This window comes from Phodopus roborovskii, unplaced genomic scaffold (assembly GCF_943737965.1).
Source record: "Phodopus roborovskii unplaced genomic scaffold, PHOROB, whole genome shotgun sequence".
NCBI classification, from domain to species: Eukaryota; Metazoa; Chordata; class Mammalia; order Rodentia; family Cricetidae; genus Phodopus; species Phodopus roborovskii.
The window spans coordinates 17,628,426-17,700,514 of NW_026126418.1; the positions used below are offsets into that span (position 1 = coordinate 17,628,426).

Here is a 72,089-nt window from a genome sequence, read left to right on the forward strand (position 1 = left end):
GGTATATTTACATAATGGAGTTCTATTATAAAAAATCATATCTTGAAATTTGCAGGCAAATGGACAGAACTAGAAAAGGCCATACTGGGTGAGGTAACCCAGACCCAGAAAGCCAAATACAATATGCATTCACTCATAAGTAGATATTAATCAGTAGAGAACCTAGGTAACAAAGAGGACCCTAAGAGAGACATACAGGGATCCACCTAGGAAAGGGAAAAAGAAAAGACTTTGAGTAAATTTGGAGAATGGGAGCAGGGGGAATGTAGAGGGGGAGAGGGGAGGAGGGAGGAGGAGTGGGTAAAGATGTATAGATCAATAATAATAGAAATGTTTTGTGAAAAAAAAATGGCCAGCAGAATGGGATGTTTCCATGAGATAAACATACTGTATTATAGTCAGTGGATATCTCTCCACATCCACTCACACCATGTTAGATACTAGAGGATGATTTCAGTAAGAAGCATATAAAGGCACAGCAGAAGCAAAGAACATTCTGGGGTCTGTAGCCTTGCCTAAACGATATTCTCCCATGAGAGAGTTGCCTCTTAGTGGGCCAACACCATAAACTTCAATTGCCACCTGCTGATCCTCTGACATGGCCATCAGCATGGAATTAATGGGAGCTTACCATAATCTTCATCAAAGAGACCAGAGAGACTTCATCCAGCAATTGGTACAGTAGAGTAGATGCAGAATCTCACAGAAAAAACATTAGGTGAAGCTCAGGGAGTCCTGCAGAGGAGGAAGGGGCAGTATCAGAATAACTGGAGGCATCAGGAATAGCACAAGAACACTGGTTCACAGAATCAATTAACCCAGACACATGGAAGCTTGCAGCAATCAGGGGCCATACCTAGGTCCTCTGTAAAATATGCAAAGCTTGAGTAGCATATTATTCCTGTGGGATATGTAACAGTGAGGGTAAGGGCTATCACTGACTCTTTGGCCTATTTATGGGACCCTTTCCTTCTTATTGGGCTGCCTTGTCCAGCCTTAATATGATAGTATGTGCTGATCTTAGAGTAGCATATTATGTCATGTTTGAGATTCCTTCGAGTCATTCCCTTTTCTGAGAAGAGATTGGGGGTGGAAATCTCGTGGAGAAGGATGGGATGGGATAAAGACTGGGGTAAGGGGAGGGAAGAGAAACAGAAGTTGGGATGTAATATGTAAGAGAAAAATAAAAATATCAAATATTGGTATGTTTCTTTTAGGTGATAATTCCAATATACCTACCAACATATGGCAGCATAAATATACCATAACATACGTTCTACAAATGACAAATATCTGAGAATAAGGGCATTGACCCTGGATTCGGAAGGTTTGGCTTTTATTTTATCTTAGCAGATGGTGTTATGATAACCTGATTTAGTTTTCCATATTATAACATGGTAACACCAAAGCTTTCTTTTGTTCAGTAGATTTAGTATAAATTGTTTAATGAATTTTATAACTCTGAATATAATTCAAGAACCTGACAGTTTTCATCATCATCATAATATAATTCAATAATTAGTGTGAGAAATAATTGCTATGAAGCATTGCAAATTATATCTGGTATGATATATACTATTATAGTAACAAGTCATAACTGAAACTCACTATGTCTGTAACAATGAGTTGGTAAATAAAATATTATAATGAAAAGTCATAATCACTCACATAAAGGTTTAAATAATTTGTAGTCTCCTAAAAATATTCTTAGTTGATTTGTCATCAAATATTGAAGTTCATGATTAGTTGACTATTTTGGTTTCTCTTAGCTGGACTCAAGGAAATGTTAATTAAAAACAGACGCTGAAGAAATTCTCTATATTCAGTTGTATAATTGTTTTTAGCAAAATTTACTAATGGCAGTGGAATGCTCCTGAGGTCTAATTAGTCAGGAATAAGAAAATTCAGAGTTTGACTGCTAATAGTGCACATTGGCAATCCGTAATAAGCTCCAGAGAAATTCATTATCCAAAGGAGACATTTATAATCAGCTTTGTGGGAAATATTATGGCATGTAGGCAGACATGGTTCTGGAGACGTAGTTGAGAGTTCTACATCTGGATTATCAGGAAGCAGGGAGAGAGTGAACCACTAGACTTGATTTGAGATTCAGAAACCTCAAAGCCCATGCTCAGAGACATACTTTTTTCAACACGCTGACACCTACTCCAATAAGGCCAGATATCCTTGTGGTGCCATACTCCATGGGCCTGAAGGTTTTATTTTTATTAAAACCTCCACACTTGACTCTATGATCCCCATAGGTTTGTAGTCATTTCATAAAGAAAAATGTAATTTATTTCAAATTCAAAAGTCCTTATAGTCTATAACAGTTTTTTAAATATCTATAGTTCAAAGTCTCTTCTGAGGACTCATAACAATCTCTTAACTGTAACCCTGTAAAATATAAATATCCAAGCAGGCTACATACTTCCAACATATATTGGCACAGTGTATACACTACCATTCCAAATGAAAGGAAGAGAATATGATGAAATGCCGAACCAAAGCCAGACCTAAAACAAACTGTGCAGACTCCAAACTCTACATCTTCATGTCTGTTGTCAAAGAACTCTTCAGATCCCCAGATTCTTTCAGCTTTGCTGACTGTAATACACTTCTTTCTCTTGGCTGGTTCTACTCTACTCCCTGTTAACAGTTGTCTTCTGTAGACACCCCACTGCTCTGGCATTTTCAAAAATTTCAAGTCTCCAAAGCAATGCAAACTTCACCTTCAGAGCTTCACACCATAACCTCTGTGCTTCCATGCAGGGACACACCTGACACATACCTGGCCTTAGCAGATTTCTTTAGCATTGTTGGGAGATTTCATAACCCCATTCTCCTGTCCTTGACTCTAAGGCCAAACCATGTGGTCAAAGCCGCCAAGTTCTTCTGATTACTGGGGCTGGAACATGGACCCCCTCATTCAGTTACATTTTCACCACTATTCTGTTGTTTTATTTAAAAAAATCATTTTCACTTTACATGCCAACCCCAGTTTCACCTCTGTGCCTTTCTCACCCCCCTCCCCCCAGCTTCCTCCCTCTTCCCAACTCCTTTTACTCCTTCCTTGGGAAGTCCGAAGTCCTGTTTCAATTTGGCACACCTTTCTGTTTTTGACTGTTTACTTTACTACTTAAACTTGTCTGTTCTTAACCCACTCTGTAGACTAGACAGTGCTCTAATTTACAGAGTTCTGACTGCCTCCCAAGTGCTGGGATTAAAAGTGTGCCCACCTTGCCTGACCCTAAGCTTTTTAAAATTCTCTTTCACTTGTCTTTAATTTCTTCTCACAAATTAGAAGCTTAGCTGACTGTGGTCTTGCTCTGAAGTCACCACTCTCTTTCTTGCACTCAATACTAGGCTTTTCTTTAATTCATTTACTCTTATTCATACTCCTCTTCTCCTCAAACTGTGCATTTTGTGTTTTTCCTTGGTCAGCTTGCTCATTTTCATTGTAAATATTCGTTTCAGTTACTACTAATAACCATACAACAGAGTCCTTACTAGGCTGTTTTGGGATTTCCTCAGCCAATGACATCAATCCAAAACTCTTTAATTTTTTGGACAAGGGAAGAAGGCAGGCACATTCTCTACCAAAATATTACAAGAATGGTTTCTATGTCATACAAATATTATTATTTCTGAAAACTCTTGAACTGGGTCCCTACAGTTCAAATAACCCCCAGCACAAGTGTGTTCCAAGTGCCTGCTAGGATAGTCCATTGAGCATGACTTAAAATTTTCAGTTGCTTTTCATTTCAAAAATCCCAAATTGTTTTACGTTTCTCCAAACAGAAGCATGGACAGGCCTATCAGAACAATGTTCCAGTCTCTCGTACCAACTTCTATTTCTGTCAGGAGACACAATGGCCATAGCAAATCTTATAAAGGAAAACATTTAATTGGACCTGGCTTACAATTAAGAGGTAAGTCCATTAACATCATGATGGGAAGCATGACAGCCTGCAGTTAGACCTGGTGCTGGAGAGGTAGCTGAGACCTACATCTGGATCAGCAGCAGCAGGAAGAGAAAGTGAATCACTGGGCCTGACTTGAGCTACTGAATCCCCAAAGCTCACCCCCAGTGACATACTTTCTCCAATAAGGCCAGAACTCCTAATAGTGCCATTCCCTATGGGCCCATGGGAGCCATTTTTATGCAAACCACCACAAGATACTGAGGAATTCAGACAATATAGGCCCAACATTCTAGGTATCAGAGTGATTGAAAGACTATCTGCAACTAGGATAGAGGTCATTTGTGTATGTATGTGTGTGTGGGTGTGTGGGTGCACACAAGCGCACACCCACACACCCACACACACACACACAAATATATGGCAAAGTTGAGTTTATAAATAATGAGCTAATTTTAGTCAGGAAGGACATTTAGGTGCCAGCACTTATTCACTGAGAAGATAGGAGAAATATAGAACAATATATTTTCAAATGTGTTTTTCAGAAAAGAAACAATTTAAGCTAAATAACATTTAGCTTGATAAAGACAAGCTGCCTCCTGCAATGAAGTAGAATCATGAGAAACATACCATTTAGGAAGCCTCATCCATCAATGCTTCCAACGTACAGAAAAGCAAACATATTTGAAAGTAGAAAGCCTGATATAAGAATAGAGTTCTAGATGTTCAATGCTCCTGAGAAACAACTGTTGAGGAAAGTTATTCCTGTATACTACCCCACTATCAGTATACTGAAGCTCTTTTACTGTGGTACAAGGCATGGAGGATTTCCATATTCAACTTGCAAGAGAGTTAAGGAACATTGTACATGGGGTGTATGTCTTGTAGGCATAAAAACTATCAGAAATTGGGAGTTATGGAAACTTGTTCCATTGTTTTATAAAGATACTAAAGGTTAGTCATGTATGGACTACAAGTAGCTTCTAAAAGGCCCCCAAGTATAGCTATAAAGGTGAAACTTAAGCTGCAGTAGAGATACCAACATGATGATGTTGCCAGATCATGGGACAAAGAGAGAGGTAGTTTCCACACAGGGGTGGAAGCAAGTCAGGAGAGAGGTTGCTTGTGTTATAGGCAGCAGAGCTGGAGTGATAGAACTTTCTCATGCCTTTATATCTCAAATGAATCTAAGTGTCAGCTGCAAGAGTACATGGAGATAAAGGATTGGGAGTTTGATCTCCTGGGTTTTGTTCTTGCTTTTGTTTTAGCATTACTTATTAGATCTTCATTCCTTCTAGTTGGAATCAGAATGATTACTCTGTGAGATTTAATATGTACAAAGTCAGTAAATTCTTTATAATTCCACATGAGCTCACTCACAGTTAAGAGCTGCTTAAGAACAGTCTTGGGAGCTAGTTTTTAAAGTTCCAGAACAGGTTATGCTGTTTTTGGAGAACAATTAATGGTCTTAACCAGCTATGGACATGAGACACTGAAATACTGACCCACAAAGTAAGAAATACCAACTGATACAAAGATAGCATGAATGCCTGAGGTTAGATACTAAGGTTTTAAGTGGATTTGAGGTATGATCCACAAAGAGATCACATGTCTGGTACTGTAAATTTAGCCATGGGCTTCTAAAAGGAAGGTTACAACCCTACCAAAAAAGAACAAACCAAACTATTGTTTTTCTAAAGGGGCATTTCATCTAAACTTTTGTGTATATACCTAAAATTCACTGTACTTCTTAGATGTTGATAAAATAGCTTGATTTTGCAGTGGGTAGGGGCTTAATGCATAGTCTCACATCTCTGGCATTCTGCATTTAAGTCACTGTTAAATGCACATCCCTAAATGGAACAACTGTATTATTCCCTCCTAGATCCGGGAATTGTTTTGGAAGACAGAGCAGAAAGAACATAGAAGCTGGATGGGTATGGGGGTGAATGCTGTTCAGTGCTGTCTTCTGCATATGAGAAAACCATTGTATTCAAGAAAACGCAGCACAACTGTGACTACTACACAACAGTGGGATAAGATTTGGCTTTTCATCACTGCTTCACGAATAGGGAAAACACTAATGAGTAGCAAAGCTTCACTGACGAGCTCTCAATTAATATTGGGGGAAGTGTTATAAGCATTCACACAATTGCAAAAGTACATAAACTCATGTTATGGAAACTCCTGGGGACATAAATTGTCTAAATCTTTGGGGAACTAAGAGTAAATCTCACTGGTAGATGGCCTCTCAGCAAACCTACATAAAATTTCACTTGCTGTTACAGAATAATTTTGGCCCCCTTATTTTTCCTTTATGCTAAAATAATATTGAAGACCGCACAAGATAAATATTTTAACATTTAATATTTTAAATCTTCTACCTTCACTGCCAGGTATCGTTCCTTTTAAATATAGAAGGGAGAACTGTCTACTGTCTACAATCATAGCATCTTGGAAAACATTGAATGGACTGCTCTCTAGAAAAGAGGAAAGAGCTTTCCCCAGATTTTCAACACGACTGACACATGGTGAGACTCATATGTCAGATATTGAACTTGACTTTTAGAGTGACTTAATTCACAAAGAAAATGATTCTGGATTATATCTACCCATGTTACTCTAAGCATTAGGTTTCTGCTTCTGAACTCTCTAGGAAAAAATAAGTTGAAGCTTTGAACTGCTTCAGGTTTAGCAGTTCTGGCTCATCACTCTTCTCCCGAAGACAAGAAAATAGAAGTTCTGAGACCTCATTAGGAAGTATATGGGAGAAAACAGAAAAGTTCTTTCTCTTACATTACAAAAGTAATAAAGTAGTAAGGTGAGTAAATTCGGGACATTAAGGGGATTCAGCAGAACAACATGGAGAGAGAAAAAGAATTTATGGTATTTTGATGTAGATAGTTTTGAACATAATTTTAATTTATTATTCTCATTGCAATAATATTTATATACTTATTTGGAATGAATTTAGAAGCAAGTACTTAGAATGACAATGCATCTGTTATTCCTGATGGTTTTGAATATCACACTACATTGACAAAGAAATTCTTTTATCTGCAGATAGAGTGGTATTATACTTATGTTTGCTGCTAAGATTAATGGAAAGGAAATAGTGGGCAATATGGACAGTTGTACATGTGAAAGCACACTTCCTAAGATCACCCCTGAAGGAGATGACAGAGTGACCATAGTTTCCACTGTGAGGGACCCCTGAATAAAGATGATGAACAGATCTTGAATATTTAGCTATATAGATATTAGGGATAAGGTCATCGAACATTCCAGAAGATGGGTCCTTATGTGAAGATATGGTTTAAAACCTAAGGGTACATGAGGTTGGTTAAGTTTGGCTCAGTATTATGGTCATTTATGGAAAGACTATAATGGGGCAAAGATGTTAAAGTTAGATGTTATGACATTAGCATCTGAGTTTACTATTCTGTGAATGATGTGCAGCCTCACAACCTTTCTTAGAACTTTAAAGTAAATCTGGTGTGGTGAACTTTCATTTTGATGTTTAATCTGAAATATTTTTAAACATTTAGTTACAACACATTTATTGGAAATAAGTCCTATCTTGTGGAGAGTCATATCTCTGGCTTCCTTAACTCACTATGTAGATCAGGCTAGCCTCAAAACTCATCTTGTTATTAGTGCTTAACTTATAGTATCATATGATTGTAATTTGTAAGCCTATTTACATACCATAATATTAGGAAAGTCTTAGATTTTCATGTAACATTTTTAAATTTTAATGTAAAATTTCATTTTATTTTTAGATTAAAATCTGAGAATGGGTTTATTAGTAAAAGAATTTAAACATTCTTATGTTTTGGGGTTATTTTCTAATATTATTTTTAAAAATATCCTTTAGTTAACTAATATAATTCTAATTGGTATACATTTTTAAATTTGATTTTAAAACATTTTTTCTTTTAATTGAGTTGCTTTAAATATCAGCACGTTTATAGGTGCTGTTTAAAACAATACTGACATCAATATTTACAGCTTTTTTTTATATGGTCTTCAGATTATCCTGATAACAATTATAGATTTGGCTGAGTATTTTGGCTCAGGATTGGAGGTGGAGTAAAAAAGACTGGGACTTTAATGCTTTCCTAAGCTAAATGGTGACTGTCAGTCTAACCTGGAGTACATCAGAGTGGGTAAAGCCTCCACAAAAATGAAGAAGTTTGTCCTTCAAGGGTCTAAACCTTAAAGATTGGTAGTTTGATCTATTTCTGGTTCCTTTTGTATGTAAAAGTATTTTCTTGACTGTTTGACAGCAAAAATAGAATTAATTTTCTACTTAGGATTTGTGTACGTATGTATGTATCTGTGTTGAGAAGGGAATTAATAAATATAAAGCATGTAGGACTCATTTACTCTTATTCTCAGAACCTTGTACTTACTATAATTTTGGATTAATACAATTCATAGATGATAGAACATTCTAGGAATCAGACATATGGATTCAATTGATACTGCCAAAATGATTTGTTATGCATCCATGTATCAAGATTATGAAGAAAATGTGGATACATTTGCCTTATCTAAATACCGATGCTTATTTGTATTTAGCCTACATTTAAACTTTTGCATTGTTTTGTGTATTAAAATTCAGTTTAGAGTGGACCTTGTCTTTGGATAAATCATATTTTAAATAATATAAAATCATCACCCCTGCCACTAGACTGATAGCTGGGAAGCCAACAGGGGTCTGACTCGGACCCCCCTGAATATGGGTCTCAGCCAGAAGGTCTGAGCAGCCTAAGAGACCTCAGACAGTGGAGCCAGGATGTATCCCTGGTGCACAAAAGGACTTTGCAAACATATCCCCCATGGAGGGATAACTGCCTTATTCTAGAGATAGGAGAGAAGCCCTAGTCCCTACTTCACAGGACCTGTCAGATCTACATGACCCCAACTGGATGGCATTCCCCTACATATTGTATTGTGGTGGGGGGTTGGGAGGGGAGGGTGTTTAGAGTGCATGGGAGAGGGTAGAGAGGGCAAAAGGGAGGGAAGGAGGGAGGGAGGGCTTGGGGGTAGGGAGGGAGGGAGGGAGAGGGAACTGGGATCGACATGTAAAATAATAAAAAAAAACAAAAACAAAACAAAACAAAAAAAAAAAACGCTTTGACTCCAAAATTTAAGTTGAAGAACAAGTTACTGGGGAAAAGTATTTCTATTTTTGTTTCCACAGAAAATGAAAAGATGTGGATTCCTTCCAGACTAATGTGGTTTGATCACACCAGACCGCCTGAAACAGAGTACAAGCTGATCCTACATTCCAAACAGCTGGACAAAACAGCCCTACAGACTACAGCTAGGATATCTGAATCTTCTTCGAATCCCCCAAGACAGTGCCCCTTACCAGCAGGAAGTAGTTTGGAAAGAACGACGCCCAAATTCCCAAATATTGTGTATAAATGTTTGTTTTCATTTGATTGGACTTTGTTATATAAAATTAAATAAAAAATACTCTATATGCATAAAAAAAAAGAACCTCTGATGCTTTATGACATTTAATTTGCTTAAATGTACAAACACATTCTTGAGCAAAATAAATCAATATTAAGTAGATCATTCATTTAAAAAAAAAAAAATCATCACCCCTGTAACCCTAAACCACATTACCCTGCACAAATTGTTATAATGGAGGTACAGCAGTGCCAGCTTGTTTGGAACTAATGAGCATGTAAACTAGAGTGTAAATGACAAAGCGAAGATTCACTTAATAATTTTATAATTAACATTGGGCCTTGTTTCTCTCAAAACTTCCCTGTCAATGTGGTTTTCTTTGTAAAAGAATGGTATCTGAATCATGATTCCCTTTGTGCTGGTTTCATTTACAAATGAATGAATTACCCCTAGAAATGTGGGGTTAACCTTACCGTGAATAACATTTTTTGCATTTTCAATTGAACTCTCTCACGCTTCTTTTAAATAAGTAGGGTAGCTGTTTACAGACATATTTTCATAGCTTTGAAAGTTCATGTAAATATTTTACAGAATAATTTTTCCCTTAACATTGTATAAGTCAACCTAGGTAGAAAGGACCCCTTTAAAAGCAAGATCTCCACTCACTTATCCTCTCTGCTCTCTTCTCTTTCTGCTCTGCTTTCCCTCTCTCTTTCCTGCTGTTTCCATGGGACAGACAGGACTTTTCCTGTCTCCTTTTTCTCTTCTGTCCTCTCTCTCTCTCTCTCTGTGTCTTTTTACCTGTTTTCTCTTTCCCTCATTACTCCCCTTTATAAAAAAACTTCTCACTTAAGCTCTGTCTGGCTGACATGTTTGTCCTACCAAGGACAACCTTGCCTGTCATGGAATCCACCAAGGTTCCCCGAGCATTATCATAACAATTCAGTTATTATAATTTTGCATAAGAATGAATCAGCTTATTGATGGTAATATTATAAATTATATGACACATTTTTTTCCTCATAATTGCAGATTTATGCGAACACGAACACAGTTTGCTTCCACCTTCTCCTTGAGAATCATGCAAAACCAGAGCTTGGTCAATGAGTTCATACTCCTGGGACTTTCTCAGAACACAAATGTTGAGAAAATACTGTTTGTTGTATTTTTGCTAGTCTAACTTGCAACTATTGGTGGCAACATTATAATTGTGGTGGCCATCATCTACAGCCCTGCCCTGCTGGGCTCCCCCATTTACTTCTTCTTGGTATTTCTATCACTACTGGATGCCTGCACTTCTACTGTTGTAACACCCAAGATGATTATAGGCTTCTTCTATGAAAGGAAGACCATCTCATTTGAAGGCTGCATGACACAACTATTTGCCATATACTTCTTTACTGCAGTAGAGGTGATTGTTCTGTCAGTTATGGCTTATTACCATTATGTGGCCATTTGCAAGCCCTTGCACTACTCTTCTATCATGAGCAGGAGACTCTGTGTTTTTTTGGTAAGGGTAGCATGGTCTGGGGGATTTTTGCATTCTATCATACAAATTGTCTTCACTTTGCAGTTACCCTTCTGTGGACCCAATGTCATTGATCACTATATGTGTGACTTGTTCCCATTACTAAAGCTTGCCTGCACTGACACACACATTTTCGTTATGTTAGTATTTGCAAATAGTGGTTCTATCTGTATCATTATCTTCTCCTTATTGCTTGTTTCCTATGGTGTAATCTTGTTTTTTCTGAGAACCCATAGTTCTGAAGGGTGATGGAAAGCTCTCTCCACTTGTGGATCCCATATAACAGTTGTTGTTTTATTCTTTGTTCCATGCATATTAATATATGCCCGCCCTTCATCCCCATTCTCCTTTGAGAAAAACACACTTATATTTGCCAATGTCCTGACACCACTGCTCAATCCTATGGTTTACACATTCAGGAATAAAGAAATGAAGAATTCCATCAGCAAAATGTGGAAGAGATTAGTAGTAGTTCCTGATAAATATTAAAGAATATTTTTACAGTGCTAAAGAAAAAAATCTGTCAGCATGAGCATTTGGTATGCGGTCAAGAAGACCTGAGCTCAGTTCCCCCCTCCCAGGCTGGAAGTCAGGCATCATAGTTCATCTTTTACCCAACAGTGTTGAACTGCATGTAGGTGAATCCAATGGGGTAGACAGCTGTTTTATCCTAAGAACAGCTCTTTCAAGGCTCAGTCTAAATTTTGACAAAGAAATAAGGCTGCGGGCAGTAAATGGGTATGTACAATGTCCCTATTTGTTTCTTCATTCATATGCACAGGTACAAACACCATCCCCAAATCATATGTACACAAACAAACCCAACAACTTCCATGTACAAGGAGACACAAATAGTCACAATTAAGACAGAGTTAAGTAGGCAGTATTTACATCATTTGTCAGAAAGTTCATCAATACTGAGGGCAAGCAATCTTATTCTGAGCTCACATGTTCCTTGTGAATTGACTACTTAGTATTGTTCTGTGAATATTAAAACCATTTCAAGTTCATATTCTTTACATCTAAAAATAATTGAAGAAATCTGACAACTACAAATACAACTATGTTTTATTTAAAGAAAAAATGGTTGATAAAATAATAAGTGTGTACCTGAAATTAGGAAAGTAGCACATAAACTTATTCCAAAAGAAAATGGGTTTCTGAGTGACATTGTGAGACATTGTGGAGCAAAAATCATAGCTTTTAATCTAGGTCCTTTGGTATCATTTGACTACATTTTAAGGTGGGACTCTTCCTGTGTCATAGAAAACTTGAGTAAGTTTTCCTTAGTAGGATGTCACTGTTCCATGTCAATAAATTCAATGACCTGATTGCATTTAGAAATACCTTTAAGGTACCCTGTGTTTTAGGCCAAACAAAGACAGGTATTGGGCATCACTTACTGGCAGGTCCAAGACTAAGCAGATGTATGGGATTGTACTGATTTCCCAACAGAAAGTGTTTAAAAATTTAAGATATTTATAAACAAAAAATTCTCAATAAGATGAGACAAAATGTGTAACAAAAGCATCCATGCGTTAGGGTAATTTGCCCACCGATTCTCTGTCTGTCATGTGACTAACTCATACCAGATGTGAATACTTAATGTCCTTACTCTACACATAGAAGCTCTTACTGTCAAATCATTTATTTGTTTTTATGTATTAATTTAGAAAACACAGACCTGTTATTTGTTGTTCCATTGCTTTATGAAGTTATGAATTCAATTTTTGAATTATATATGAAATAAAATATTCTAACCACAATCTAATGTCCAAAATAGATTTTTATCATATTCCAGTTTTAAAAATTATTTATGAATTTTAAGTTATCTGTTATATGTAATTGTAAACTTTTGTATGGATATACCAAGAGAAAATAAATTATAAATTTTAGACAAAAATAACACTGAAACCCATCTGCCTGTTTTTCAGTCCTACTAGTTTAAAGATTAGAATTTGCTAAGATTCTTCTAATAGATATAGCTTCTTTTTTATTAAAAATAGAATTCTTTTACAGAAAATATGCTCTGATAATGGTTCCCTTCCCCTAACTCCTCCCACATCTTCTTCACCTCCCCACTCACCAAAAACCACAAGAAAACAAATAGACATTTCAAAAACAATAAAATAAGAGAAAACAATAATATAAAATAAAACATAATAGAACAAAACAAACAGAAATAAAGAGCCAAAGAAAAAACACAAGAAATTCACAGACACATACATTTGCATACACAGACATAATATAAAAACACAAAACTAAAAGCCATAATATATAAACAAGAGACCAGTAAGATTTTTTGAAAAAGAACAAAAGCTTTGACAAAGCATTATGAGGTGAAAAACTTCCACAAACACCTCTGATTTCATGTGTATTGGACATAAACTGCTGGGCAAGGGGCCTGCACTCAAGTGCGGTTTGTATACCAGTGAAATTGGTATTATTTTTTCATTTGTGAGTAATTAGTAATTGAGGATGGTATCTAGGTAAAAGTAATCTGTCTTTGGTTCAGTAAATTGCCCCCTCTCTATGTTCATGCAAGATTTTTCTCTTAAGTCCATATGTGTATAGTAGAAAAACAAGTTACTGATAAGAATCCAGAAGATTGGAGAAAGAAGAGGAAACAGTTATGGGTTGCCAATATGCTCATAATACATTGTATATATTTATAAAGTTCTAAAACTAAGTAAAAAGTAAAACATATACTCTCAGTAGAAATAAATGTTATTTCTATTAATATATAACGCTAGTATATCTATACATAAAATATTTGCTGAACAGTCTTTTGATAGTGTTTCACAAAAATCTGAAGATGGCCGTATTTTCTGTTCAGGCTTGGCCAAGATTCTCTGCTTGTTTCCATCTTTTCCTTCCTCATCTAGGAGACAGCAGGAGAGCAGCTCTGGCATGGAGGGTGGGCAGTTTTAAGTACTTGCATCTATGTTGTAGGGAGCAAAGGCAGCTTTGTGTGAGTGAAATCATGAAAGAATATGCATTTTTGAGATGGGTTTTACTATGTGGAGGATTCCAAGGCCTAAATCCATGTGATATTGGCAAAGCCATTTTCATGCAGCTCATGTTCAGAAAGGCAAAGATATTCTATGTACAAGTGCAAGTGTATGTTTAGGATTTGTCAGTGTGTATGAAAACTAGCAACTACAGCTTTATCCTCCCTGATGCTTGAGATTGTTCACCTATAGAGACCTGTAAACTAACTAAACTCTCCCTGTGCTGTATATAACAAACACTCTAAAGATCCAAATGGGGGTGGGGGTAAGTGCAGCTTCTTCAGACCATACATCCTACCTTGCCCTACTTTTTCTGTGGGTACCTGTGTGTCTGTCCTTTCTTCATTCCTTTACTAACCCTGGTAAAGTTTCCAGATCTCAAGTGATATGCAATATGGCATATGTGCATTTAATGTTATACATTTATTTATGAGAATTTTTCTGGTTTTTTCAATAATTTCATATGATAATTTTATGTATAATTATTTTGAGAAATAACAAACTATTTTATTGGATATAATATAATTTCTCTGTGCAGAATTGATGCAGAATGCTTTTGTCAGAAGAAATATATCAACTAATCTATAAGGATAATAGACATTGTTTTATGAGACACTATCAAAAGACGCTTAACTAAATATTTTATGTTTAAGTACACTAGAGTTATATATTAAAAGTAATGCTATTCATTTCCTCTGAGAATATCTGTTTTACTTTTTACTTAGATTTAGAATTTTATACATGTATACAATGCATTATTATCATGTAACTGTGGAATGAAGTAAAGTAGGTCCAATGAAGCAATTAGGTCCAAAGAGAAATTTCAAAGATTTTGTTCAAGCCCTATTCATATTCTTCTGTTCCTTACAATAAACAGATAGTGCATATGAAATTTCTGACATCAGGGGAAGAGAAAAAGTCCTGAAATCCAAAGAGACTGGACTTTTACCTTTTTGATTCAAGCATGGTGTTTTGGTTAATGTCTATAAACCCAGCAAATGGAGGTTGAGAGGTTGAGATGGGATAATTTTTATAGCAAGCCTAGCCTGAACTACAATGAATTTTTCATACACACACATACACACACACACACACACACACACACACACACACACACACACACACCACAAAACAATTACTAAAGTAAAATATGTGGTTTTATTTTCAAATCACAAATATATAAAATGGCTATATGTAGCTTCAAGTTATAAGTCAAATATAAATTTTAGATTTAATAAAACTCATTTTCCATTATATTCTGTCCTTTTTATTTTGAAAAAAATGTGTTATCTAAGCATACACATCTCAATGGCTTTTACTATATGAACTTGAATTAAAAACAGTTTTGTACTTCCAAATTGAGACTTTTGACCACTCACACTAAATTTTGTGAGGTAATTAATTGGTTCTGATCTTTTTTTTTTCATGTACAAGTGTGATTGTTTGACTATAACTTATTGAAAATGTTACCTTTGTTTCATTCTATTGTCTGTAATTTCTATGTTACATGTCTATAAGTTTATGTTGAGGTTCTCTTTTTTTTCTTGAAGGTGGATAATTTTCTACTTCTAAATTGGTAATCCTTCATTACTCTGGTACCTATTAAAATATCTTTTGCATTCTCAGATAATCATTATATCAGTTTATGTACAGATAAAAAATAAATTGCTAGGATATTGTTTGGGATTGAAGTAGAATCAATAAATAAACTTGAGAAGAAATGACATCTTCAATATATTTAAGCTTCATACCACTAGACATTTTCTCATTAATGTAAGTATTTGATTTATTTCATTGTTTTTTTAGTTTTTCTCACAGATATTCCATTGGATATATGAATAAAATTTCATTTTAAGTACTAATGCCAATAGTACTATTCTACAATTTAGGTTTAATTTAAAATTGTTCTTGACTGGTATTCAGCACATTACATTTCTAGTCAATAAATACTTGTTTTTAAATGTTTAATAAAGGAAAAATGTAAAGAAAAAGTAAACAAACACTTAAGATCATGTCTTAAGATCAAGACTGTTTTTTTTTTATCAAATAATGTTTAACTCAGAGAATTTCTTGTTATATTCATGAACTGTATTTAATCATCTGTATGCTAGGTGTTTTGATTATTATATGTCGAGGGGTCTTTTTTCTTTGGTCCAGCCTATTTGGGGTTCGGTATGCTTCTTGTACTTTCATGGTCATGTCCTTCTTCAGATTTGGAAAGTTTTCCTCGATGATTTTGTTGAATATATTTTCAGCACCTTTGAGCTGGGCTTCCTCACCTTCATCTATGCCTATTATTCTTAGGTTTGGCGTTTTCATGGTGTCCCACATTTCCTGGATGTTTTGTGTTAAGGATTTGTTGGATTTATGATTTTCTTTGGTCGATGAATCTATTTCTTCTAGTTTATCTACTGAGCCTGAGATTCTCTCTTCCATCTGTTGAATTCTATTGGTTATGCTTGTGTCCGTGGTTTCTGATTTTTTGCCCAGCTTTTCAATTTCCAGCCTTCCTTCCGTTTGTGTTGCCTTTATTTTCTCAATTTCAGTTTTCAAGTCTTGAACCATTTCCTTCACCTGGTTAATTGTTTTTTTTCTTGGCTTTCTGTACTTTCCTTAAGGAATTTGTTAATTTCTTCCACTTTTCTGTTTGTTTTTTCCTCCATTTCTTTAAGGGATTTTCTCACATCTTCTTTGAGGGCCTCTATCATTTTTATGATGGTGATTTTTAAGTCGTACCCTTCTGCTTCCTCTGCTTTGTTGTTGTGTTCCATTCTAGTTGGTGTAGATTCCCTAGATTCTGGTGGTGTCATTTTGTCTTTCTGTTGTTAGGTGTTCTCTTGTATTGCCTTCTTCCCATAGTTTCTTCCAGTAGGTGTTGGTGGTGTCTCTTCCCTCTCTCTATGGTCCTTCCCTGATGGGCTTATGTGGATCTGAGATTCAATGTCTGTAGCTCTGTGTGGTCCAAACTCTCTAGGAGGTTTCTCCGCAGACAGGGATCCAGGGATGGGGTCAAGGATGAGGATCCAGAAGACGATGCCAGCAGGTACTCACAGTGGTCCACTGGCCAATAGCTCTGGCCAATAGCTCTGGCCAATAACCGGCAGAAGAGGACGAGGGCTGAGCTTGAACTTGAGAAGGTTTTGCAGGGTAGTGGGATCTCACTGGAAACTGGTGCTCTCCCGCTGAGACCTTGTTCTTTGGCAGGGGCCAGGATTTGGGGGTCAAGGATCTTGCCTGCAGGAACTCCGAGAGGTCTCCGAAGTAGGGTGGACTGTTGGTTCCACCCTCTGTCCCAGTGCTCAACCAGAGTGGCAGGACCGTAAGTGGGGTAGGGCTCAGGGTAGGGGGGGTAGGCTGGAGGTGGGGATGGTTGGGGGTGTATCAGAGCTCCAAGGGTGCTCTCGATGGGGACCAGAGACAGGAGCAGCAGGATCAGGGGCCAATCCAGGGAGTTCAGGAGGGGGAGGGGGAAAAAGAGGTTGTAGGGGACAGGCAGCCCCAATTGGGCCCAGACTCACCTCTGGCTAATAGCAGGTAGAAGAGCTCACATACTGTTTTTATAGTTCAAATCCTTCCATCCATCCATTTCTCCTAGAAAAGACTTTCCATTGAATAATTTTGATATTTCAGATTTTTCCATGTTTAATGAATTAAAATTTTCATCAAACAATTTAGAACTGTGGCACTAATTTGTTTTTCTATTATCTCTCTGACAATATTTTGATTATTTAAACACATGCTCATTTATACACTAGTAACTCCCCATTCTGAAGCACGCATAGAAAGGTAGGATGAGATTGTGTAAAGAATGCTGACTTAAGAATATGGTAAATTGGAACATAACGATATCTCAAAAAGCCATGGAAATCAAATACAAATTGTTCTAGTGCCAAAAATACACACTAACACATATTGCATAGGATTAATATAAGTTAAGAAAGTTTGACTTCACTCACAGAGTCTTCAGATCGAATTTGTCTGCTTCAATTCCTCAAAGCATTAGAGTTCTTTTCAGTGATCTTAGGAAAACAAAGTGGGTGAAGTTCTGACTTCATTAGAGCTAGAATTCTGTCTCATTCTGTTTCTTAAAATGAGCAGAATCACTAAGACATCAAAGAAGCTTCAGAAATCCCTCAGGAAGGACATGAAAAGAAAGAAATATCTCTTTTACTTACATTTCAGGGGTGACAGGGTATGTACAGTTGAGACATATAGGGAAATCAAGGGTAACACTAGACAGAGAAAAGATCAGTAATCCAAAGGGAATCTACTTTCCAGAAAGTCAAGAAAATGAACCTGATTAGCTACAAATACAAGCAATAAAGCTTTTATTATTAGATAACAACTATAGTTTAAAAATATGTTGGACTTATGGAATTTAACATGTGGGACAATTTCATATAAAACTTCAATAAATTATCATTATCTGTGTGAACACTAGCTGCTTATATTAAATATATTTAAAAGCAACTGTTTATAGTGGTAACTTTCTATTCACCTCTTTGAAAATTTTGAATTACTGTGTCTCAAAGTTAATGGAGATATTCTGTTATCTGAGGGCATATTGGCATTACAATTAGCTTAAGTGAATGGCAAGGAAATAATGGGAAACATGGATGGTGGACCAGCCACTTTCTTAGTTGACTGCTTAGGAGATAGGTCGGTGATGATAGTTTCTGCTTTGTGCCCCTGAGGTAATTTAGCTCTCTAGGATTTTCAATTGATGGCTGCTATGGAAAGGATCATGGAAGGGTCAAAGACATCAATGTATGGTAGTTAATAGAAAGATTATGATATAATGAAATAGAACATGTGAGATGCCTGTTAACTGATTACTTAAACTTTTATTAATCTGATGGATTGAGTAAAAATCAACATTGCTTATCAGAAACTGAGAGGAAATTAGCTTTTGTGGGTTTCATATTGGTGTTTAATTTTCAGATATTTAATAATCACAAGAACGTATTTCTTACTAATGGAATCTATCATTTATTTACCCCTTCTAGAAAATAATATATATTTATAATATTAGTTAATTAATTATTAATGTTCATCCTATATTCTCATTCTCTCTGAAGCATATTTTTAAATGCTTCATATTTTATGTCATATATTTTGGTTTCTGTAGTATCATGTGATAGTAACATGTACTAGTATTAATTATATATCATCGCTTCAATGAAAGCTTTACATTTTTCTCAGTTTTAAATATTTTACACATTGCATCATATTATTTGATGATTATTTCTTAACTAAATATCTAGAATAAAAGTTTTAGAAGAAATCGGTTTCAAAATTAAAACTACACTTAAGATTCTACATACATTTCCAATTTGTATTGCAAAATTTTTGCCTTAATGAAGCAATCTTAGTTACTTTAATACATTTTAAAATGTGATTTTATTAATTTGTTATTGATTTTATATTTCATAACATTTTTATCATAAAGCAAATTATAAAGTAATTTGACATCAGTATTCATGATCTTTTTGATACAGAGTTTGCAGAATATGTTAACAAAATCTATGGATTTTGTTGTTTATGATCACACATGCCAGTAATTCTAGAACTTGAAGGAAAAGTCAGGAAAACCAGGAATTCAATGCCATGGTGAGTCTGTGTCTAGCCTGGGATATATCTGTCTTTTCCTTTAACACTATAATAAAATCTATCTGTCTTTAATGGGGAAAAAATCTCTGTGGTATGGCAGGATGCAAATGGGTATTACACATCAAGTTGTTTTGTTACATACATTTGTAATATATTTTCTACTAATTGGAGATTTTCAAACAATGTATTTGTAAACACATCCTAGATCTTTCCACAAAAGAAAGTAAATGACTTACTAATGTCTCCTCATTTTATTTATTTTAATGTTAGATAAATACCAATACAGTGGAACAGAAGCTCCAGGTTGTCTTGCATTGATTCTCTTGAGTCTGATGCATGGCCTTATGGTATAGTCAGTTGCAGATGATATAGGGAAAACATAAGAACATTTGCCTCATATAAACCCAAATTTTATTTATATTTGGATAAATTTTTAGCTATTATCCCTTTTAAATTGTATTTAATTCTCTGAGTTAAAAATACTTAAATGATTTCTCCATTTCCTGTTCTGCCTCCAGCCTTACAATCTTTTTCCCTTACAATCTCTCAAATTTCTGGCTTTTAAAAATATCACTGTTTTATAGTATATGAATATGAAAATTTAAAAGTACAACCTGCTCACTCTGTTTATTGTTGCAGGTATTTAAATGGTATCAGGGCTGGCTACTTGTCATTGAATACCTAATTGGGACCTCAACCCTGGAATAGATTAATTCTCCCTCCCTCAGCAGTCCTTATATGCCTGTGGTTCTCTGTCTAGAGGTGGGGCCCATAGGATTTTCCCTTCCACATTAACATATCTATTGGTATCCTCATTAATCAGGTCTTGTCTAGATACATCTGATATATCATTCAAGTAGCTTCCCTGTCCTTTCTAGGAAACAAACTCACAGTGCAATTTCTTATACTGCAGTTCTCACAATTAAATATGAGTAACACTTTATGCTGGGTTTATTTTTATTCATGCATTCATTATTTAAAAAATAAAATATATAATAGAATGAAACAAAAACTATCACATTCAAATTAGGAAGAACAATCCAACAGAAGGGAAAGGCCCTATATTTATTCCCATCTGCTATAAGAGGAAGCTTCTCTGCTGATAGCTGAACAAGGTGTTATTTGTGTACTGTGAGTAGCAGAATTCTATTATGAGTTATTTATCACTACATCAAAAAAAAATTTATTTAGACTAGTATTATTTGGTTTTACTCTAGTTCCCTGCATTATCCAGTCTCTGGTTCTTGGTCACCTAAGCAATGGTGTGTATGAGTTCCATCTCATGCAGTGGGCTTTTACACAAATTTGTTACTGGTTGGTTTCTTTCACAAACTTTGTGCTACCATTGCCTTTGCATACCTTGTGCCATGCACCATTATAAATAAAGGGTTTGAAACTGGCTTGATGTTTATGTTTTATTTGTACAGGTTGCGAAATATGTTCTTGAAGGAAAATAGGGCTGAGAGCTCCAAGTAGGCACCGCTTCAACTTCTTCATCTTTAATGAGTTGTGTAGGTATTGCAAGTAAAGATTTTTTTCTGATTTACTTTAAATATTATCATTGGGATTATCACAATCCTTCCTTTTGCTACAACTCATAATTTTACTAACAAATCATTAACAAAAATATGTATAATGTTTGCATACACATTTATATGCATGCATGTATAAACCAGGCACTATCCACCCAATAAAATATTATTTCTAATGATATTCAGTTGTATAGGCAGGAGAGGAAATAAATGATCTATGAAGCTGTGAGTAGGAGGCAAATGAATTCAAGGTATAGAATATCCTTTTAATTTCTATTACATGAAGCAGATATGTTTTCAAGAAAATGAATTACACCTAAAATTTTTAGTTCATATGACCATGAGAAACATTTTCACATACTTGACTACTTTTATAATGACATAGAAATGAAGGAAAATTCTTTATTGAAATGTTTACAATAAGTTCATACAGATTTCTATCATTATCTTATCAAATAATGCTTGCTTAAACAACTTACTACTGTTGGAGTTAATAGCATATAATTACATCTCTAGACTCTAAAATTAATTCAATGAATAAATTCTCTTTTCTAGGTGTGTGATATCACCAATTTTCATATGTGAGCTTTTGGCCAATCACCTTGTGAGCCTTCATCATTTACTGTTGTCTTTGTCAAGATATCACATTCACATAGGAACAAATAAGAAGATATTTTTGTGTTAATTCAAAGAAGGATAATAGGAAGAACAATTATCCGTGCTGTTATAACTAAGATAAACAATCTCAATGTTGATCAACGTGATTCCATGGAGACCTCATGGTTCTTAGAACATATGTCTCTTACAATCCCAGGTTAATCATTCCTCATTTGTTTTATAATATGTTTAGATTAGTACTAAAATTTTAAAATGTGGTTCCTTTAAATACTATGAAGACACAATTTATGTTTCCACAATTAATGCAACACAACTGTTTTTTCTTTGTTTATAATATTTTATTTTCAATAGTTTGCATAATGATATTGATTGTCTCCTATGGTGTCACCTTGTTCTTTTTGAGAGCACAAAGCTCTGATGGTCGTCGTAAAGCTCTTTCTATTTGTAGAGCCCATGTTACTGTTGTGGTTTTGTTTCTTGTTCCATGCATATTAATATATGCACGGGATACATCTGCATTCTCCTTTGAGAAAAACACACTTATATTTGTCAATGTCCTGACACCATTGCTAAACCCCATGGTTTACACATTTATGAATAAGGAAATGATAAATGCCATCAGGAAAATGTGGAAGAGATTAAAAGTGATTTTTTTGATATTTTAATATTGCTTTTACACTGTTGTGGAGATAAATCAATGGGTAAGGAGAGTTGCTATGTCAAAGTGAGGATAAGGGTTTTATTTTCCAGAACTCATGTCAGAATCTAAATATGGAAGCACACTTTATTTCATGGTAAATAGGAGAGTTACAGTTCCCAGTGTTTCACTTTATTGCACATGCATTTGAGAAACAATGATTTCAAGATTTAATGGAGACTTTCCTTAAGAAAATAAGATAGAGTGAAATGAATGTTCATTTATTTTGGCTGTGCCTGTATGTTCACAGATGCAATCACCATTCAGCCTTTCTGTATACCATAGACACACACACACAAACACACACACACACACACACACACACACACACACACAGAAAGAGAGAGAGAGAAACACACACAGTCACACACATGCACACACACACACATACACACACACACACTGCAATATAAACAAACAAAATTACACTACTAAATGTAAAGAATAAAGAATTCAGTATTCCACCTACACACCTGTGAATATTTGATTTTTGTAAAAAAAAATGTATACAATGGGAAAAGAAAGTATCTTCAACAAATTGTGCTGTCATAACTGTATGGCAGCATGTAGAAGAATGTAAATAGATCCATTTCTATAACCCTGCACAAAACTCAAGTCCAAGTGAATCAAAGACTTAAACATAAATCAGTTACACTGAAGCTGATAGAAAAGAAAGTGGGAAATAGCTCAATGAATTGGCACAGAAGACCACTTCCTAACTGTAACACTGGTAGTACAGACACCGAGATCAACAATTAATAAATGGGCCCTCCTGAAACTGAAAAGCTTCTGTATGGCAAAAGACACTGTCAATTATACAAAAGGGCAGCCTACAGAATGAGAAAAGATCTTCACCAACCCCACATCTGATAGGCAACTAATGTCCAAAATATCTATAGAACTCAATAAACTAAGCATCAACATACCAAATAATCCTTTTAAAAAATAGGGTACAGATTTAAACAAATAAATCTCAACAGAATAATCTCTAATGGCTGAGATACACTTAAAAAAGTGCTTAATATCTTTATCTATCAGGGAATTGCAAAGCAAAATGACTCTGAGATACCTGTCAGAATGGCCAAGATCAAAAACGGTAATGACAGCCTTTGTTAGCGAGTATATGGAGTAAGGGGAGCACTCCACCACTGCTGGTGGGAGTACAAACTTGTACAGCCACTTTAGAAATCTGTATGGTGGTTTCTCAGAAAATTGAGAATCAATCGACATCAAGACCCAGCAAAATCACTCTTGGGCATACACCCAAAGGATGCTCAATCATACCCGAAGGACACTTACTCAACTAAGTTTATAGCAACATTATTCATAACAGCTAGAACCTGGATTCCCTTCAACTGAACAATGGATTAAAAATGATGTGGTATATCTACCCAATGGAATATTACTCACCAGAAAACAAAACAAGACAAAAAAAAAAAAACCCCAAAATAAACAAATACAAAAATAACGACATCATGAAATTTCAGGCAAATAGATGGAACTAGAAAAAAAAAAATCATCCCAAGTGAGGTGACTGGGACTCAATAAAACAAACTCAGAAAGTATTAAGTCACTCCTGAGTGGATATTAGATGCAACACAAAGTATAACCAGGCTATAAGCCTCAGCCCCAGAGAAACTAGATAACAAGGAGGATCATAAGCAGAATGTATTGGTCTCTCTGGGAAGTAGAAATACATGTCCTGAGTAAACTAGGGGATGGGAGAAATAGATAGAATGGGTGGGGAGTGAAAATGTGAGGAATTAGGATGGTTGAGTTGTGGGCTGGAAGTAGCCAGAGAGTGATGGGGGAGATATCGTGATTGATGGGGCCGTTGTGGGGTTAGGGTGAAACCTGGTACTAGGGAGGTTCCTGGGAACCCATAGGGATTACATGAGCCAGGAATCCTACCTCAGTGGAAAGGATGTCTATACTGGCCTTCCCCTGTAATCAGATTGGTGACTGTGCAGGTTGTCGTCATAGAGCCCTCATTCAGTACTTGATGGAAACAGATGCAGAGATCCAGAGCCAAGTACTGAACCACGTTCTGGAAGTCCAATTAAAGAGAGGGTAGAGGGAATATATGAGCAAGGGATGGATTAAGATCATGTTGGGGAAACACAGAGGCAGATGACCTGAGCTTTTGGAGCTTGCAAACTGGACAGATAGCTTAGGAGACAGCATTGGATTTACTTAGGCCCTCTGCCTTTGGTGAACAATTGGATAGCTTTGTTTTTGAGGGACCCTAGCAATGGGACCAGGGAATATGAGGAGAGGAGGGAGGGAAAACTGTGGTTGGTATTTAAAATGAATTTTTTTTAAATGTGGTGATGTATTATTTATTAAAGTTTGGTTGAAGCTATAGAAAGCAAAGATAGGCACAAGCTCTTAACTCTACCCCAGGTTGAAAGGTCTGTCCTGTTCTCAGGGTGGCTGAAGAATAAATCTTGACATGAGGCCCTTTGCTTTCCCTTTTTATACATCCTTAGTTGCTGATATTAAATGTGTTGAGATCACCTTTGTGTGAGATGTTTCTCTTTAGGACTGGTTCAATTTTATGGAGATCACTGTGGCCTTGAACTAACATAGATCCATCTGCTTGTCTTTTGAGTTCTGGGATTAATGGTTCATGCTACCACTGACACACTCTATGGGGGTAGCTAATATGGCTTCTGGAATTAAAGGTGTATATCACTACTGCCTGGCTCTATGGCTTATGGCTAGCTTTGCTTTCTGTACCCTCAGGCAAGCTTTGATAAACCATAAATAATACATCACCATAAAAGAGTAGGAAATATGTAACTTGACTTAATTCCATAGGAGCTCACACTTCAGAATTTGTCAAAATATTATTTTCTGCTTGATAGGGTACAAAGTCCCAGATATTTTTAAACTATGTATATACACCACACAATAAGAGAAACAAACAAAACCAATCAAATTCCTTAGGAGCTATGAATTATGCATGCTTGAATATTGACCTATCAGGTGAGGTATACACATACTGGTGCACTTATGATATGACTCTTTGGAGGTTATTAAACACATCCAGATAGTATTTGAGGCTTGCTCCAAAGGAGAAAAACATATACCTAGTACCCAATCCCAGTTAAAGCCCAGGAAGAATGATGTCACAGACCACAGGGAAGAATCAGCTGCTGATATTTAGCTAAAAGAACACAATAACAGGTCTCTATATCTATCATCTAGAGTACCTCTTAGAAATGGTCAGAGAACCTTCCTTTATCATTGTGTTGTGATAAGCAGAAGGACACCTAATTCTGCCAAGTACTGAGAGTATATGGCTGTTCAAATCTTATCACTAGTACCTACTTCTAGAACCAATAAATAACTTAGAAAAAAGGGCAGAGGAAATGTAAGAAAAGGAGATTTAGGATGAGTGTTACAAAATTATGTTTTTTGGGACAAGACATAGCCACTATAATTATTAATATATAGAACCTAAGCATGCTTGCTCAGAGGTTTGGGCCCTTCAACATTGCATCATGAATAGAGGATGTAGTCATGAGTTCCCACTCCTCTCTGAGGGGCTATTGACAGTCAAAGTTCCTGAGAAAGGTGTATCATTTTCAATTATGTAGCCATAGGGAAATTGAAAATGCCCTAATAATTCTCTACTCGTGTTCGTGCAAGCAACCCTAAAGTCATTGGGTCAAACTAAAAGATGGGAATATAGCAGGACTATTTGGGATGAAGTTAGTGACTAGAATGGGAAGGGGGATGATGGACTTTTTTGATACATCATCCATATTTGTGAAATGATCAAAAAATGAAGCAAAAGATTCATCAAGGAAATAGAGACATTGCTAATCATACCATTCATACGAGTCTTTCCCAAGAACAGGTAATTTTATTATAGATTAATAGTTGGGCCCATATTACAAAACTAATCTGCTACATGGGATGAGTATATAGGAATTTAACTTAAATTCTACACTAGACACTGTATCTGATCCATTATATAACTGTTCTGTTTCTTGACATGATGGTATATAAAAGTATCATCAATAAAACCTCCCAAAGTATTTTTCAAGATAATTTTTGATGTAAATAGAACTATAAACACTCTCCCTAGTGAAAATATGCAATATTGTATCACACATATGGCACATGGGATTGTTTAAAACCTAGGGAAGTTGAGAGTAAGTCTCAGAGGAAGACCATCTCTCAGGGAACCCACATTAAATTCCAGTTGCAATTAAGGAGAAGTTTTGGCTGTATTTTTTCCTTTATCCTTAAAATATGATTAAAACTTTGTGAGAGGAACACAGAAGCCTTCTTCATCTTCACTGGTATAGCTCTTAGATTGGAAGGAAGAGTTGGAACAAGCATTGCTTTTTTGTCACCACTGCATGGACTATGACAACATAGAAGAATAATTGACTGGCTCCAGGTTTTTCACTAAAATATCACATGGTAAGACTCATGAACACATTTTATTTTTACATTTTCAAGGATTGCTTTTTGATTGTGTAAAAAGTGCTTTAACATTTGTTTGCTTATTTTTTATTTTTTCTCAGAGTATTATTTGCTTAAAGAAATTATTGTGGTTTTTATATTATAACTTGAGTCCATGGGGGCATTATATATGCATACCTTATTTGTAATGCCAATTTTATGACCAAAATCCAGGCATACAGAATCTAGTCAAAGTGAAATGCAAGGAACCCAGAAAATATCACTTAAAAGTAGTAACTTCCCATGTGTCCAATAAATATCAGTTGTTAGAGAGTATGACTTTTCTTCCTTCCCTCTTTCATTCTTTCTGTCTCTTTTTCCCTCCTTTTATTAGTGTTTCTTGCTTGCATTCTTGCTGAGCATTTCTTATTCCTCCCCTTTGACTCCTAGTTTCTTTATGTTTAATGTAATGCAACATATTTCACCTTTTTACTTCTATGTAGAAACAAGGTAATGTAGAAAGCATCTATGCTTTGCATTTTTATATGATCTTTTGCAATAGTAATTTTCTTGTTCTTCTAAGTGCATATTCAATTATAGTGAGTAAAAAATCACCATTCCTATGTTTATATATAAATGTGGTATGCTTTGAAATTGAATAAACAACACTGGTCATGGTCCATTGAAGTGCTGTACTAAACATTATATAATATTGCAAACAACTATAAATTTTTTTTTCTTAGACAGTAACACATGGTCAATGAATGGGTATTATATTCAGATTAAGGTCACAAAATAAATGCTGTGAATTAAGTACACTTAATTTCCCAAAAGCACTAGGTTTCTGCCTCAGAAAAATCTTACATGAAGTTGAGAACAACTGTAGTGTTTCTAGTCCTGGTCTGATCCCTTAAATATGTCTGAATCAGCAAGAAGTTTCAGAATCATTCTGAAGGAGCTAGTAGGAATCAGGGGAATATCATTTCCTCTACATTTCAGACATAGCAATACAAAAAGTGCTTAGACATCTAGGGGTCTTTGTAGAACAATCATAATTATAGGAAAAGCATTAGTTACCAGAAGAGAAGCATTTACTGGAGATCTGCTGAAAGGACTTTCCATAGCTATAGACAAAAACATACAGTATTTTATCAGGACTTAGCAGTCTGAAATAAAAGTATGAATGGCTTATGAGATCTACCATAAACATATTTTCAAGTTATATTTCAATTTACTATCATTGGTGGTAAAAACCTATTGTTTGAAATATATTTAAATCAAGTACCTAGAATGACATTTTTGCTAATTCCTCTGATAGCTTTGAACATTATTCACACTTTAAATTAACAAAGAAACCTTGTTATCTGTATATATGGATTTGATGTGCTCCAGTGGTTCAATTGATCAGTGCATGGTACTTATACACACAAATGGGCCCAATATTCAGCCATCAAGGAAGGGAAGGGAATAGTAGGGCAATGTGCACAGCTGAATACATGGGAAAATACTTCCCAATGTCATTTCCCAAGAAGATGGCTCAGTGACCACAGTTTCTTTTGTTGTGGCCTTGGAAAAGTTCAGAAAAAAAACCTTTGGATGTCTAATTACATGACTTTTAGAGGTAATAAGGGTATGGGATGCTTCAGGAGACATTTGCAGAGTCAGTTGGACCTTAACTTAATATATGGATTTGAAATTCAAGACTACATGGTGGTGGGAAAAGGTTGTCTCAACATAATGTCCATTTAAGGTAAGACTATAAGTGTTTAAAACATTAATGTGAGATGTTACACTGTCAGCATATGAGTTCACTAGGCCTACAAATCTCACAACCCTTTCAGAACTTCAAAGAAAATTAATTTGTGGGTTTTAATTTTGATGATTAATTTAAAATATTTTATAATAGTAGCAATTTATACATTATAAAATGTATATCATTTCATAATTCACTTCTATATTATAAAATGTAGTAACAATATCACTAAATGATCATGTCATTTTTAAAGAGTTTCTGACATAACTCACTATGAAAATGCTTCATAGTTGAGACTTCGTGTCATATTTTTCATTAGTAGTATGATGTGGTAGTGAGTCCAAGTTTTGTTATCTACAAATCATTCCTGCTATTAGAATTTCAGATATTTCTGTGTTCAAACTTCACACTGGATCATCCTCTCATTTTGCTTTTAGAATATATAGAAGACTAAATTTGCTAATACAAAGATAAACAAACCACTGGGTTTGAAATTTCTAAATGTATTTCTGGAATAAGATGATATTATTATAACTGATATTACTTTTAAATAATACTGAAATAAATACTCATATGTTGCTTACAATGTATAGTCTATAGAATAAAATATCTTGATACAAGATATCTTCAAGGTCTAAGGTAGACGAGGCTGGGCTCAACCTCATAATTTAGGTAAGGGTGACATGAAACTCCTCCATAATTAAAGGCTGGAATTAAAACATTATATCATTACACCTAGACAAATCCACAGTTTTGTATCAGCAAAATACAAATAAGATAGAAGGTTCCATCATATCACTCACATGGATTCACTTGATTTTTCTACACAGCTGTACTTGGCATGTAGTAGTCAAGAACACGAAGAAAACTCAAATGTGCTTGTCAAATATGAACAACAAATTTTATTCATTTTAAGCTTTATTTTTAATCAATATCAATTTGGTGTTAAAAATTCATTTCATAATGTACCTTAGGTTACGTCAATCATCTTCCATATGGTTTATAATCTATAACTCTTGTGAGAATACAAAAGAACCCTGCTATACATTTCATTGCATAGTTAAAACACATTTTTTGAAATTGCTTTATTGGAAATATGATGGAAATGTTTTGTTTGTAACTAGGGATCCTATTAAATAAGTGTGAAAGAAGTCAAAATATACCCAATATTCAGATGAACATAGAGTGTGGTTGTTTGAATGTAATTGGCCCCTTTGATTCATGAGGAGTGGCACTATTAGGAGGTGTGGCTTTATTTGAATAGGTAGGCTTTGAGGTTTTTTATGCTCAGAATAGCACTGAGTGTTTCAGTTGATTTTCTCTTGCCTATGAGATGTAACACTCTCAATTCCAGCATCATTTCCGACTGCATGCTGCAGTACTGCCAGCCATGATGATAATGCACTGAACCACTGCAACTGTAAGCAATCCCCCCCCCCCCAATTAAATGTTGTTCCTTATAAGAGTTGTTGTGGTCATGTTGTTCCTTCACAGCAATGAAAACCCTACCTAAGACATAGGGCTTTGTTTTCCTTGCAATTTCCTACTCCACTTGGTGATATCTGCTGGAAGTCTACCTGAAAATTAAAATGCTTCTCATAAGTCCTGTTATCCTTCTTCCTTTTATGAGCATTTGCAGATGTGAGGTTTCTGAAATCAGAATGTAGTAAAAGGTAGGGGTATGGATCTAAGCACAAATCTAATGAATTTAAAATAAGTTTTTTTTTTAAAATTCTTTCCTTGTATTCTCTCTCTCTCTCTCTCTCTCTCTCTCTCTCTCTCTCTTTCACACACACACACACACACACACACACACACACACACATTTTGTTTGGTCTTTTAAATTTTTTTGTTAAAATATACTTAGAACATTTTTTTCTCTTTCCTTCCAACTCCTCCTATCTTCTTTCCTACACAGCCCTCTCACAAGTCTACCCTTAAAACCTCTAGAGATTTGTTGCAACAATTTTGTGCAAGTATACTATGCCTTGCGACTTTGAATTATTTGAAGTTCTTTGCTCACCTACTTTAGTGTTCATAGTCCTTGTGGATGAGATTTTAAGTTGATAATTAACATGCTTTATAGTAAATTCGTCCAAATCCTTAGCCTTATTACTCATAGGATAGTATTTACTAAATAGACAATGTTGCATTGTGAAGACTTATTTATTTTAAATGTATGTGCATGGGTGTTTTGATGTGTGTGTGTGTGTGTGTGTGTGTGTGTGTGTGTGTGTGTGTGTGTGTGTATGTATGTACTGGTCTCTGCTTGGTATATACATAGTCCAGAAGAAGATGATATCTCTTCTTGGGTGTAAGAATGCTGGGAAATGACACAGATTTTCTGGAATAGCAGCAAGTACTTTGAAATGTTGAACCATCCTCTCCAACACACAGACAAGTTTCAATTTTACAAATAATTGACAAATGAACAAGTCTCAGGAGTCTAAATTATATTCAACTATTTTTTATCAATTTTGCTATATAGTTTTGAGTAATTATCACATGTTGGTTATTGTTTTAACCTTTAATCTGGTGCCATTTTCAAGATGTCTTATTAACACACAAAGAAGATTTTTTTCCTTCCATTTTATTTTAGTTTTTTTAAATTTTATTTTACATTCCAACCAGAGCTCTCCCTCCCACCCTTAATTCCAACCCCATTCACCTCCTATACCCACCCCTTACCTCCCCAGTAGCTTAACCTTAGTCCACTCCTTCTCACAGATAGGGGCGCCCATGAGGAGTCAACATATTCTGGCACAATAGGTTGGGGCAGGGCCTGGACCCTCTCCCAGTCATTAAGACTGAGCATGGCATCCCACTATAGGGAATGGGCACAAATTAGGAAGGTCATGTACTGGGATTATATCATCACTGACGTGTGTGTGTGTGTGTGTGTGTGTGTGTGTGTGTGTGTGTGTTTGATTTATTTATTTTATACAATTATCTTCTATTTGTACCAATTAATCTTTTTTTTTAAAGGTCAGGAGAGCAGATCAGTCAATACTGAAATGCCATGAGTTTATTTTTTGACACTCTTATATACCATAACCAAAAAGTGGAACACAATATCATGTGTATAGACCAAACTTTTCTTCCTCACTCATTCCAAGGGCTCAACAACCACACCTTAGCTCTAACTTTTTGTTCCCTAGCCTTGAGGTCAGCATTCAACTTCTCCTTCTTTAGCCTTGACAGTAGGAATAGCCTCACCTCAGATTCAGGTCTATTGTTATTTAGACTAAGAGAGCCAAAACATCCTTCTGTAGCCACACCTTTGACCTTTGGGACTTGTGAATTGCTGAAAGCTTTGAACTCTGTCCTTGTGCCAAGATGAAGTGAAGGCATCTTTATGGGCACCCACAAATTTCCCCTTCTTAATATAATTAAAAAATACCTGTGCTTCTGGTACAGGACAGATGACTGTGTCTGTCTTAGGTAGTTTTCAACCTTCCAGCCTTACCTGTCATGGGAAGCACATATTCTGTCATGTGTGTCCTGGCTTAGGTAGCTTGGAGGCAAAAAAACTTTACCTATCTCTGACTACCAGCCTCTGTAATAAAGAACATTAGGATGCCAACACACCTGAGCCTACTTTTCATCAAGAACTCACAAGTAAGTGTGATAATGCATGAGCTTTTGTGGCTACAGCATCCTCTGCAAAAGGAGTGGATGAATCAAGATAAAATGGCCTTTTTTAATTATTATTATTATTTTATTTAATTTTATATAACAAAGTCCAATTAAATGAAAACAAACATTTATACACAATATTTGGGAATTTGGGCATCGTTCTTTCCAAACTACTTCCTGCTGGTAAGGGACGCTGTCATGGGGGATCCAAAGAAGATTCAGATATCTTGGCTGTAGTCTGTAAGGCTGCTTTGTCCAGCTGTTTTGAATGTAGGATCACCTGGTACTCTGTTTCAGGATGTCTGGTGTGACCAAACCACATTAGACTGGAAGGAATCCACATCTTTTCATTTTCTGTGGAAACAAAAATAGAAATCCTTTTCCCCAGTAACTTGTCCTTCAACTTAAATTTTGGAGTCAAAGCTTTTTTTTTTTAATTTAATTTATTATTTTACATGTCGACCCCAGTTCCCTCTCTTTCCCTCCCTCCCTCCACCCATACCTTCCTCTCTTCTTCCCTTCCTTTTACTCTATCTGCCCTCTCACATGCACTCTAACCACCCTCCCCTCCAATTCCCCCACCCCAATTCCATATGTAGGGGAATGTCATCCAGGAGGGGTTAAGTAGGTCTGACAGGTCCTGTGAAGTAGGGACTAGGGCTTCTCTCCTGTCTCTAGATTAAGGCAGTTATCCCTCCACGGGGAATATGTTCGCAAAGTTCTTTTGTGCACCAGGGATACATCCTGGCTCCACTGTCTGTGGTCCCTTAGACTGTTCAGTCCTTCTGACTGAGACCCATATTCAGGAGGGGCTGAATCAGTCCCATGCTGGCTTCCCAGCTATCAGTCTGGTGGCCTGTTAGCTCCTCCTTGTTCAGGTAAGCTGTCTCTATGTGTTTCTGCCACATGGTCTTGTCCTCTCCATCTGCATCTGGGTTCTACTTTGACACAGTGTTTATGTATGGGTAATTGCTCCTGTTTTCAACAGGTATTAGTTGAGGGCTGCATGGAGAAGTTAGTTGTTGATCTCACTCTCTGGGAAGGACATTTATGATAGCCTTTCCATGGAAGCTGAGATTGTTAGTTGGGAGCAGTCTTGTAGTTCTCTAGACTTTTCTTTGTGTTCAATTTTATCTTCAAACCAATATTGGCTCCCACTTTTATGTTCTCTCTCTCTGTCTCTGTCTCTCTGTCTCTCTTTCCTATCTTCTATTCCTAAGCAGGCTCAATCCTCCAGGTCGCACATGCCTTCCTCTCCTCCCCCTCATTTTCTCCTACTTCTCTCTCCATTCACTGCCCCCCCCACTTCACCTGAGCTATGGGGGACTTGTCCCTTCCCAGTTCTGTGAGGGACTTTATATGAATCTCTTAGAATACACCTACAGCCTGGTATGAGCATAAAAATAGACAGGTAGACCCATGTCTGTTGCAATGTACAAAACTCAAGTCCAAATGGGTCTATCTGTAGTCTTCTACACACCCTCATCCAATTTTGCCAGCACCATTTGTTGAAGATGCTCTCCTTGCCCCATTGTATAGTTTTAGCTGTTTTGTCGAAAATCAGGTGTTCATAGGTATGTGGGTTAATATCAGATTTTTCAATTTGATGCCATTGTTCTACCTGCCTATTTTTATGCTCATACCAGGCTGTTTTCACAACTATAGCTCTGTAGTAGAGCTTAAAGTCAGGAATGGTGATGCCTCCTGAAGTTCTTTTATTGTATAGGGTTGTTTTGGCTATCCTGGGTCTCTTGTTTTTCAATATAAAGTTGATTATTATCCTTTCAAGGTCGGTGAAGAATTGTGGTGGGATTTTAATGGGGATTGATCTCCTTTTGTTGTCTTATAGCAACGATGGAAATCTTTTAAAATTTTATATTCTAGACTAAATTATTTATCCCTATAGCAATGGTTAACTTTCAGGACTTATGTGAGATGGAATTGTATCTTATTACTTACCATAATAGTTGGTTTCTCAAATGCATCTATAAAATGACTACTGTGCAACACTATCCTTTTATGACATTTTCATAACTTTTATTCTATTCAGTCTGAATTTCTGCAGAGTGTCAGCTACTTCAAGATTGTGGTAAATTGTCTCAGTATTTAGTAGTGTAAAGTATAAAATCCACCTTCTTATTTTTATCAGATCCTTTGTGTAGGTTAGACATTTGTGAGCAGCTGAACTATCATCTTATAAGGGTGAGTTGTAAATTAATTGGCTTTCAGATTCTATAAAATTCTTTATTCACGTGTACAGTTTTTCTTGAATATTGCGGATAATGCAGCTTGTTCCCCTTGGACAGCATCTCCCCACATTTTTATGTAGTTTTTTCCAAATGTTCTATCAAGCTACTAGCTCCAGAATAATTCACATTGTATATAGTGTGTCAGAGCTCAAAAATATTCAAGGAAGATAACCCAACCCTTACAGCCATCTTTAGATGTTACATAGAATTTCTTCTGACATATCTCATTAGTTAGGGCAGTCATGAAGTTCATTCAATGTTCAAATAGTTAAACTCTGGCTTTTGATAAAAGAATGGCAATATTCTATAGAATCACTCAAAATTGAATATATATATATATATATATATATATATATATATATATATATGGAATTTAATCTGGTAGAATCTTTTCTATTCACTAAAATACCTATACTTTCATGTGCACCATGCACTCATCTCTGTTCTCCAGACATTTCTTTGTAAATCTAAACCAAATCACATCAGTCTCAGATGTAAAGCCCAGGAGTTTATCTAATTTGACAAGTCCTTTGGTTGAGGATCTATTGCTCTTTGGATGCTGTTTCTCAAGTATTATACCTCTGAATTGAAATACTTGTGAACTGTGAAAGACAAACATGGAAAACATTGTTCCACATCAAGGTTGAATACGATTTAGACATATGTGATGATTAATATGAATTCCTGACTGCATTTTAAGATGTCTAAGAGTTTAGTAAGTCACACTTCTGGGTCTGTTTAAGATAGTGGTACCAGAGTTCATTGGCATATAGGACAGACCTTATAGGGTAATTCCACTGTAGGTCTAGGAAGCACCATTCAGTAGGCTGGAACTTAGAAGGGACAAAAGATTTAAAATGAGTAATAATCTCACAACACATCTATAGCAGCCTTGAAAAATCTGCATCTATTAAACACTTATGTAATTTTTGCTGAAGGTTTTTTACAATTATATATTTACTTATTCACTGAAAATCTCAATCATGGATTTTATTTATTCCTGCTATCTCCCTCCAACCCCTTCTGGGCCTACCATCTTATTTCATTTGTTTTCATATCTGATTTATTATTATTATTATTATTATTATAACTACCATTATTATTGTCCAACCTATTCTAATTAGTACTGACCATGTACAAATGAATGTGGGATCACCCATTGTGTATTAGGCAATATACAAGCAGCCAAATCCTCAAATAAAAGTAACATCTTTTATTATCCCTCAGTTGTCAGTAACTCTTCACCTAGAGTTGAGGGCTTGATAGTCCCTCCTGAAATCTTGATGAAACTTCTCACTGGTTTGACCTTTTAAAGGTATCCCAAGATGATTTGAGTTGGTGGAGTGTATCAGCAATATTATTTCCTTAATATTTCCTGAAGACAGCATTTTCTAGCTCTTCTGCCTATATTCAGGTTCCTACATTCTTCTTGTCCCTCCACCATTCTGTACACTTTGCCTGGACTAGGAGAAGGCTTGCATGGATGACTTATCTATTGTTGAATGCTCACAGCCACTTACTCTCAGCAATATTTTTACATGTCTTCCTTTTTTTTTTTCAGTTAATGAATTCACAAGAAAAAAAAATCTTCCTGTCTACAGGTTGTAGCAAACAAATCTCAGATACAGTAAACAGGATCATAAATAATAATCAGCTTAAGAAAGATTTTCATTGAGAGTGAGGAAACACATACCACAGAAAAACCCTCAACACCCAATGTAGAGGGGAAACTCAGGAATCTGAAGCCCAGTTTTCCTCGAGTGCTGGGAGGTTTTAGTCTTCTGAAGGAGTTTCCCTCCCTGATTCAATGTGAATCACTTTGAAGAAAGGCAATGACTGATAGGCCCACAACATATAAAGATGTCTTGACCTGGACTTGAAGATATTGAGCCTGTCCATCAGCAGAGGGTCATGCTGATAGGGAAAAATGCACACAAGGCCTTTTTTTAAGCTGACAGGGTTTTGTTTTAGGTCAGGAGAATGAGAAATGAGCCACTCATCATGGAAGTTCATCATCTTTTTTTTTTTCAGTTCTCACCCCATACCTAGTTGTCTACTCATAGGGGAGTCTATTTCACTTCTAGTCTTTCAATATGACCAGTTACAAGTCTCTGCATTTGCTACTGCCCACAGAAATAATCAGCTTTTCCAATCAAGGTTGAGGGAACACAAACCATAGATGCAAGTATGTAGAAACAAGTTTGACAGTATGGCCTTTATTTACCCAATGTTAGTAGAGGCACCCACCACCCACATAATCCAGGGCCAATGCCTGTTAGTCATAGGTGTTTGTCCATATTACAGTACTATAAATGAAACCCCTTCTGCATAGCAGGCATCAAAGCTAATAAAAAAATGGCTGGGTTGTTTTACGCAGATGCAGTTATTACAAGATGCAATACCAACAGGCTGGACAAGATGTGTCTACTGGTACAACCGTGACATGACAGTTATGGGGGGGAATCTAGTGTGTTCTCATTAGGTCTGATGCCACATTCCACAGCAGGAGGTTTTATGGATGTTACTGCGAACCTGGTCAAAGGTCCATAATTGGAGTGGTAGTAGGTCTTAGGGGTGTCCCATTACTTCTGTTTTGCTAAATAGAAATGTTGTGAAACTGCTTTCCTAAATATTAATGTTTGTAATTCTAGAGTAGTTTTGCCTTTAGCCTTGATCTGTTCCTTTCTTTCTTTCTTTTATGTTAACAGAATGTAATGAAAGGAAATAATTTTGGTTAGAAGACAACAGACTGAGATGAGTTACTGTTGAGTGCTTATCATCAAAGCTAGTTCCATATTACCTGCTTCAAGGCTCAGCAGATGTTGAAAAAGGAGATAAAAAAAAAATGTATGAACTAGCAAACAGTGATGAGGGCTGTGAAATGCTTTCTTTTATTCTTGACATGACTGTTGCATTCATGAACTTTCATGAGCTGTAGTTACCTGCACAAGACTGGACCCATCAACATTCAATCATGGATTAAAGAGGTACTATCTATGCCACTCACTCCTTCCTGGAAGGATCTTGCCAGCTGCTTGCTGTTAGGAGAAGGGAAATTCCTATCTTCAGTGGTATAGCCACTGGAGAAATTGTCCTGTGCTACCGTCTCGCCAGCAAGAACGAAGCAGCACACTCAGGATCCTTCTGCAGTAAAGCTGTAATGCATCTTGAGAGGGAGAGCATAAGTTTACAGAGCAGAGACCCCAAACATCCAAAACCCAACCCCTATATAGGTTTAAAACCTTTGCCTCGGACATGTCACCTACTCACTGGCTGCAGCCCATTGGCCCATATGATGCCACAGGAGAGGCAGAGGCCAAGGGAGGGAAAGTCACCCTTCACCTGCGCACTGACTTGTTTACTCTCAATGCCAGCCGGATGCAGGCGCCATCTTGTAATGGAGAATACTGGGACTACTGATGCTCTAGGGAATAATAGTTCCACACCTACACTCTTTTCTGTGACTTGGTTAAAATCAAAAGGCAACAAAGCAACCATCAAAACCAATATAAACAAAATGATTGCAGTATGAGGGGGTTTGTTGAACTGGAGATTTGTGGGTTTGGTGAACATTATCAGAATGTAATATATTTCAGTTTGAAATTACCAAATAAATAAATTTTAAAAAAGAAGAAAAAAACATAAAAATATTGAAGCAATGATTCCCACTACATATTTACACTTAAGTTACTTGGTTAACTTTGTGATATGAGTAGACATAAAGTAAGACTTAATCTGGATTTTAATATATTATTTTCTTAATTTTACTCTTTGTGTTGTATTTTTATGGAGTGAATCCTAAAGAGTTCATGGACATATTTCATTATGTTCACTCTACATCTTTATTTCCCTAATGGCAGATCTCACCTGTAAAACAATAGAGCTAATTGAAGTAACAATATTGTTCAGTTAGGCAAACAAACTTGTATAGTCTGTCTAACTTACCTCAGTAAGACTATAATCTATGCCATATGGGAAAAAGGTAAAAATACAAGCTCAAAAATCCCAATATTTGTTCTGAAGCTGTCCCCAACATTTTTAGTTTACTTAAAATAATGCTATAACTTATGTTAAATGGTTTTATTGGTATATAATAATTATACACTGATAAAATAGGATATTTCGAAATTTATTTGATGAAATTGCATAATTAGCATATCCATCATTACAACTATTTATCATTTCCTTTGATTGATATCATTAAAAGGCTTTCAAATATTTTAAAATATACAAAAATTTGTGAATTATAGCCATCCTGCTGTTGTACAGAAAATTGCAAATTATTCCTCCTATCTTACCCAATGTATTTCTTCCAGCCACCAAGTTTTCTGTATTCTGCCTCTCCTCTAAAGAGGACTAAAGACAAAGGATTCTGCTTTGCTTGCTTCCTTTCTCTATGTTATTTTTGCTTTAATTTACTCCATTTTTTTCCATGTGACATAGTGTCTTGGGAAATGAAGGCATTAGAGATCATAATGAAATGTACTCATTATTATTGTTGTTGTTATATGTATATAAGTATTTGTCTGTGACCACATTTGTGCCTGGTTCCTGGCAAAGACACAAGAGGGTACTGTATTTCCTAGAACTGGAGTTAGAGATGATGGTCAGTCAACTTGTAGGAGCTGTGAATCAAACCTCTGTCCTCTGAAAAAGAAATCAGTGCTCTTAAGTCCTGAGTCATCACTCCAGACAGCGAATCTTTTTTCTTTACTCATTCATTCACATTGGAACTAGGTTGATTCCATTTCCTGGTTACTGTGAGTAGAACTGAAACAGACAGGGAGTGGAGGTGCATCTTCAGCCTATTGATGATCTATCCTCTGGATATTTATAAAATCATGGCCTTCCTGGCCACAGGAGAGATTTATCTTTATCTTTCTTTGGAGAAAATTCTATGTTGTTTTTCATATATGACATAGTAATTAATGGTCTCATAAATAAGTGATATCCTTTTGCCATATCATTGACAGCATTTCATCATTAGACAGATCATATAATAAAAAGGAAGGAGAAGAAACTGGAATGCAATTAACTTTACACCATCTTGTGTAAGTGAAATAAACCTTACTAAAGCCATAAATAACATATTTATACAGTGGGATTATTGTATATTTAATATGAAAGTAGCTTAAAAGTAAAGCATGAAGAATCAATATAAATTTTCCTTTAATAGTTTGTTTAGGAAACATGAGAAGTGGAAGGACACCAATAGCATGCTAATAACTGATTTAACAAAACAAATAAGTTGGTGGTTTTAGTTCTCCAGATATTAGAAGTGAGATAGTCTCAGAGGAATATAACCTTCTCAAGAAGGTGGCATATTTCAAATTCCCAAGTGCTTCTGAAATCCTTTTCTGTTTTTGTTTCCTCCAACTCTATCAATCATCTGCAGAAACACTGTTATTATGGGCTTATTTGGAAAGTTATATTAAAAAAGGTTAATGCATATTATTGATATAGATGAATTGATATTTAGGAGATTTTGCAGAGCAAAGTAAAGAGCAGGGTGTAGAACAGAGATACATGTGTTTATTTCTTTAGATCTCTTCAGTAAATATTTATGCTGAATCCCTTTATGCCAGACTTTTTTCCTATTGGCTAAATAGAAACAGTTACTTATACTAATGGCTAACTTTCAAGCTAGAGTTTATTACTTAAAAAATTATTGATATTGCTTAAGAACACATTTTCCATATGTTGTGTATATAAAATCTACACAATTAAAATCCCCAAAATCCATATAACTTTAATAATAAAGTAGTGAGCCCATGTATATCAATTAAAAGATTTTATGTAATTCCTGAAGGCAGAAAGGGATTGACTTTTTAAAAAGTGAGTTTGATGACAAGGCCTTTGAACTATTGGTTATTTAGTAATGGTGGCAAACCCTTATTGAGATACATGGACTTTGTTTTTTACTAGTAGAGCGTTCTGTGGAAACGTGTTCAGGTGGGTCTATATATATTGCTGTGTGAAAGAGGAGTGAAACGTGACTGGTCAAAGATGAAATGTTGAGAATTGTTTCTGAAAGGAACCAAATCCAAGAACTTCTTTCTTGACAAAAAAACAAGATAAACTGACTTCATAACATTCAGGAACTAATTGATACCTCATGCTCCCAAGTTTTAATTCTCTTGTCACAAGAAGTAACTTATTTGTATACTTTTTTTTCTTCTTTTCTTTTTTTTTTTTTTTTTAAGATGGTATTTTTTGAGACAGGGTTTCTCTGTGTAACAGCTCTAGCTATCCTGTAACAAGTTCTATATACCAGGCTGGCTTCAAACTCACAGAGATCCATCTACCTCTGCCTCCTGAGTGCTGGGATTAAATGCATGTGCCACCACCACCCAGCATTACTTGTATTTCAGCATAATCATAATTTTAAATTAGTATTTCAGAACTTGGCAGTTGCAATACAATTGCCTAGTCAAACTCTCCACTCTATCTTTTGTATAAATCACTTGGAGGAATTAGACAAGGAACTAACAAGTAGAGGTATCCTGTTTGTGTTTGGAGAAGAGCGGCTGCTGAATAATAAAGTAGTAAAAATATGATTTCAAAGAGAAGAGTAACAGCATCAGTTCTTATATATAAGCACGACATGCTAGAAAATCATATTTTGAATCTGTGTTATAAATGTAATTATAGGCGACAACGTCACTATTTTCATAAGTATTGGCATCCAATTTATAAAATGTTTAGACAAGTTAAGTAGCTGATGCTGGCAATATTTTCATACACTTTTGTAATAATTTGGGAACCTTTTCTCCTTTCATCTTCTAAGTTCTAAAGTCATGTATCTGTAGTTTAAATAATATATTATGAGCCTTAGAAGTCAAATGATGATTACTTACATTTCAGTGTAAAGTTAAGGCTATGGTCTTCTAAGTGATATTAAACCGCTTCCTAAATTCTCTGAGAATCATTAATCTTATTTATTAAGTAAGGACAATAATATATGACTTACTTGACATTAAACAGCTTCCTTAAAATCTCTAAGGTTCTTTTATTCATTAAATAAGAATAATAATGCACAACTCCCTATTAATGTAATGATTATTGAGCCTGTCTCTTGATAAACCCACAAGCAAATGCTGAGTATTTCAGCTGACTTCCTTATATATGAGGTTGTGTCTGTAAGTTGCAGAATATTTTTTTCGTGGGGTGTGATATTAATAAAAACTTTGGAGTAATTTTACTATATTTTATAGCTCACATTAAACAATTAGTTCTACTTTTACACTCTTTCAGTGAGTTCATGACCTAAACACCTCAAGTAGTCTCTTGCTTCTCCTCTCATTTTTTCATATCTTACTCTTCATAGAGTGGTTAGAGCTATCTGCACAAAAGCTAAGTCAGATTATGGCTTTTCAATGTATAAAATCTTCTGGAGGCTTAATTCATCAACCAGAATAAAATCACACTTGTACATGGCCTTAAAACCCTGAAAGACCCACAGCTATCTTGCTTTGTCTAGAACCTACATCTATGATACATTAATTTACTGATTCTATTTCTGTTCCTTCCAATAGGATTATCCTGCTGATTTCTAACAGGAGGTTTACAGTACGTGTATAATTTACTCCTTCCTTACTCATTTCCAAACTAGGGCTGCATTCATATTCAGTAAAGACTTCTTTTGTTTCCTTACAGGAAGTGATAGCTTTCCTAAAACTCTACAATGGTGTTATTTTCCTGTTATTCTGACATCAGGCAGTACACTTGAGTAATCTTTTTAATTCTATTTTTGACTCATATTCTTTTTCTATGAGGATATAAAAATAGGCATTATTCTTAACTCTATCAACTATCTATAATCATCATCTATCAATCATCTATCCCTATTATGAACTGACAGTAATAGATAAAAAAATATTTGACTATGACCTTTTTAAAGATTTGCTAAATAAATCTGATTAATAAGCACATCTTAAAACTACACTCCATTTAAATAAGTTTACTCTTATACACATACAAACACACATACAATACGTATATGTTCCATGACTACATTGATTTATTTGAGAATACTTTTAATTGATTGATAAGTATGCTTATAGAATTTACAGTGACTGGTAATGAAATTGAAAGTTTCATCTAAAGTTATTTAATAACATATTTGATTTTTGCTTGTGTTCATATAAAAATAAACCCCTAGTACAGTGATAGAAAAACCCAGGGTAAAGACAGGAAAAACATGTAACTTGTGTAATTTCTTTTTGGAAAAATGTTTATTGACCACATGTAAGAAGATTGCAGGATCTTTGTAAGATGTTGAAATTTATTCAAATATCCTTTTATAAAATGTATTAAATAGCAAATTTGTTCTCTTCAGCATAGCATGAAACAGAATTGTCTTTTTTATTAAAATGATTTTCTCTTATACTAGATAAAGGTTTCTTCCTCTATGTGAAATGGGGTAATTTTTTTAACCTAGCACTTCTTAGCTCTCTAGCAGCTTAGAAATGAAGAAAACAGAATGAATGTGACTGAATTCATACTCATGGGACTGACACAGAAACACCAACTGCAGATAACTATTTTTGATGTTACTCATCACCTCCATTGTCACTGTCATAGGAAACCTACTCATTGTGGGGATCACAGTCTGTAGCCAGACTTGAACTCCCCAATGTACTTCTTCCTGGATCTTTTGTCTCTGAAAGATGCATGCTATTCCTCTTCTATCATTCCTAAAATTCTGGCAGATTTGCTATCAGAGACACACGCCATCTCATTCGATAGCTTTATGATGTAACTTTTTGTTGAACATTTCTTAGGAGCTTCAGAGATTGTAGTCATGGCCAATGACTGCCATGTGGGCATCTGTAGACCTCTGCACTATGTTACCACCGTGAATGACCACACTTGCTCTCTCCTAGTTGGGGTATGCTGGATAAGGTTTTTGTTTTGTTTTGTTTTGTTTTTTCCTACTCTTCTCTTGGGCAGATACTTGTTATTCTCTGGATTACTTTCTGTGCTCCTTATGTCATGGACCATTTCTGTTGTACATCACCTAGCTACAACTGATTTGTGTTGAGACTTTCCTCCTTGGTCTCCTGGTTGCTGCCACTGTTGGAGTAATCCCTATGATAACATTCACAATGTTGCTGATGTCCTATGTGGTCATTCTGTGCTCCTTAAGGACACACAACTCTGCAAGGAGGAAAAATATACCCTTGTAATGACAGCCTTGAAGGTTCAGGTCAGAACCACAGTGTAGTTAAGGAGTCTTAGAAAATTTCTAATCTCAGGAGTTATGGAATAATACACATGCTGTTTGATCACATTTTTTATTATTTTCCTTATTTTACTGTCCTCTAATTTTCTTCTTAGTTCTAATTCTTACTGGTTCTCACTTGCTTGAATTGTCTCTATTTCTATGTTTACCTAGCTTAAATACACTTTTTACATGAAGTTTGGAATAATAATAAAAAGAAATACAAGAGTTACATCTCATTGGTCAAAAACAAAGTCCTTTGGGTGAGCAATAAGGACAGAGCACTTTACCATGGTGATGCAAAGTCTCAAGTTTCTGGAGTAAATCTGTAGCCAGTGGTCAGGGGCACAGTGCCTAGTGAGCAAGCTTTATGACATAAGCCTTTTATCCCTTAGACATGGCAAGCAATGAATTTGCGTGATCCTTTTAGGCTGCTTTATGTTAATAACCTCGGTTAGACAGCTGCAACTCTGACTTTGTGCATAACTGAAAAGTTTTAACTTAAGATCCATTTACAGAAGCATTTAGTTTAGTTTGAATTTGCTCTGAGATGACAATGGGTTTTAGAATGAAAAGAAATTGTTCATTTCTTATGTTAGTTGGAGTAAAATGAACAAAGCAATCTTTAAAGTATCTTATAGTCTTTGTGGGACTAGTTATGAAATATATCCTAGTATAGTCTCTTTATATATCTTAGTATGGTCTCTTTACATATCAAATTATACAGTTCAAGTTATATCATCTTCCTCATTAACCACAGATATATGTGCCCACAATTGAGATCTATCCATGAGATTACATATACACATCTCATGAGATAACACATTACTGTATGCATATTTCAGAGATACTATAGCTGTATTTTCACATGTGAATTTACAGTCAGAAGCAATCAGTATTTATAAGCAATATTTTCATAAGGCTTGCCTATGAATTTCCTCCAACAGATCAGTTGATCACTTGATCATTTGGCCTATAAATGTCAGTTGTTCTCTGTTGCAATCATTTCATAGGCCAAAACAAGTCGTGGCATTCTCTTTCCCTCATCACAGTTGTCGTGTGTGTGTGTGTGTGTGTGTGTGTGTGTGTGTGTGTGTGTGTATTTATATACATATGTGACTAGTGACAACTTTCAAGAGTGTTTTACACTCTTGTCTATCTCAAGTTAAAGCCTATTATCTGCACTGTAAAGAATGCAGCAGCAATTAAAATTGCAACTAGAATGTTACTAAGAAAGAATTTAATTTTGAATAATAAAAGATTTAATATGGATATCTTATTTTTGTATTTCCCTGCAATATTGCCTAATATTCTCGAGAAATAAATGTCTAGATACTTAGTGCAGCCTAATAGCATTAATATTATTAAAAACCTACATATATGTTTCTTTATAGAGTTTTTTCTATCATAAATAAATTTTTAAATTAAGCACAATTAGTTAAATATAACTGGTTATCAACATTAAGTTATACTAATATAATAAAAAGTATTTGTGCTTTATGACCATTATTTAGTGAAATCAGAGTTATTAATCCAAGCACTATGATTGAATTATAATCTATGCTGAGATATCAATAACTACTTAAATATTGAAAATGATTAGAGTGGATATGAATGGACTATTACATAATTCTTGTCCTAAATGGGATCTAGTCAGGTGATATTATTTTTTATTCCCATGGCAAAGAAGGTAATGAAATTTAATTTATAAATTAATAAATTATTTTAGAACCTTCTTTTTAATGTTCTAATAATTATATTTAATATTGGTCAGAGGACTTTGGCCAAATGGAGACTAATGTACCACAAATTCTTCCTTAGACTACTTAACTTCTTACAACATACACTATGATTATTTCTGTTTTATAGGTGAAACACCATATAGTTTAGAAAAGTGAAAAATTCAGACCAAGACAGAGAGAGTTACTAGTCATGTTTACATTCCTTCAGATTGAAATTTGAATTTCTCAAATCTTTCACAGGATATACAATGCATTTATTGAGTCAGAAATTCTCATGTTCAATATAATTCTATTTTATAGTTTAAGAGTTGCAATTTGTAGCTGTATATGTGGAGAGTTTATTCCCAAAGTATACTATTTATGAGCATATATGGTAGAAATATATTTGACAAGATTTCTTCTCTTGTCATATGTTTGCTCTATCTGATTTTCTCTATTGGGTTTCTCTCAGCATTATATTTAAATTGTGTTCTAAAATTAATTATATTTTGTTCTACATGAGCAGTTTAAGTCTTAGCCTATGGTCATATAAGCTAATAAAATCAGAAGTTGATGATGATTATTGTTAAAACAGAAGTACACTAGCCTTGAACCCAAATATCTCTTACTCCATAGCCTCTAGTATTTTATTAGGTGATATTCCTTGTGATTAGTTTTAAATTATGACTTTATATATAACATCCATTTTAGTTTTGTTATAAACAATGTCACTTATTAAATTAAAATCATTAGTGACAATTAAATGCTGATGTTTTCAAAAGTACAAGAATCTACACAAAGCAATTTTACTTTTAATGAGTTAATTTTATGTTTAGTTAACTTAATGTAGAATCCTCTTAGAGCCTTTCACTTAGGGCATTACAGATGTCTCAGTGCTTAAGGACTAGATTCATTTTAAGCACTCTCATGGCAGCTTAAAACAAAATGTAACTATAGTTCTAGGGATCCACAACCCTTTCTGGTTTCAATGGGTACTGCACACAATGGTCTCATCTCCTTCAAGAAAATACATAAAAATAAATTAAATAATTCTTAACAAAAGTGCTTCTTTAGGATGTGGGTTATACTTTCTGTAAAGTACAGGAATTATTATTCTATATTTTCATATTCTATAAAAAGTACTTATTCTGAAACAATGTACCTTGATTATAAGATTATATATATTATATATATATATATTATATATAAGATTATATATATTATATATATGTATGTATGTATGTATTATAAATAGCATGCACATAATACCTTCCAGTACCATAAATTCTACAATTCTTTACAGAAATTGAAAAATAAAATCTTAAAATTCAAGTAGAAACACACCACACACACACACACACACACACACACACACACACACACACATACACACACACACACATACACATACACCCTAAGCTCAAACAATCCTGAGTAAAGAGAGCTGTTTGAAGTATAACCAAGATTTCAAATTTATTACAGGGTGATAACAATAAATTCAGTATTTTACATGCAAGAAACAAACATGCTAGTTAAGGGAAAAAGAACTGAAGATCCAAGCTTAAATCCACATACATGTAAACACAAATTTTGATGAAAAAGCCAAAAATTTACAAAAGATGATACTTTGAACAAGTATTTTTCATCAAACTGGATAGTTACATGTATGAGAATTAAAATAGACCACTATTACACTGAAGAAAACTCAGATTCTGATGAATTAAAAATATCAATATAAGAACAGATACCCTTAATCAATATATGTATTTATTATTTTAAATATCCTACTTGCTCCCATATCTACTGGATGGAGGCAGTTTAGATGCTTTCCATAGAACATACATAATAGCACAGTGATTTGTTTCTATAAGTTTTTTCATTAATTCCTTATTTTTTTATTTTTATTCTTATTTTACATATCTATCCTAGTTACATTTCCCTCTCCCCCTCTCTCCCTTCCTCTCTCCCTCTTTTCCTCTCTCCCACCCTCCCATGCACCTTGACCATCCCCCCCCCCCCCATGTAGGGTAATGCCATCCTGGAGTGGTCATGTAAATCTTTCAAGTCATTTGAAGTAGGGGCTAGGACTTTTCTCCTGTCTCTAGGTTAAGGCAGTATACCTCCTTGGGGGATTTGTCCAAAAGCTCCTTTTGTGCACCAGGAATACATCCTGGTTCCTTTGTCTGTGGTCCCTTAAACTGCTCAGGCCTTGTAGCTGAGACCCATGTTCAGGGGTTCTGAGTCAGTCCCATGCTGGATTCCCAGCTATCAGTCTGGGGCCCATTAGCTCCTCCCTGTTCAGGTCAGTTGTCTCTATGTGTATTTGCAACCAGGTTTTGTCCTCTCTGTCTGCATCTGGATTCTAGTTCGACTCAGTGTTTAGTTGTGGGTGTTTGCTTCTGTTTCCAACAGGTACAGGATGAGGGTTCCATGCTAGTGGATAAATTAGTTGTTGATCTCATTATCAGGGAAGGGCATTTATGGTAGCCTTTCCACTATTGCTCAAATTGTTAGTTGGAGTCAGTCTTGTAGATATCTGGACATCTCTTTAGGTTCAGTTTTCTCTTCAAACCTATAACGGCTCCCTCTTTTATGTTCTCTCTCTCTTCTCTCTTTTATTCCTCCCCTGACTCAATCTTCCTAGTCCCACATGCTTTCCTCTCCTCCCCTTTTCTTTCTCCTAGTTCCTTCTCCACTCACTGCCACCCTAAAGGCTTGGCTCACAACCATAAATTTAAGAGTTTTTTTTTTTTTTTCATTTTTAACTACTTTATACTGACCCTCAATTTTAATGTTTTTCTAACTGAGAAATATTTATTTGCTGACTGGAGGAAATGAAACTATTCATAAGAACATTTAGACAGGCAGTTGATTATTATATTAGATCACTAATTTATCAACTATAATGCTAATACCTTAATTAATCTATTACATTTTCAAATACATTTTCTTTTTATAAAATTTATCCTTGAGAATGTCATCAATGAATAAAATGTAAAATAATCACATTTGCCTCTGTTTTCTCCAGATTATCCTCAATCTCTACCCCTCTGAATATCAACTGTAGCTTGATCTGTGTTTAATTTTTCTTATAATTTGGATTATTCTTTCTGTTTGTAATAAATTATATAATATATGCATACATATAAACATACATATACACACATACATATATACATGTACACACACACATATATATATATATGCCTACTTATATACTTATACACATATATACATAGATATACATATACGCATATACAAAATGCACATGTGCACATATACATATATACATAATTTACCTCTCTCCCTCTCTCTCTCTCTCTCTCTCTCTCTATATATATATATATATATATATATATATACATTTATACATATATATGTGTATACGTATATTTGGCAGCTCTTTCCTTTTTTTCATTTGACTCCTTGATTGTTGTTCTAGAATCACAATTTCCCTTGGAGCACTAAGTAGCACCAACATTCTAGAACTGAGAGTTTGCTTGCAGTTCTTCGTCAGGAAATACCTCAGACTCGGCTTGCAAGCTTATGGTTGGGCTCTGAAAGACCTGAAAAGTGGACACAACCAGCTAACAAAGCTATGGCAGAGGAAAATAGAAAAGCCTCTAAACTGTTCCCAGTGTGTTTAAAAATATGTGTAGGGTTAAGGAAGAAATGAGAAAGGATATAGACAGTTACAGACAAATAGTTTAAAAATAATTCTTTAAAGAGATAAGTAAGGTAAAAAATAAAACATATAAAGCTGAAAGAATATACAGGGAATCTGGATCCTATATAGTATTGTGCTGATTTTGAATTTTTTGAATGTTTATGAGCAAATGACAACTGCTGACAGACATGGGATTGTGAACTGGACTGCTAAATTGAACCAACCTAGATAACCTTAACTTTAAAAAGAAGTAAAAAAAAATGGTTAATAGGTTTTGCTTTTGTTTCCATAGGAAAAGAGAAATTTGGATTCCCTCAGGATTTATATGGATCAGGTTTGATCAAGGGAGACCTCTTGAATCTTGACAGGTGATATATATCAACAAAGGTTACAGCTGGCCTTTCCAGGACTTGGTCATTTTCTCAATTTTTTTCAGAGTCCTCTAGAAATACCTTCACTGATAGACAAAAGTAAGCAGGCTAGAGAAAACAATGCCCATATCCCATAGAAGTGTGGAGAGTGGTTGTTAGCTATTTTTTTTTTTTTTTTTTTTTTTGCTATCGATGCTATCAGTTAGAGAAATATAGGGATGTAAGATTAAAAAAAGGTAACTATTAATCAGATATTTTGCATTGTCATGGAACTGGCTTTTTTCGTTTTATTGTATGTATGTTTCTACTCTTGTTTGGGGTATTATACTTATGCAACTCATTTAAAAATGCAATATCTAACTAAACCATGGTTAGTAGTTAATCTGAAATAATAAAATTCATAGTCATATTAGGTATTTTTTGTGATTTTAAAACACTTCAAGACCTACAAAATATGGCTTTAACGTTTTTAATGACCTAAGTTTTCTCATGATAATGAGACATATCTGTTTCTGGTAGCACCAATTTACTTCATAAATGGATGATGGATATCAAAGTAATTCATCTGGAGTTTAGTTTAAATGTGTTAAGGCAAACCATTTGGGCAAGAAATTGCTCTTGCCTTGACTACTGATGGTGTGCTGTATGGACTGGAGAAGTGGGACATGGGAAAAGAATGCTGAATGTTGCCAAGACAAGAACACAGTCTGTTGAGATTCATGCTATATAGAAGAGTCTGCCAAATATTCTGCAGAAAACAGAGGAAAGTGACAGACAAACTGGCAATGCAAGATGGGAAAGTCCTTCAAATTTTCTGCTTCATTGAAAAGTCTGATGGATATTCTAGGGCTGCAGGCTAAAAATGGATGCTCCAACGTTGCAGAGAACTTTGGGTGATTGTCCAAGTATCCAGATGTCTCTGTTGTTAGGCAATATTACATCCTTCTGGGATCTTTGATGGAATTAAAAACTAAATAGCTAGAGTTATAGTTTTCCTTAGTTATGTTAGAAACTTTGGAATCACTAAGTTAATATAGACAACGGAATATTTTCTCTGACTTTTCTAATTACAAATGAACTGAACTTTGTAAATATAAGTCTTATTTAATAACAGAGTTTGTTGTATACAGTTTTACAATGTTAAAGTTAAATTATTTCATTTGTATTTAAACAAAACTGGGGGTAAAATGCTGTGCAATATTAGTTTCAGATGTATTACATTTATTTATGATATGGAAGATTTGTTTAATGATGCAAAGATGTGTTGCATTTTTGTATGTTACATTTTTGTTTGACTCTCTAAATTTATGTTACTTTGCCTGCCTAAACACCTAATTGGTCTAATAAAGAGCCCAACTGCAAAATATCTAAGCAGGGAATATGACAAATAACAGTAGCCAACTGTAATAAATAATGTCACCCCTATCCAGTACTTCTGGGAGGGGTACAAAAGCATAATCCAAGAATAGTTCAGTGTTTTTGAAGAAACTGAGGTCAAAATACTCTTGTCTTGGTTTCCTGGCATGTTCTCACAAGCACTGAGGAATCTCTTCACATGACTCCATTCTTGGAGTATGTTTTGACATCTCTCCCCTCCTTTTTATTTTTTTTTTAAATTCTTTATTGAAATTTAAGGGGCTTTACTGAAAACATTTAAGAGCCTGCCTTAAAAGCTTTCACTCAGGGTACAAATAAAGATGCTACAAAAAACCATAGGATCTGAGTCTGGATCCTAATGAAAATAATTTTCTCACACACATTCTTACTAGGCATGTGTTCTTTAATCTTTCTTTACTGTTCTCTATCCTTATTCTTTTGTGCCAATTGTTTGTAAGTACTCAGCGCTAATCTAATTATTCCTCTTTCTTTCTTTCTTACTTACTTTCCCGTTCCTCTTCCTCCTTCTTCTTTTTCTTATTTTTCCACATTCTTAAGTTTTTACATTTCTGCTAATTTCTACTAGGTTCTTCTCCAGCTACTACCTCTATTATGTCATCATTATTCTAAAATCTTTCTTTCCCCCCACCCCCCAGAGGCTTGAAGCAAAAGATAAGAATTACAGAGTTAATTCTCATTGGTCAATAGCAGGGTTTCATATCATGCACCCAAGAAGTAAGATACCTTAAGTTATAAAATCTGGCTAAAAACAAGCTAAGCTCAGACAGAACATTCATAAATTAAAATAAATTTTCTTGTATTATTTATTTGAGAGGTGGGTGGCAGAACCCTAAAGACCAAAAATAAATAAAGGAATAACCAACTACTCTTGTTACTTTGGGGAACATTAACTAGAAAATTAGGAGCAGAAACATTTGTGAATGCCACAAGTAAAATTGTGTTCCTTTATGACAATGTGAGTCCTCAGAACCTAGAAATTCAGAGGAACAAAGTTACAGAGTTAAGTCTAAGTGTTGCTGCATTATTTGAACACATTTTAAAAGTGAGCTTATTCATGCCTGCTTGAAAATTCCAGTTAGATCTTGAATTTCTAAAAGGGGCTTCTTGGAATTTGAGAATTTTATAGGCTTATATTTGGAGAAGATTGAATCACCTTCTGTTTTAATAATATTGATTATGTGCATCCATGTGAAAAATTATATTTCATCATTTCATAATTGTATATATATGTATACACACACACACACATATATATATATATAATCAATACAATATATGTATTTTTGGCACTTTATATTTTTTAAGTTTGTTTTGTTTTCCTCATACAAAATCTTTCTACATAGTATTGGCAGTCCTAAAACTAACTGTGTAGACCAAGCTGGCCTCAAACTCACAGAGATTTATTTGCCTTTGCCTTCCAAGTGCTATAAGGAAAATGCTAAAGAAGGAAAGCAGGGAGGGGGAAAAGAACATCTTTAGTTTATGGACTGTGGATAAGAGGAGAGATCATGTTGTTGGAAGAGTAAACGTTAGGAGCAATGTCTCTAATTGTAGAGGCTTTTAGGAGATGAGGTGGAAATATAGTTCAAGGGAAACTCCATGTTCTGTAGACAAGTGGGAAGAAGAATCAGAAGAACCATAGGGACCAGGAACACTAGGAGAGCATTGCTCACAGAATCTATGTATTATGGCTGTGTAGCCTGGTGTTTGGAGGGTTTCCTAATAGTTGGGACAGAGATGGTCATTGACTCTTTTGCCTACTTATGGGACCTCTTTCTTTCTACTACATTGCCTCCTTCTACCTTGAAGCAATAGTATGTGCCTGGTCAGATAGTAGCATCTTATGTCATGTTTGGGTAACATCCCTGGGAGGTCTCATAAAAGATAGGAATTGAGGGGAGGGGATCAATGAAGAAGGCAGGGGTGGGCTAGAGAGTGGGAGGAGAGGAGGGAGGGGAAACTGTAGTTGAGATATAAGAGAGGAGAATAAAAAGTAGTAATTTCAAATATTTGCATATGGCTCTTTTAGTAGATAATCCCAGCACACATATCAATGTATGACAACAGAAATGTACCTTGGTACATTCACTACCAATGACAAACATCTGAGAATAAGGGCATTCATTGGCTCATGTCATTTAACAGTGATGATGTCCAGATGCTTTTCCATATGAGGTGTGAAAACTATGTGGAATAAAATATTTAACAATGAACAAATCAGATTTTTTTCCCTTGTATGATCTTTTTCTGGAAGATTCCAGTGAGCTAAGTACCAGTTTTCCCTTCTGATTAAGGCTCAGTGTTCTGTTACTCTAGTATTACACTGATCAAACCTACCCACTGTATATGAAAAGAATAAAGTTAACTGCCAAAATTTTACATTTAGTGTTATAGCTAATGAATCTCCAAAATTAGTTTCTTGGATTAAAGCATATTCTTTTGACCAGACAATAGATATTTTCATATGTAAATGTACATTTTATTTTTTGATAAACATTCAGCTGTTCCAGAAATTTGTGTTTCTTTTGGATGGACATCATCTTATCTCAGTACTCAGTTCTTCAGATTGAAATGCAGAAGTTCAAAAAAAAGTTTTCTAATTCTTTGGGGACACTGCCAAGTGTCCACAAAATGTCAAGAAGTAACACCTCTCAAAATTATATCTAGGAAAATCTTAATGATGGAGAATTTCCAAGTGCTTTGTTGGGTGGGGCTACATGCTCTCAAATCCCATGGATAATTCTTTAAATTCCAGTTGTAAGTCAAGGAGGAAAGGTTTCTGTTTTCACTTTGTTTTTCCTGATAACCTGTTGCAAATAGCATATGAGGGGAAGTGTTTTGCCCTTCCTGTTTGTTCAAGATGAGAGAGAAAATTAGAAGAAGCCTTAGAGTTTGACCAGACTTTGAGTAAACCTACTCCATATAGAGCAGGAGCATGTCATCACTAGAAGTGTTAAGAAATTGGTTGACATAAGTGAGATTTAGAAATCCTTTATTTAATTTTCAGAGGGGATTTGTAATTAGGCTGTAGTGTGTAAACTGTGGCTGCTGTGCTCAGTGATGAGGGAAAACAACATGTATGAAACCTTTTGGACAGGACATGATGCATAATAGACATTCACTAAAAACAGTAGTTATTTAAAAATAATTAGAGTTTTGAAGTGGGATGTAAAGCAATGATACTCATATGTTTACTAAAATTAATATTATAGTTAAAATTTGTCTATAAATTAAGGCCAAATCAGTTAAGAATGCAACAATCACATGTTTTATTTTCCCTCAGCAACAGAATTAGTTTTAAACATATTTCCACCTTCTAACATTTCCTCATTTTTAAGATTTAACAGTCATGTTTCATGGAATGTATCCAGAATCCTGATTTAAAACCATGGAATTCTGTCCTTTTTATACTTAATAATGAATAACATAGATTTTACCATATCCACAAACACATATCAGCCAACTTTATAATAATGGGCGTTAAGGTAAGAATGATATAAGTCACAGAGTGAAATATTCAAATCAAATGTGTCTACTTATTCTTCCTAATTGTGTTTGATGTTTGTGAATAATTATTGCTGGTTCCTGTTTAAGAATATTCAGGATAATTGAGCACCTGGAGCCCTGGCTATGTTGGTGCTGTCCATGACTTAAGGTCTACTCTTAGTCAACTGAATTAACAAGACACCAGAAGAGTCTTCAGGTACACTCTGGAATACTCACCAGTGGAATCACAGGAATGGTATCACAGCCCATCCCATTCAGAAATAGCAAGATTATGACATGATGTATTTGAAACAATTATCAGAGCATCAGTGAAAGCCAAGAGAAGGTACCAAAATCTGAAGGGGACATAGTTCCCAGATTGTCGTGTAAAGGAACATTCTTACCTAGATGGGTGAGTAGTAAATGTTTGACTCATATAAACGTCTATATGTGCTTATTTTAGTCAGCTCTCTCTTTTATTAATATATGTAATGTATCATCTTACATTATATTGTTTCCCTGTCTTATTTCACCTTTAAATCATTTTTAGGGCTCAGGTTATTAATATAAAGGCTCCAAACATTATTCAAATGATTTATAAAATAATTAAATACATGAACAACTTTTGTTGGCATTTAAAGGTTATAATTGAAATTTGCATAATTTTAAAAGGGCATATTTTATTAATATACTTGTAAATTTTTACATTTTATGTAGATGCTTAAAAATCATGCTGACATCAATATTGTCTATCATCATTGATACATGTTTTCTAAAATGTGGTTACAATAACTGTCTGAAGGTCTTTTACAGGTCTCTGAGTTTGATCTGTGGTACAATGTTCATGTTCTTTCAGAGGGTACAGAAGTACCTTAGTTTGTTCTGTGCAAATGGCTACTATATGAGCAAGCTGGCATTGCTAGGTATTTGATGGTAGAAATTAGACATTTTTAAAAATTCACTTTTATTTTGAATGATTTAATTGAGTAAAGTTTCCAAGGGTATATGTAATAAGCATCATTCAATTAGTGTAAGTTTTGTCTTCCTTTTACTGTCCCAGTCAATTTGATATTCTTGATACAATGAAGTTATGTAGAGCAGGATGTCTGAGGGCAGTGTCATACATTTATTTGTGGGCAAAGGACACATGTTTAGGTTTATGTTTGTCATTGTTCTGATTTAGTAAAGTAGCCTTCACTTTTTATCAAGGAAACTTCTCTTTTCAAAAGACAGACACTAATAGAGAAAACCACGACTAATGAAAATACAGAGTAGTGGAGTCCAGTACAGATATACTCATCAACAAACACTCAAACACCTTAGTCTTAGGGAACTTTTTAAAGAATGGATGGAAAGGTTGTAAGATCTGAGTTTCAGAGAGTTTGTGGTATGATTATGTCTCCTAGTAATATCTAATTTTCATGCATAAATTCTCAAAACATGATCACCTGAACTTGAGCTGAACAAGGGTGAATCCAATAAACGTGCCGATGTGGACTGGAATAAGTTCACAAGGCATCAATCCCACACAAGAACTATAGACAACTAAAGAATAGTGAGATAGGGAGAAATAAGTCTTCTCTAAAGAAGAGCAAACAAATCCAATACTAAATGCTCAGACCTTGAAAACATATACAAGCAACATTACTCAGACTGAATAAATTATATGTATATGTGTATACATTTTTGAATATATATATATATATATATATATATATATATATATATATCCATATACAAACATGCATGTAATAACAAAGAACATAGAGTTGAGACATGTATTTGAGAAATATTAAGGAATGGTTTAGAGGAGAGTTGGAAGGAAGAAAAGTAAAGGTGAAATGTAAGTATAATTTCAAAAAAGAAATGTCACTAAATATTAAAATATATGTATTTCATCACTGTGACTGACAGGTTTTCTCTGTGCAGCTTTGGAGCCTGCCCTGGAACTTGCTCTGTAGACCAGGGTGATCGACTAGTAAAATTTTAAACATTGTTGGTGGTAGTGCAGCTGGAAGTAGAGTGTCATCCTTCTTACACCTCAACACTGTCTTCTCCTGTTCTCTTAAGAACCAATTGAACTCATGATCCTCCAGCCACCTTCTTCAAATCCCACCAGTATGTGCCACCAGTAGTGGTAGTACACATCTTTAATCCCAGAACCCTGGAGGCAGAGGCAGGTGGATCTCTGTGAGTTCAAGGCCAGCCTGGTCTACAGAGTGAGTGCCAAGACAGGCTCCAAAGGTACAGAATCTTAGCAAGTTCAAACACAGAAATATCACCTGGTGTTGTAAGAGGTTTTAGAAACTTAAGTAATTTGTTTCAAGCCACAGAATGAATAGCAAATCCTATATTGGGCTTTTTTCCAAGAGTCAGGAGTTGGCATTCTGCCCCATTTTTCCCATTCTCTTTCCTGCTTTAGCCTTAGGCTAGCCAGATCCTGAGTCATGTATTGCTATACTTTCCTCCATGATAAATAGGTATTTGTTTAAGCTATGGTCATTTGAAGTTTGTCTTATCTTCCTGTTACTTGGAGATTATTTGTAAATGGTTTTGGAATTTATAGTATAGACACCCAGGAGAAATGATTCAGACAGCCAACCAAGAACATAAAATATTGTACAATTTGCATATTTATTAGTTTTATGCATAGTTAAATAATTTCTGGTAACTGCAAGCAGAATTAACACACTAGGATTATTTTTAACTTCTACAATAAATAATAGTCTTTTCTTTATGCATTTTTAACAAACAGGTCTGAACATGGGCATATATTCACAAATATGAGCTACATGACTGATACATGTCACTGAGTTATGTAAGGTAATTCAGTGATTCTTATTATGTGTGCACTGGTGGAAATGAATGGAAAACTCTGTGGGTAAGGCATTTTAATAATTACTGAAAAACTACGTTTGATAATGGTGCAATTTCAATAGGAAACATTGTTACATTTCTAAGTCTGACATATAATCGTAATCTTAGGAACTAAGTACATACATTATTCCTGGACGTTTCTTCTTAATCACATGTAGTTGTTTCCTTTTCCTTGTATGGGGAGTTCTATATTTTAAGTATTGAATAATTTATCTTTGACTCAATGTGATTGATTTTCAACTATCATACTGAAAATTATTCTTTTTTCGTATTCTCAATGAAATCAAAGAGCAGAAAGAAATTTTGGAAGTGGCCTTAATTAATTATTGGTGTCCACAAAACTGTAAAGTGGATTAAACCAAATGTTTATCATCATTGTCAAATTGCATGCTCTCTATTGAGCATTCATCTTTTTGATGGAAACCATGCAAAACCAGAGTTTTGTAAGTGAATTTATTTTTCTGGGACTTTCACAGAATCCAAATATTCAAAGGTTACTATTCATTATATTTTTATTTGTTTACATTATAACATTTGGGAGCAATATGATGATTGTGGTAACTGTTGTCTGCAGCCCTAAATTACTGGCCTCCCCCATGTATTTCTTCCTTGTTTTCCTATCCTTACTGGATGCAAACTTCTCTTCTGCCATGACACCTAAGATGACTGTAGATTTCCTCTACAAGAGAAAAATTATCTCCTTTGAAGGATGCATGACACAACTTTTTGCAGCACATTTCTTTGGTGGGGCTGAGATGATTGTTTTGACAGCCATGGCCTATGACCGTTATGTGGCCATTTGCAAGCCCTTACACTACTCTTCTATTATGACACGGAGGCTCTGTGGCACTCTGGTAGGGGTGGCCTGGGCAGGAGGATTGTTACATTCTACTGTACAAATTATCTTCACATTGCAGCTGCCCTTCTGTGGACCCAATGTCATTGATCATTTCATGTGTGACTTGTTCCCGTTGCTGGAGCTAGCTTGCACTGACACTCACATATTTGGCCTTTTGGTGGTTGCCAACAGTGGTTTTATCTGCATCATAGTCTTCTTCTTGTTGCTTGTGTCTTATGGTTTCATCTTGCTCTCTCTGAGATTCCACAGTTCTGAAGGGCGATGGAAAGCTCTGTCTACTTGTGGGTCCCATATTGCTGTGGTGGTCTTGTTCTTTGCCCCATGTATATTTATATATGCAAGGCCTCACACTGGCTCCTCATTTGACAAAATTATAGCATTATTTTATTCTGTTCTGTCCCCCTTGCTTAATCCTATGATTTACACTTTTAGAAATAAGGACATGAAAAATGCCATGTGGAAATTGTGGAAGAAATTGATAATGGTTTCAGATGAAAGGTAAAACAAACAATTATACTTTATCAACATTATTATAAAGTATAAAAAGTCAAAACTATTACAGACAAAGACTAGGGTGTGTTTATTACCTGTAATGAGTTAGTGCAATTCTACAAAACTAGCATTATTTTGGGGGTTAGAGAGTGTTGTTTTTCCTTTTATATCTGGCATTTCCCCTATGTTGCAAATAACCACCTGTAACTTAAAAAGAATTGAATTTTAAACTTACGATGTATCAACAAAAAATGAATGCAATCAAAATTACTAATAACAATGTTGGCTATTAACGTCATGCTTTCAAAATTCTGAAAAAAAAAGTCATAGACCTTTGTATTGAAATTTGCTCAGTCTACATAAAGAGAAAGAAATAAATTTATGATTTTCATCTGTCTAACAACCATAATTTAGGAAGGAGAGAAGAACCTTTACAGAATTATTGTTAGTCCCTGTCTCTTGTGACTCCATTGTTTCACTGGAGCTTTTTGCCATTTGCTGTAGAATTTGAATCACTTCTTAATATCTTGTGATATAATACTTGATTCACCCATTCCAACATGTACATGTTTTCTTTTTGGGTTGAGTAACATTTTATGCCAATCAGTCTGGGACAGGAGATGGGAAGTGCCCATGGTGTTTTTCAATGACTGTCTCCTATGAAAAATAACCCAGAAGAATTATTGAGAAGCTACAGAATTAAGTCAGTTGTATTGTTGCTAGATTTAAATTTCCCTTGCATACCAACACTACTGAAATAGTAAAAAGAACAGATTGAATGTTCTGAAAATAACTAAGTTATTTTTTTCTTTCCTTAGTCTTACATATTCCCAAAGCTATTGTCTATGATTAACATGTGGCCATTTTCAAGCCCTTTGTTGCTCTTTCATCATGGGGACTCTGATGAGGGTATTTTGGATTTGTAGCTTCTTGCATTCTATCATTCATGCTCTTATTATTTTGTAGTTGTTATTCTGTGGGCCCAACATTATAATCCTTTTGTGTGTAACTTGTATTCTCTACTGTATGTACAATATTTCTTCCTAAGAATATATAAAGTAAAAGACAGAAATTATTTTAATTAGTGTCAGTTTTCTGTGAAGTTCATGAGTTGTTAAGTTTTAATTCATTTCTGGACAAGTATATTCATTTCAACAGACTTAGATATTTATAGCCAACCACAGAAAGACATCCTGATGTGCTTTCCCTTCATGTTTTTAAAAGTTTGTTACCTGTACAATGTAAGAAGTCATATATAGCATTTCTGTACACATATTGTAGATCTGTTGGTATTCTCCTGGGCTGATTCCAAAATTCACCTATAATAAATGAATTATAAACATAAGTATAAAGGCATTTTTATTGTAAGTTTACTTTATTTCAGTGAGTCGATAACCAGTAGTGGTAGGACTTTATTTTTATGTTTTAATATTAAAGAATTTGAGGATTTGTCATAGTGATTTTCATAATGGCTGAAGGGATTTTCACAAGCTTTGAATAAGTCTTTGTTCCCTCTCTTAGAAATAAAGTCAGACTGAGAAACAAAGGGACTACCATTACAATTGAGTTACCTGGAGAAAGCAAACTTTACTCTTGATTAATAGGATATACTACAAACAGTGAATATACACCAAGGCACGAAATACATTTGGTTTTAATCTCCTTCCAATGATGGTTTGTCTTTTCCTTTTTGACTAGGCTCTTATCTCCCAATCATATTTCATTTTGCTAGTCTGTAAAAAAAAATCAGTATACAGAAAATGATAGAGCAACAATAAAGGGGTTACTATAAAAGGCTATCAAATTTGTAGAACAGAGACACAGACCCTTGTACAAACAAAGGGATTACTTGATAGGGAAGATTAAAACATTTTTATAAAAGTCTTACATGAAGGGGGAGATAAAAATATTTTAATTCCTTGTTCTAAGCAAAACTTTATAGTATTTGATAGAAAAGATTCCTCTTTCTTATACCTCTCACCCTCCATTTATGTGATTGTCTGGTTTGTTTGCTTTCTTGATGATAGCCATTCTGACAGCTATGAGTTTTTATTTGAATTTTCTTACTGGACAAACTTATTTTCTTTAATTAAAATTTTAATGTATATTTTGCATAATTTTACAATCCTCTACCACATTTGATGGTAGCAATGTGTGAAAGGATGTTATATTTTATGTATGAAATGTATATGAGGTAAGGAGAAAAAGAAGACACTATCAGAAAATATGTAGTTCTTTATCTTTTCTATAGAATTACAAATAAACATAAACCTGCCTGGAAGATACTTCCACTGCTACAATACCAGCATGAAAGTTACGCGAGTAACCACTATGCTCTGTTAAAGTTCATGTTCACCTCATGAGATGATACCAATACATGATGCTTTTGATGGGGCCAAAAACTCAGGCTAGATAGGTCATGGACCCTATAGGAAAACTACTGCTAATATTTGGCTAAATGTACAAAGCAATAAAATGACCTCTAAAAACCTTCTCAGAAATGCTTCTTCTTGGAAATAGATGCTAATTAACAGAAAGACTCACAGCTAAACAATGTGCAGACATTGACAAGCTTTGGAGCATACCTAACCCCTCAAGGCCCAGGATCTATTTGGAAAAAGTGATAGTTCTTCACAACCAGAACTGGCACATGAATTTATGAAAACAAAACTTTCCAGACACAACATGGAAGATACATATATAAACTCAGAAGATAGACATCTGTCCCAGGACTGGAAAAACCTCAAACCACATAAAATCCAAGCATAGAGAAAGGGAAGTAGGCATATAGTCTCACAGATAACCAAGAAATTATTTATAAGGGAATATCAGTTTTCCTCAGTGGAGAAGCACCAAGAATATTGACCAACTGTCAGGGAAGGCCCATGAACAGAAGTAGTCAACATTAAATGGGATTCCATATGTATTTTCCTATGGTTTTTACTTTGTTTTTGTAATATGTTCTTTTTTGTTTGGTTTTTCTTTTCTTGAGAGATAAAGATAAAGAGGGAAAGAATAAGAAGTTGGGTAGATAGGGAGGTTGGGCAGCTCTGTGAGGAGTTAGAGGAAGAGAAAGAACATGATCAAAATATTTTGCATGAAAAAATATTGAAAAAATAAAATTAGGAAAACTTAATTCCAAAGTTTTTATGTAATATTCATGCAAATGACTGGAAACATCTAGGATTTAGGAGATACAGAAAAAGAATAGTCATAGGACTTCATCACTGGTGGTTTGGAATCACTTGTCTTTAGTGGGTTGTTGTTGCTGTTGGTTAGCCAGTTTTCTTTTTTACACTTTTTTCTACTTTTATGTGTAAATTCATCCACTTGTCAAGATCTCCAAAATTAATATCATATTTTAGTTATCGATATTATAATTTTTAATTAGGTTATAAAATTCCTGTCTTGCTTTTCCATTCTCCATAGTCTCCCATATAACACTCTCTGTTGTCCTTCAAATTCACAGCCTTTTGTTTTGTTTTGTTTTGTTTTTACCATTACTGATGAATTCAGAGTGAGAGGGATCTAAAGAAAGTTCACACTTGAAATTGTATAATCAAGTGAAAATAAATGTACTCAAACGCCAATAAATATCATTCAAATTATATAATCATATATATATATATATATTCTTCATATACTCTCCATAAAATATTTTTCTTTCATGACAATTCTTGATATAGCATTTTCAAAACAAGATATACACTTTCCTTGCAGATTGACAGAAAAATTAGAAGAAATGATCATGACAGAACTCAGCTCTTAGCTGGAAGTTTCATAGCATTTTGCTTTAATTCTACAGAGCTGCTATATCCCACCTATTACACAACAGAGCTCTGTCCCCAAACATGATACTGCTATATTAAAACATTTTCAGACATAAATTCAAGAACACTTAGAAAAGAGTTAATATTTGGGGGAACATAAAAATTATACTTTTTTAAAAAGAGAAATTAATGTTTCAAACTGAAGAAAATGTAAAACTTTTCTTAGTGGAATAATTCACAATTTGGGGGAAAATATGAAGGAAACAATGACCAAGATCGTAGTAGCTGATAGAGGTCCAGGGAGGCTTACTTCCCAAGGTCACTGCTCATGGAGATGGTTCAGGACAAGAGTTCCTGCTCTAAAGGATTGCTATTTCAGGTTACTTATCAAAATTTTATATTTTTGTATCCCTCAAAAACTTATTTGCTAAGTATTTTAAGAAATTTGTAGCCTCTAATTATTTCTAAGATTTCCTTTCATAAAATAAATGTTGGTAAAGTATACAATTTTGTACTATTCAGACAAACCAGTATTTTTCAATACTTTGTAATAAGAGCAGCATACTTAAGAACATTTTAAATAGCAAGATATTTATTGAACACACAATGCTACAAATGAGAATATGAGTTCTCAATTGGTGACTTGGAGAGACACTGAGCTGGAAAGTATTTTCCTGTAAATTTTGGTCATTTTCTGCTGTAAATGATACAGATTCACACGTATGCTCCTTAGAATCTGTAGCCCTCATCTTCTTTTTTTTTTATTTTTTTTATTTTATATGTTGATCCCAGTTATTAAAACACATAATCTTTCTACTGATATACATTAATATTTAGGACATGGTTTTGCCAATTTTCACTTATTTGAAGCAACAACATGAAGATTTCTGGAAGGAAATTCTATTACTAATGCTGTCCTCCCTTCTAGGTCACCTTCTGAGTGGCAGCTCAGGAACTCTAAAATACCTTGACTCATTGCACTCCGACACACTTTAGTTCCACACTAATTATTCACCGAGGGTTCTTACTGTATGATTTTTATAGCCATTGTTTATTTACCCATTTTACTTACTTTTGATCTTCTTCCTGCCCAAGCTTCTGCTCTGCCTTAGATGGCTGTGGATGACTTCTCCTCCTGGAAGTTCAAAGACAGAACATTCTGACTTTCTCAAATGTCTGCTGAGCCGTGTAGTAATCGAAGTGGAGTATATATGAAAGACAATGCTGCCAATCTTAAGGTTTGAATCTTGCACAAAAATTGTCACCCAAACACATCTAAATGTAGCAATACATGATTTACTTAACTCAAATAAGAATAAATGATATGTTTAGAATTAATGTGAATATCTAATAACTAATAATATAAAGAATTGCTCAATGTAGTGATTACTTAATAATCAAAAGCCTTGAGGACATACTATATTAGTTTACTAACAGAAAAATATTCTAATAAAAGTATTATTATGTCTATTGGGATAGGATTCTCAATTACAAGAAGTCAGAAACTCATATACAATTGGAAAGTATGATCCTAAGTAAGGAATACAATATTGTACTTGATTATTCCAAAATAACGGAGATAGACTATACTGCATACCATCATATATTGTATAAGAAAGTCCTTTTTTCCTTTTTTAATTTAAATTTGAATCAAAATTGTTTTACATGTCAATCCCAGTACCCTCAACCTTCCATTCTTCATTATTAGCTTCACCAAAACCCATCCCATCCCATTTCTGCTTCCCATAGAGGGTGAGGCCTTCCATGGGGGATCATCAAATTCTGTCATATCATTTGGGGCAGGGCCTAGGTTTTCTACATGTGTGTAGGCTGAGAAAGTATCCCTCTATGTGGGATGGGCTCTCAAAGTCCATTCATGTACTAGGGATAAATACGATCCATTACTAGGGCCCCATAGACTTCTCAATTCTCCTAAAACCCATGTTCATGCTGTCTGGGTCAGTCCTATGCTGGTGTTTCAGCTATCAGATTGGAGTGCATAAGCTCTCCCTTGTCCAGGTCTGCTGACTCTGTGGGTTTATCCAGCTTGGTCTTACCCCCTATACTAATCACTCTTAAGTCTTTAAAACTGGATTCCAGGATTTAGGCTAGTGTGTAGCTGTGGGTGTCTGCTTCTGCTTCTATCAGCTACTAGATGAAGGATCTAGGATGGCATATAAGGTAGTTATCAATCTCATTATCATGGAAGGAAGGGCATTAAAGGTAGCCTCTCCACTACTGCTTAGAGTGTTAGTTGAGTTTATCCTTGTAGATCTCTGGGCATTTCCCTACTGCCAGATTTCTCTATAATGGTTCCCTCTATTATGGTATCTCTTTTCTTTATTCCTCTTTTTTTCCCTCTGTCAATCTTTCTGTTCCCTCATGCCCATGTCACCCCTTCTTTTCTCCATGTCTCTTTCTCCTAACTCCCTTGCCCCTTCCTCCATGCTCCCAATTTGCTCAGGATATCTTGTCCCTTTCCCTTTCTCTGGGGGTCTCTTAAGGTCCTCCTTGTTTCTCAGCTTTCCTGGCACTGTGGATTGTAGGCTGGCAATCCTTTGCTCTATGTCTAAAATCCATAGATGAGTGAGTACATACTGTACTTGTCTTTTTGTGCCTGGGTTACCTCACTCAGGTTTCTTCTAGTTCCACACATTTCCCTGAGAATTTCAGTATTCCAAAAGACACTGAGATCGACAAATAATAAATAAGACCTCCTGAAACCGAGATGATTCTGTAAGGAAAATGATAAAGTCAAAACGACAAAACGACAGCCCACAGGATGGGGAAAATATATTCACTTACCATATATGACAGAGGGCTGATCTCCAAAATATACAAAGAACTCAAGAAGCTAGTTAACAAAACATCAAATAATCCAATTAAAAAGTGGAGTACAGAACTAAATAGAGAATTCTTACTGGAAGAATATATAATGGTTGAAAGACACTTAAGAAAGTGCACCATCAGGGAAATGCAGATTAAAAACAAATCTGAGATACCATCTTACTCCTGTAAGAATGGCAAAAAAAAAAAAAAAAAAAAAAAAAAAAAAAACCCACCAAAGACAGTTTATTCTGGAGAGGATGTGGAGAAAAGTGCACATTCCTTCACTGCTGGTGGGAGTACAAACTTGCACCGCCACGTTGGAAATTAGTATGGCGGATCCTCAGGAAAATGGGAGTTAGTCTACCTCAAGATCTAGTAATTCCACTCTTAGGCATATTTCCAAAAGATGCACATTCATACAACAAGGATATCTGTTAAACTATGTTTTTAGCAGCATTATTTACATCAGCCAGAACTTGGAAGCAACCTAGATGTCCAACTAAAGTATGGATGGAGAAAATGTGGTACATTACACAATGAAATACTACTCAGCAGATAAGAAACTATTTTTAAATTTTTTAATGTTTTTATTTATTTTCCTTATTTTACGTATCAATCCCAGTTCCTTTCTCCATCCCTCCCTCCCTTCTTTCTCTTCCACCCTCCCATGCCCCTTCTCCCATCCCATCCCCCCCCCCACTCCAGATGTAGCGTGATGCCTTCCTGGAGTGGTCAACTAAATCTGTCAAGTCATTTGGAGTAGGGACTAGGTCCTCCCTCATACCTTTAAGAGGCAACTTAAAAGCAAAACGAAACAGGTAAATACTATCTTGGTAGCAAATTATATGCCTATCAAAATATAATTTCAACATATAAATAAACCTTGCCTTAGCCTTTTAAAAAAAATTTACTTTTTTATTGTGTATGCAGTGTTCTGCCTACATGTATGGCCAGAGGAGGGCACAGGTACTTTTTATAGATTGTTTGAGCCATCAAGTAGTTGCTGGCAATTGAACTCAGGACCTCTAGAAGAGCAGCCAGTGTTGCATTTAACCTCTGAGCACAAATTTTAAAAAAAAAAATCATTGCTTGTTTTATTTTTATGAAGGGTAAATTTAACATTTATTTTATTGTCACTTTCATGTCTAAGGAACTGAGCATTTATTAAGATTGAGCATTTAAAGTACTATACCAAATATGTCTGATAGAATTGATGCTATTTACAAAAGATATGAGCTCATATTAAGCAGGCAGCAGCAGTGCACACCTTTAATCCCAGCACTTTGGAGGCAGGGGATCATTGAGTTCAGGGCCAACTTGAACTAAAGAATATGAGTGAGTTACAGGATATCAATGGCTACCTAGAGCTGTCTCAATAAGCCATACACAGCAAAGCTCATACTATCATACTATGTAATCTGCAAGATTTTATGTAAACTTTGACATAAAATATTATTTATATTGTAGCTATAATTTCATTTGAACATGTGAATACAGATTCTTCCTGTGATTGTACTTTCAGTAGATACATACATTCATAAATAAATAATTCAAGGTTCTGCCAGATAGAAACCTGATCATTCATTTTTATTGATGTATAAAGGAGTTTTTAAAAACTAGTGGATCAATGGTTGAGGATTCTCGAACTCTCCTTTTCCAGTGAGGTATTGTGTAACCAAGCATGAGAGAATCTTGAGAAAAATTTTCACATTGTGACATGAGGTTAAGATCATTTCAAATTCATCATTTGCTCTTGTCTGTAGGCTCCTATACCGGAAAGGGTTCAACACCCTCAGAAAAACATATGTAAAAGAAGAACAGTGTAATCAAATTCATTCTTCTGAGAATCTCTCTCAGAACCCCAAGGGCTTAAAATTTCTGTTGGTTACATTATTGCTTATCTACATTGTGACAGTAATGGGCAATATGCTCATCATGGTGACCATCATGGCCAGCTAGTCCCTGCATTTTCCTGTGTACTTTTTTCTGACTTAGTTTTCATTATATATACTATCTGTTCTACTTGCTCCTCAAATGACCATTGATATCCTCCATGAAACAAAGACCATTTCCTTTCTGACTTGTATGACTTAAGTTTTTATAGACCATTTATTTGCTAAAACTGAGGTCATTCTTCAGATGGTCTTAGTTAATGACCCCTATGTGGCCATCTGTAAACTTCTTCATTACCAGGAGGTGTGTGTCCTCATGCTGTTGGAACCTGGGTTGGGGGCTTTGTTCACTCATTAATTCAGTTCATCTTCATTTAACAGCTCCCTTTCTGTGGTCCAAACATCATTGACAGCTTTTTTATGATATGGATCCCTTCTTAGAACTAGTTTGTAACAATATTTATCTCATTGGACACTGTATGATAGCTAATAGAGGGGCAATTTGTACTGTCACTCTTAACTCTTCTGATCTCCCCTGGGGTCATTTTACATTCCTTTAAGACACACAATATGGAAAGGAAGCTCAAAGTTTTGAACACATGTCCATCCTACATCACTGTGGTTTTTGAATTCTTTGATGTTTTCATCTTTTTATATGCAAGGCCTACTTCCACATTTCTCATAGATAAGTCTGTGACTATGCTTTTAACTTTCAAATCTTTGATACTGAACCCCTTAAATCACATGCTGAGGAATGCAGAAATGTAAAATGCTATAAGGAGACTTTGGTGAAAAATATATAGCTCAGTCATGAGTGGACTTTTCATTCTGAAATAATGAAACCCAGTATATTTAATTTTTATGAAGACAATTTGCCTTTTTTTAAATTAGTTTTGTCTTCTGGAAATTCAGTCTCTTTTTTTCCTAGTACATTATTATTATTATTATTATTTATTTATTTATTTATTTATTTATTTATTTATTTATTTTCATGACGATCCCAGTTGGAGAGAAGTCCTCGTCCCTAGTTCAAATGACTTGACAGATTTACATGACTCCACCTGGATGGAAATTTAGTTTCTTATACTAAAGCACCCATTTAAATTAACAATTGAATGGATGATGTTCACTTTTCAGAGAATAAATTTGTATAAGCTTAAAACTTTAGGTGTGAGTTCACCCTAACTTAAGATTCATTAATTCAGTATGTGTGCTGTCGATAAATGAAGAAAATGTACATATTATGCAATGGATTACTGCTCAGCAAATAATAATAATAACAACAACAATAATGGCTTTGGAAATCCACAGGCAAATGGATGGAACTACAGGAAACCATACATGGTATGTCCTCACAAATAAGTGGAAATTAGACATAAAGCAATCCACAACCCTAGAGAATCTTCCAGAAATGAAGATGATCCTAAGAGAGACATAGATGGCAGTGGAACCAGTATTTATCCCTTTTGCATGAATGGGCTTTGGGAGCCCATTCTCTATGAAAGGATATACTCTCAGCCTAGATATACAAGGGAGGGAGTAGGTGCCACCACAAATGATGTGACAGACTTTGATGATGATCCTCCTTGGGAGGCCTCACCCTCCCTGATGAGTAGATAGGTGGTGGGATCGGGGTGTGGCGAGAGGTATGGGAGGACAGGAGGGAAAGAAAACTGGTATTGTTATGTAAAACAAGATTCTTCTTAAAAATGAATACAAATTAGTTTTTAAAAAATTCATTTGAATTCCACTTCAATTTTATTTTCTTTATTTTAATGCCGCTGTTAGCAAGGGATGCATATTACACACAAAGCTGTCAATCAGCATCCCACAGAAAGGGAGCTGATAAATATAGATAAACTGAATTTATGGTTGAATAAAGCCCCAAATCCAAGCCCCCACCTGCATGAGGACACACACCCGCATGTTCATGAGGTCAAATAATGAAGAGGTTTACAGATGGACATATAGCAGTCATCGGCCATCACCACCAGAAGAATGACCTCAGTTCCAGCAAATAAATGGTCTATAATAACTTGAGTCATACAAGCCTGGAAGGAAATGATCTTTGTTGCATAGAGCAAGTTGATGATCATTTTGGGAGCAAGGGCAGTAGAATAGAAAGTATCTATAAATGACAAATAAACCAGAACAAAAGTACATAGGAGAGCCCAGGGACTGGTCATGATTGCCACAATGATGAGCAGATTACCCATTACTGTCACAATGTAGATGAGCAAGAATGTGGCAAACAGAACCTTTTTTACCCTCAGGGTTCTTGGTGAGGCCCAGGAAAATGAAATCAGTTATATTGTTCTTTTCCCCATGTTCTTCTGAGGATGTTGAACTTACACATTGACTGTAAACTATACATGGAATGTTTATTTAATAGTGGAAAATGTAAAAAAACATAAATAAATGTTTTCTGAGAGATGAATCAAATACAGATTATTAAGAAAGTCATCATTTTTAGCAGTGGTTGTACACACCTTTAATCCTAGAACATGGAGGCAGGGTTATTACCTTTAAGTCATTATATGTGGCAAAGTATTACCTTTCAGTCAGTATATGAGATGGAAGTACACCTTTTTTTGTTTTGTTTGCTTTGTTTGTTTATAAACCAACGAAGTTTATTTAATTATGATTCTGGTAGCTACAGTTTATAGCTAGGCACTAGTATCTCAAACACGAATTCCTGGCTCTTACAACACAGCAGAAGAATAGAAAGGAAACTAGCGATGAGCAGAAGGGACCAAAGGGATTAGGTAGCCTCACTCTTTTTGGGTGTGTTAAATCTTGTCTAAAACACTAGAATGGCCTAAATATCTTATCGTATGTCCTCTGTGGGTCAGAATTTGTGAGCAGTTCAGCTGGTTACTGCTGAAAAAGGCTGTCATCTCAGGAGCTGAATCATAATTACTGGCTTTCAGATCATCTTTTAAGTTTCATGTACCCTGTTTCTTGAACAGTGGATTTAAGTAGATGGTTGTTCTTGGACACCAACCACCACAATTTTTTTTGTTCTTTTCAAATTTTCTATCAAGCATATGAGTATCCAAATATGGATGTGGAGGTTTGAAAAAAAATGGCTCCCAAAGGGAGTGGTCCTATTAGGAGGTATGGCTTTGGTGAAGTATGTGTTGCCTTATTGAAGGAAGTGTGTCATTGTGGGGTCAGGCTTTGAGGTTTCTTTTGCTCAACTTTCTCAGTGTGAAACAAAATTCACTTCCTACTGCCTTCAAGATACGGGACTCCAGCACTGTGTCTGCCTTTAGGTCACCATGCTCCCCACCATGATGATAATAGACTAAAACTCTGAGCTGTGTGCAAGCCATCCAGTTTAAGTGCTTTTCCTTTATAAGAGTCACTGTGGTCCAGGTATCCCTTCATGGCAATATAAATCCTAACTAAGACAATAGGCACTATTTATAGTGTCTCAGTAGTTTTGGGTTAGTAATATTTTGAGTCTGTCTTTTATAGTAGATATTTTGAGGCAAAAAATAACTTTTTATTTTTAACTGTCCATTTTTAAATGCGATATAAATCTTATAGTTTAATTATACATCTATAAATCCTATGAGGTTAATATCATTATATTAAAATGACCCCCATAAGCATCACTACAATAGGCTTTTCTTTTCTCAGGACTCCTTTACAAAGGCCTATTTAGAGTAGAAATCTCTCAAGCATGTCCTTTACAGTCTCAAAAGCCTATGTCTGTTAAAGACCTTTAAAGGACTGTGTTAAATATTCATGAAATTTTTAATTAAAGATTTTACTTATATTTGTATCTATTCACTGAAAATCTCACCCATGTATCTTATTCCCAATACTTCCTTTCAATCTCCTTCCAACTACCCTTGGAACCTATCATCTTGTCTCCTGATTGCACACCCTGTTTTATTATTATTATTATTACTATTATTATTATTTTATCATCATCATTATTATTACTACTACTACTACTATTATTATTATTGTCTCAGTTAGTTCAATTAGTTCCCACCATATAAAAATGGAGTGTTGGGACACCCATTGGGTGGTGGGAGCCCTATAAGCAGCCACATCTCTGGGAAGAGTTACTCCTTATCCAACAACTGCCTGTAGCTGTTCACATATAGCTGAAGGAATGACAACCCAATGCTAAATCTTGATGGAATTTTTAACTGGCTTGATCTTGTACAGGTATCAACAGATGCTGTGAGTTACTGGTGTGTATCAGCAATATTATTTCCAGAGAATAGCATTTTATGTCTCTTCCCTGTGTACTCTGGCTTCTACCTTCTTTCTGCCCATTTGTTATTGTGTACACTCATCCTTGGCTAGGAGATGGCTTGTATGGATGTGCTTTGGAATATCCCTTTACACTGTGTTAATATATATCATTGTGATTGGTTTAATAAAGAGGCTGACTGGCCTATAACCAGGCAGAATAAGATTAAGTGGGAGAACCAGACTAGGACAGTTTTAGGATAAGGAAGAGCAGACAGGAGAGATGCAGGCCAACCACCAGAGCAACAAGATGTACTAGACCATAGGTAAATCTACAAGCCACATGGCAATACATAGATGAATAGAAATGTGTTAATTTAAAAGTAGAGGATAGTTAGCAATAAGCCTAAACAATAGGCCAAAGTTTGTAATTCGTATTAGGCTTCTGTGTGATTATTTCAGGACTTGGCTGCCTAGAAGCAAAAGCACCACTCTTCTCCTTTACATGGATAACTTATCTATTGTTGAGCACTCACAGTCACTTACTCAGCAATATTTTTATCAGCTAGGATTCTTCTTCCAGTTAAAGAATTAATTTGCAAGTAAAAACATCTTTGTTTCTCACAGAGAAATCATAGATACAGTAAGCAGGATCAGACACAGTCATCAGTTGAACAAAGGATTTTATTTTGAGTAAGGAAACACATACCACAGAAAAAGAACCCTAACTCCTAAAGCAGAGGGGAGACTCGGGAATATGAAGCCCAGGTCTTTCTTAAATGCTGAGAGGTTTGAAAGCTCCTGAAGGGGCTTCCTTCCCCAATTTAGTGTGGATCAATTTGAAGAAAGGTGATGACTGACTCGCCCACAACATGTAAACATGTCCTTA

The 72,089-nt window shown here is 35.1% G+C and overlaps 1 protein-coding gene and 2 pseudogenes across 1 annotated transcript; all 3 read left to right on the top strand.

Annotated features, from left to right (window-relative positions):
* The window catches only part of LOC127221822 (olfactory receptor 4A15-like), a 12,735-nt pseudogene extending 9,836 nt beyond the window's left edge, over positions 1-2,899 (top strand).
* A 7,532-nt stretch (positions 2,900-10,431) lies between these two features.
* On the top strand, positions 10,432-22,314 carry LOC127221960 (olfactory receptor 4C15-like; annotated as a pseudogene).
* A 35,248-nt stretch (positions 22,315-57,562) lies between these two features.
* On the top strand, positions 57,563-58,507 carry LOC127221961 (olfactory receptor 4C15). The gene has a single exon (XM_051183892.1). It carries the CDS (start codon positions 57,563-57,565, stop codon positions 58,505-58,507), a length of 945 nt encoding a protein of 314 aa, XP_051039849.1.
* Positions 58,508-72,089: the final 13,582 nt, after the last annotated feature.

What these genes read in the sequence shown, in the direction of transcription:
- LOC127221961 (XM_051183892.1), top strand. Translation starts at nt 57,563, where the DNA reads ATGGAAACCATGCAAAACCAGAGTTTTGTAAGTGAATTTATTTTTCTG.